Genomic DNA, 72,089 nt, shown 5'->3' on the forward strand with positions numbered 1-72,089 from the left:
TGTGGGAGTCACAGCTTTGCAGGTGGGTGGTTGTAGGAACCCACAGTGGGGTCAGAGGACACTTCTCTGCAGTGCATCCTGAAACCAGAGCTGTTGAGGTACGCTCCTTCTGATACTGACCCTGGACCTTGTTCAGTCTGCCTGAGGACGGCTGCGGCCAGTGACATGTGAACACGTGAGCTAAATCCTTCCATATTTCAGAGAGCTGGGGAGGTCACATCTGGGGTCCTGCAAAGCAGAGGCAACGGGAATGTAATATGGGCTTGGGTAAATATATCTCCCTCCTGGCTCATGTGATCCCCCTGAGAAGTTTTTGGACACACATCATTATTGATATATTGGAAGTGTCTTCAACCATATCAGGAGAGGGGTGTGGGGACCGGGATGCCCACGGCTGATGTGTCTGCACGAGTCATCTTCGTGATTGATGCCCGGTCCTGCTGCCAAGGCGAATGCGCGACCGTGCTCATTCATCTCAGCCTAAATGTGGGTGTATATCGACGTACCCATTAAGTGACTAAGGCTTCAGAGACACAAGATCAGATTAGATAAGCCCCTAAATTTCTTCTTTTAAAATATGCAGAGAAAAAGGAGTTCAAAATACCAAGTGCTGATGAGGACTAAGGGTCCAGGAGGAATTGGCAAACATCTCGGAATTCAGAATTAATGCTTTACACTTTAGGCTTCTTTGGCAATCAATATGTGCACAAAACTCCCTTTAATGTTCACAGGGGTTAAAATACGCGTATCAACCGCCGACCATCTATTTCCGCTTATGATGCGGATGTGGAAGATGGGCAGGGTGCAGGAGAGGGGCTGCCTGCCGTGGCATTTTATACCATTAAGGGGAGAGGCGATTTGATGGCAAATTTCTGCACACAGACTACATTTTCACTGCATTTTTATCCCAGGCAGACCTCCCCCAAATCCTTCTATTTTTCCAGCTGACAGCTCCCGAGTTTTGAAACTTCCTACACTCTCCCTGACCCCTGACAAGTTCAGGTGGCAGCACCCCCTTTCCCACCTCCGTCTGAGCCTGCTGTTCTGATAGGAAGTCCTCCAAAAGGAGGGGCCGGGAACAATGAGTCACCCTCTGCCAGCCCCAGGACCACTGACACACAGCCTATAATTTATCATAAAAGGTTACCAGGTTTAGCTCTCCCACTCTATTATTAATCAGATCGTTTTGGCAGGTTGGATTTCGTTACCTATAAATATTCATTACGTTTGGACTGCTTTATAAACAGCAACATTTCCTTCTGTTTTTAGAGAAAAATTTGTATCATCTTGCCTACTTGTCATTCCTGGCTGTGGCATAAAGCAAGTTGATGTCTTATCAAAAATATGGGCCCCATTCTCTGTGGCAGGTTGTGTCTTAGTGGTTACAAGGTACCCGTGTGAACCCATAGAGCCAGGGGCCGGCTGATGCTCCCAGCTGTGGACAAATATTCCTGCAGAGGGGCTGCAGTTCTCTTTATGAAAATACATTCTTTAAAATTAGGGAATAGTTCAAGCATTCCAAAAAAATAGAGGGTAGTAGACCAATACTCATACACCAGCCATCCTTATCAAATCTTAGCATCAGAGATGAAACAGAGGACCCTGTGTACATTTCTTTGATGCCAATCCTTTCCCCCATGCAGAAGGCACCCCGATATGAATTTAGTGTTTGTCATTCTTGTGTATAGTTTTACATTTCTACAACATATTTATATATCAAGACATGTTACCTATGATAAAGGTTTACAGTAAAAAAATATATATGGTATTACACTAGCTATATACTTTTTTCCCGCCCAACATGGTATTTTTGAGATTACATATTTAACTCTACTACATTTATTTTATTTGCATTATGTTCTCTCATTGTAGGAATTAACACAATTTCTCCATTCTCCTGGTGATGGGTATTAGCTTGTTTCCCATTGATCCGTCTGAGCAATAATGTGGTTGTAGACATCTTGGTACATGTCTCATTCAGATGCTTGCACATGCGAACAACAGTCTCTACCAAGAAGTCAAGTCGCTAAGTTACAGGATATAAGTGTTTTCAACTCTGTTAGATATTCCCAAATTACTTTCCAAAATTAGGTACCACGGTGCATTCCTCCTACATGGTATAGAGGTTGCTTCTTTTCCCTTCATACTTGACCAACAGTTGTAATTGCCAAATTTTAGTATGTTTGCCTATTTGATGGGTGTGAATTGGTAGCTCGTTTTTGTAATTTGCCCTTCCCTAATTACTCATGAGGCTGAGACAAATATAAATATGGACTATAAATATAGGCTCTTGTTTTATCTGTATTTACTGGTCATTTATTTTCCTTTTCTGCAAACTGCCTGTTCATATTACATGGTCATTTTTTCTGTTGCAAACTCTGTTTTTTCTTATTGATTTGAAAGAGGTTTTAAAAAATAAAATGTGTGTTTTGGGGTATAATAACTTACTTATTATGCTCATTGCAAATATTTATTCCCCGTCTATGGCTTGTTTTTCTCCTTTTTTTTTCACCTTGTCTGTTTTTGTTAGGTTTTTGTTTTGTTTTTTTTTTTTTTTTAAGCCAGTTCCATGCCCAGTGTGGAACCCAGTGTGGGCCTTGAATCAGAACCCTGAGATCAAGACCTGAGCTGAGATCAAGAGTCAGATGCTTAATTGACTGAGCCACCCAGGCACCCCTCACCCTGTCTTTTTTTTCTTTTTTTAAGATTTTATTTATTTATTTGTCAGAAAGAGAGAGAGAGAGGGAAAGCACAAGCAGGGGAAGCAGCAGGCAGAGGGAGAGGGAGAAGCAGACTCCCCACTGAGCAGGGAGCCACACATGGAGCTTGCTCCTAGGACTCTGGGATCATGACCTGAGTCGAAGGCAGATGCTTAACTGCCCCAGCCACCCAGGCAGCCCTTACCCTGTCTTTAGATGGGTAGATATTTTAATGTCAGTGTTGTCAAAATCATTAATCTTTTAATACATGTCTTATGTTTTTGGTGTCTAAGAAAACTTTCTTTGCCATAAGAGCAAAATATTCTGAATGTTGCCCTAAAAATGATAACATTTGGTTTTCACATTTGGGTCTAAAATCCATCTGTGATGCATTTGAATATACAGCATCAAGTAGTGACCTAATTTTACCTTGTTCTTGGGGATGACCAGTTGTCAGTCCAACACTATTGTCATTAAAATATTTTTATTGTAAAATTTACCATGCAAACAGGAGAGGGACACTACCCATAATTAAGGATTATAATAAAACAACAAAGCAAAATAAGAAACTGTTGGCTGTACTATGACATGACATTTCCAGTGTTTTAGAATGTTTCTGTGGCCACACCCTGATCATATCCCCTTCCCTCCTTTCTCCAAACTTTCGTGAAAATTGCTCTCTTGGTTTTCTTTACTGTTTTCCACATGTACATATATCCTTATACAATATATTCTTGGGCTTTACCTTTCTTTCAACTTTATATAAATGGAAATATAACATGTGTCTTATTCTCTTACTTCCATTCTGTTCCGTTGCTCTTCTCTCTGTCCCTATGGCAAGAACTTGCTGTGTTATCTAATAGAATTTAAAAATAGCCTTGATACCTGCGAGGGCAAGTCTCCTCACATTGCTTATCTCCTTCAGCATTCTTGTGACTATTCTTGACCCTTTGCTCTTTCATTTGAATTTTAAGATAAGCTTGTAATGTTCCATGAAAGATCCTGTCGGCATTATAATTGTGATTACATTGACTTTATAGATTAATTTCGGCAGAGTTTACATATTTGTGACAAAAGGTGCTCTAATTCATGTCCATGATATGTCTTCTCCTTTATTTAGGTCCTGTTTTTATATTCTTTGATAATATTTCTATTTTTTTTAAGATTTTATTTATTTATTTATTTGACAGAGAGACACCCAGTGAGAGAGGGAACACAAGCAGGGAGAGTGGGAGAGGAAGAAGCAGGTTCCCAGCGGAGCAGAGAGCCTGATGTGGGGCTGGATCCCAGGACTCTGGGATCACACCCTGAGCTGAAGGCAGACGTTTAACGACTGAGCCACCCAGGCGCCCCTCTTTGATAATATTTTATACTGTTTTTATACATGTCCATTTTAGGTTTCTCTCTAAGGACTTTCCATGTTTTGTTGCTATGGTGAAAGAGACCTTTAACATCTATATTGTGTACTAGGATGTTTGGTCATGGATGTAGTGTTGATTTTTACGTGTTTATTTGTGTGTAGATGTCTTTTGCTGCTGTAAAAAAGCATCATAAACGTAGTGGCTTAAAACAGCACAAACTTATTATTGTGCAGTTTTGTAGGTCAGGAGTCTCATTGGGCTAGAATGAAAATGTAGTAGGGATGCGTTCCTTTCTGGAGGCTCTGGGGAGAATCTGCTTCCTTGCCTTTTTCCACTCTCTGGAGGCCACTTAACATGCCTTGGCCCATGGTCATCTTCTTCCATCTTCAAAGCCACCAATACTGCATCTCTCGGACTTTCCTCCCATTGCCATGGCTCCACTTCTAAGGACTCATGGGATCCGATTGGGCTTACCTTGGATAATCCAGGATGATTTCTTCATGTCCAGGTTCATACCTTCATCATATATGCAAATGTAAGGTAGAACATTCACTGGTCCTGGAAATTATGACATAGACATATTTGGTGGCCATTACTATGCCTCCACAACTTGGTATTTAGTCACCATGGTGAACTTCCACTATTTCTAATATTTATTGATAGATTTTCTTGAACTTAGAAATGGGCTATCATATCATCTTTTCCTTTGCTATTTCTAAAACATTAATTTATTTTTCTTTTCTTATCACATTGTCTGGAACCTCCTGAACAATATTAAATATAAGTAGTCAATAGCAGGCATCCTTGTCTTATCCTTGTTTTAAGGAGCTCTTTTATAGTCTCATGCGATGTTTGTGTGATGTATTGAGTAGGTGTTGAATAACTGTCCTTTGTCAGGTAAGGAACTTCCTTACTATTTGTAGTTTATAGTTTATAAATATTCTCATGATGGATTTGTTAATTTATCCTTATAATGTTGCCAATTTGGGTTTGATGTTGCATTTTGGAACTATGTTGTTAGAAGTGTACACTGTTTACAGTTGTAGATACCTTCCTGATGAAATTTTTTTCCTATGATATAGTGTCACTTTTTATAGTAGTTACAATGTTTTGGCTTAAATTACATTTCATTTTATTTACGCCCCCCTTTACTTTTGAATAATATGTGCATGTTATATCTTTTTCTTTATTTTAGAAGAAATATGTTTACATTACTTACATTACATAAGAAATATGTTTGTCTGTGTGGATTAACCCCACGTGTATTCCTTATAAGACACATATACCTAGATTTCTTAAAAGTCCAGTCAAATAACATCTTCTTTTAATAGGTAAATTTAATCAATTAATATATATTGTGATTAATGAACATGTTTGATTTTATATCTACCATCTTATTTTATTTTTTGTTAATATCAATTTCTTTCTATTCTTTCTCCTTCCGCCCCTTTTTCTTCTCCCTTTTCTTCTTCTCCCCCCCTCGTCCTTCTTCTTCTTCTTCTTTTTTTTTTTTTTTGGTTTATTTCTTTTTCTTTCACCCCTCCCCCATTTCTTTGCCTTCTTTTAATCTTCTCTATTACTTGGAAAATTGATTGTTTTATGGTAATTTCTCTGCCCCTGCCTTGCTACTTTGGAAGCTATAGATTGTATTTTCATTCTTTTGGTAATAAGAGAGTTCTGATTTCTCCACATTCCCATGAACACTTTTTTTTTAATTTGATAATAGCCATCTTAATGAGTATAAAGGAGTATCTCATTGTGATTTTGATTCACATTTCCCTAGAGATTAGTGATGTTGAGCTTCTTTTCATTTATTAGTCATTTATATATCTTTTTGGAGAAATGTATTTTAAGGTATTTTGCCTATTTTTTAATCAGATAATTTTGTTTTTGTTGTTGATTGCTTTCACTCTTGATTGATAGTTCAACTGATTCGAAATCCTTGGGTAAGGTTATTTATTTTTTATTTTTTCCTCCATAACTTTAAAGGTATTACTTCATTGTCTTCTGGAATCTCTTGTTCTTGATGAGAAATGTATTGTTATTGTAATTATCATTCCTTTATAACCAATTGCTTTTTTTTCCCCCTAGAAGTTTTTGAGGTTATTTCTTTATTTTCAATGTTCCACATATTATTATGCTACTTGGGCATAGATTTTTTTAATTTATTCTGCTGGGTCACTCTTGCAATCTAAAGACTGTGTCTTTCTCCAATTCTCTAAAATTCTTAGCTATTATTTATTTTAAGTTCTCAAATATCACTTTGCTCTTATTCTCAGCTTCAAGAACTCCAATTTAATAAATCGTGGAGTCTCTCAATCTATTATTCCTGCCTCTTTTTAAAAAAATAATTAATATGAAGTATAATTGATATACAAAAGCTTATTAGTTTTAGGTAAACATCATAGTGATTTGATACCTTTATACATTAAAAAATGATCTCCATAGAGTCTTCTGGAATTTCAATAGGTTTTTCATGCATCAAAAAAAAAAATCAGTGGCATACTTTGCACTCGGTGTGACCTTCAGTTCTATCTTCCATTTTACTCTTTGTTCTAAACTGTGTTCCTGTTAGAGTTTATCCCACCTTATGCATTTAAAACATTTTTAATGCCTATATATTTCATTTCCAAGATATTATAACTGATTCTCTTTAATATACATCTATTCTTATTTCATTTATTTACTTTTTGTTCATAATTTAAAATCATTTATGGAGAGATTGATGTTTTGATTATCTCTTTAAAATTTTAAACATGGTTATATTAAAGTTTTTGCTAGGCTCTTCTATAAACTTAGTTATATCTCAAATGAATTCACACTGTTGTCTTTATTAAGTTTCTTTTTTTTTTTAATACACGTCTTTCTTTGTATGAGCTTTGTTTTATGTGTCTTGGAATTTTGGTGTATGGGCTCCTTTTCAGTGAGAAGATTCATGTCTCTGGGATTTGCATTCCTATTCTCTCTCTTTCTCTCCTGTCCTCCCTCGGATGTTTTGTCTGTTGCTGTGCACAGCTTACCATATCTTCCATGAAGATTGGAACTGTTGCTCTGCTCTGATATTGGGCATATTGCTGATATAGTCACAAAGCCAGTGAGGGGCAAGATTGGGTCTCGACCTCTTTTTAGTCTCCTTTCATGAGTGGAGGGAGAGGTGGAGTTACCAACCATCCCCGCACCCCCTCACCTTCAATAGCAAGATTTTGGCTGTATGTTCCTGTTGTCGGTGAAGCTCTATGGTCCCTTTCATCCTATTGGAGTCTAAGTCCTGGATGCCCCTGCCCACACTATCTCATGGTTCTGTTCCACACTGTGTCCATCCAGCGTTTGTCTTGTATTCCATGTCATTTTTGTTCTGTCTGGAGTATTAAAACGCCAGCTCATTCGTTCTTTGCAGCAGGCAACAACAATGCAATGGTGGGTGCTCTTCATTTGCTCAACTTCGTCTCTTGAGTTTTATACTCAAGTTGTCTTTTCCTGTATGAAAAAATCCAATTTTGGGGGCGCCTGGGTGGCACAACGGTTGGGCGTCTGCCTTCGGCTCAGGGTGTGATCCCGGTGTTGTGGGATCGAGCCCCACATCAGGCTCCTCCACTATGAGCCTGCTTCTTCCTCTCCCACTCCCCCTGCTTGTGTTCCCTCTCTCGCTGGCTGTCTCTGTCTCTGTTGAATAAATAAATAAAATCTTTAAAAGAAAAAAAGAAAAAAAGAAAAAAAATCCAATTTTTGCATCCTATCGCCACATTCCTGGTGATCATTTATACTTATTTGTATTTACTTCTATGCATGATTTTTGAAAAAAACTTGTGAATCTGCATCCGTTTTCACAAACCCATCCATTTGTATGGGACCTCCCACCAGCCGTGGCTTTATGGGTTTCATGATGTAGGTCTTCTTATCTGACAACATTTCATTCCCTAACAAGTATGTCTTGAGCCCCTGCTATGCATGTGCAAGTCCACGTGTCTTGGAGGCCTGTCTGGAGACCAGCAGCTTTGGTGTGGCCCGAGAACGTGTGTGGCATTGCCAGGCAAATCAGATGGGACATGTGTCCCCATGAAGAGTGGATATTTGTCTAAAACATTTGTCTAAAACAAATTATTATTATTAAGACATTTGTCTAAAACAAAAGGTTGTTGGGTGTTTTGGGGCTGACCCCTGTCCTGCTCCTGTAGACTCATCATTACCACTTGTTGAGCCCCCACTCTGTGCCAGCAGCCTCACAGATCTTATCTCCGCAGAGAATATGCAGCCTTGGGGCAGTTCCGTGACTTGTCCATATTATTGTGTGTGAGGTTGGCGTGGCAGAGTGGCTTGTAAGTGGGGCCGTTCCCACTAGGCAAGGGTTTTGTTTGCTCAGCCAGGAAAGGAAAATGGTATGGCCTGGAAGACTGTGGAGGAGGTGGGTACAGGGAAAGGACTGTGTGTGTAATGGAAAAGCTGGACTGGGAGCTGGGACTGGGATTCAGGACCCAGATGGTGAATGGGCTGGTGTGGGGTCTCGTACAAGCCTCTGTTTCCCTTATTTGGTTGTCGTCCCTGTGAACTAAGGTTTTGTTCCGGGCACCCGTCTCAAGGTGCATCTGACTGTAAGAAGCAGAAGCCTTCTCGTGGGGCATTGAGGGGTATCCTGGACAGGGTGTGCCCTGGTCCCACAGATTCCTTTTCTCACCTGCTGCGGACAGCTGAGCCATTTATGTCAGTCCCACTGTCTTTCTGGTCTCCACAGAGGGCTGCCCGGTCTTGACAGTTTTACATTTCACCCCCAGCCCCCTTTTTGGATGTAAGGTCTTTGGAGGGATCTCTGCTTCTGTTGTCCCTAGTTTGTGGGGATTCTTTAGACCTTTGAGAGCAGGAATTGGGGCAGATTACACTGAGGAGCGTTGCAAAGGCTACATGTTGGGGGTGTGGTCTGGGTGCATCCCTCAAGGGCGGATGCGTGCACACTGCTCGATAAATACAATTTCACCTTCGTTACCCTGGGGGCACCAGATGGAGGCCAATGCTGAATCATGCGTTTTAATTTAAACCAGAAACTCTTAGGGTAGCCTCGGCCCCAGGCTGTGTGTCTTAAATTCAGATTCCAGGTCTGGCATGTTAACCAGGCTGGGTGGGCACTGGATGAAAGTTGCAGGTGTTCTCTCTGTTGGGGCAAAAGGTGGCAGGTGTCCTCTGTGACCCCATGTGGGATGCCAGCTAGGAGGTGCCCCTGTGCTCTTGCTTGCTTTCCGGAGATTCATACCCTGCTCTGGCTATTCTCCATGCTTTCTGAGCGCACTCTGTCCCTGACTACCCAGGGGGCTGAGTGCAGGGCCGGAGCACAGCCGAGGACAGGGCCATCTGTGGGCAGGGAGGGTAGCTTCGCCCGGCCGTCCCCCTCCTCCTCCACAGGGCGAGCTGAACGCCTTGGAGCCAGCTCTTTGAAAGCCTGGCAGAGGGAGCTGCTCCCCCTCCGAGGATGGTGTGGGTTATAAATTGTGTAACCCTGGAGAAGAGTTCACTTGATCACGGTGTTTTACACTTTTCTCTGCAGAACATTGGTGACTTAATTAACCTACGTGTAGATGTACTGGCTGAAAGATACATTTCCCGATGCATCTACATTTCCTTCTCAGTCATCATACACTTAAATTGCAAATTCTCATGAACTGTAACCCAGTGTCTTATGGCTCTTGATTCTACATTTCCCTGTAGATCTTCCATCTTCAAATGTGTCAAAGTTAGAGTGTGCGGCTGTTAGAAAAAGGTATAGCTATATTAAACCACACGGAAGACCCTCCGTTGAAGGAATGTTAGGAATAAGGCTTCATGCTCCTAATGACGGACAATCCCAGCTTTGGTTTCAAAGCCTGTTGTTTACCCAACGTCACTGTGCCCACGTATCGGAGAACCAGTGCTGGGGCCCGTCTAGCGGTGAGCATAGCCTTATCATCAACACACCTGTATGCTCTTTCTCGAACAACATGAAATTATTTCACACGCTGCCTTGTTTGCCCTAGCTTATAAAATCCTTGCTTCCCTCGCCATGAACTTATTCTTTCCCTCTCCATCTTCATGAGACCCTCTACTAATAATTTTAGAAAAGATTACCTTATGACTTAACATTTTTTTTAACTTAGAAATAATTTGATAGAGAATCACTGAATTGTGATCAAACAAGTAATGATTAATTTGTGTATGACTGTTTTCCCTTAAGGGAGTTAAGAAGACATTTGCAAGTCCCATCCCCCTCCTCCCCAAAAAGCCCCACAATTGATTCTTTTGAGCTCAAAAAGTTGTATCATAAGCACATTTTTTATGGCTAAAAATTGGGGTTTACAAAGGGAAAATGACAAGCCTGTAATTGGCATACTTGGTATGAAAGTTCGCTTGCATAGAAGAGATTCATGTTTGTAATTTCATTTTAGGAAAACATTCTAAGCATCCGGAGAAACCGCAGGAGGGCAAGGGCTGTGGGAACTCTGTTTCCAGAACCACCTGGTTTCAGATTCACCCATAAAAATGGAACCACATGGAGTTTTATTCCAGCGTCCTGGGATCCGTGGACATTTTCACCCAACTGGAGATGAAATTTGAAGTGCAAACATTTGGCGGCTGACATTTTCTGAATATATTCACCATTGTGTTATACTTTTTTTTTTTTTTTTTTTAATCTCCACTCTGAGCTCCTAATTAGGCCTGTGTCATGCTTGGCTTCGTTGTACTCATGGGTGTACGTGTCGCTGGGGCTTAGCCACAGCCTAAACGTCTCACAGACACAAAGAAGACAGTGACATTTTACTAACCATGTCTTGAATCTCTGTGTGAGCACAGCCATATCCTGACCCGGCTGTTTGGTCTGTAGTCCCCTCATTCCTCCTCTCCCTCTTTCTCTCTTCCCCTACTTCCTTTCTTTCCCTCTCTCGTTCCCTCTTTCTTTCTCCTTCTCTCCTCCCCCCACCTCTCTCTCTCCATTTCTCCATCCTTCTCTCTCTCTTCCTCTATCTCTCTTCCTTTCGTCCTCTCTCTCCTGGATATGTCACCACAAAATTTCTTTCCTACATTGAACCTGGTCTTTCTCTGTTCGATGACGACAGGTGCAAAGATCTTGCTCTGACTGTAGGAAAATTCACTTTTGGCTCTACTGTATCTTATATACAACAGGAAAGCTGTAAAATGAGAGGTAAGCTTACTTTCTGTGCACGTGTGCGTGTACACGAGTGCTTCTGCATCTGTCATTCTGTCTCTTTTTGTCTTTCTGAACAAATAGGATTTCCTGTACATCCTGCTTTGCAAACTTGCTTTCCCCTCACTTGGACATTATCCCTCATGAGCCCATTTCCCTGCCAGCTGCACTGATGGCCCAGCGCGCCCGCGGAGTGAATTTCTCTTCTCCAGGCCCTCCTGAGGAAACCGTCTCTCTTCCAAAAGCTGCTGCCATGGGTATCTACGCACATGATCGGGGGCACTTGTGAGGTCACTTCTGTGGGGCGCATTTATGCCACAGATTAGAGGGTCAGAGAGGTATGCAAAACAATGTCCTTTAGGAGTTTTAACCGTGAGCAGATGACCGGCCTGCGCACTTAAGGAGGCGACCATCTGTTGATTTAGGCTCTTTTGGGTTCATCTCCCGTACTCTTCACTAGGGTCCCACGTAGGCAGTGTTACCGGCTTTTTATAGACAATGAAGCTGAGGCTTACTAGCTCGTCTCAGGCACCCAGCTCTTCGGGTCCCATCCTGAGCTCTTTCTCCCACAAAGCCCGTCGTTGCTGATGGCCAAGTGTATTTAAGTGACATTCTGGGTTCAGTCGCCAGCATCCAACGGTGCTCACCTGACAAGTGGAACGTCCTTATCGGCAGCTCCTTGGAAATGATCACCCTTGGGAAGATCCTATGATCTTGGAAGATGCCAGAGTCCCTTACGAACAGCAGAACCACATTCAGCCATCAGTCCATCTCTTGCTTACATCCTTGGGGACTTGGATTTATCTTAATGACATGGGCACGTGGAGATGTGTCCTGTCTGTGACCTCCTGAGCGCTGGGGTCCCAGGCCCCAGGGCCTCTGTGCTCAGCCAGGCGTAGCCTCACACGTCACAGTTCTTCTGGGGGAGATGCCCTTTTCTCTCTGGCTGAGGCCCGATGTCCTGGGTGACTTGGGGAGTGAAGTAGTAGGAGCTTTGGGTTCAGAGAGGATGGGTGGCTCGGGATGAGAGGAGGAAGGGAACACCATTGGACAGCCAGGCCTGGCACCGGAAGTGCACAGGTGGAGCAGAGGGGGGTCATGCTGGTGCCAGGAAGGTGGTGTGAGGGACGGGCCGGTCTGCATCTCCCTCGAATGTGGCTGTGGCCACACCTTTAAGGCCAGCGGGGGCTTAGGAGGATTTTAAGGTCAGGAGACGTCTTGCCCCTGGCTCTCCTGGCGGGTTCTGCCACCCTTACATTCCTTCTGGGATTTCTGCAGCAGAAATGAAGTCCTTCAATGCATTTATCGTTAAAGATGAGATTGAGGACAATGACAAGGTTGACAGGCTGTTCTAGGTAAAAGACGCTTGGGTTGGCCCAGCAGCAAGGAGACGGAGGATGTGCCCTCTGTCCTGGCCGCTGGTGTCCCTGGGGACCTGCTGCCCCTCTAGGGGCTGAGCAGGTCTCCTTCTCAGCCTGCACCCCATACTGCAGACCGATGTGGTCTGAGGGGGTGGCTGTCCCCCCGACTTGGAGTCCTGGACTGGCCGGAGGCTCAGGCCAGCGCCGGTCGCTTGAGCGGCCAGCCTGTCCATAGCTGCCGTCTGGTGAACTATTGTTTGCCTCGCCCAGTTTTGGCCCATCTGGCAAGGTGGATACATTCGTGAAGAAGAAACTGTCCGTGAGGAAGCAAACCCAGGACCAGGAGTGCGTGGATGTGGGAATGCTGACAGGAGCCACTTACAGGGTAAACGCTGGTAGCCGGCCCTCTCCCTGCTCTGCATTCAGCCAAAATATCACCAGTATGATGTCAGAGGCTGAAGGAAATTCAGTTCCATTCCTTTTACTAATTTTTTTTTTTTTTAAGATTTTATTGGAGAGCAAATGAGCACGAGCAGAGGGAGCAGCAGGGGCAGAGGGAGAAGCAGACTCCTTGCTGAGCATGGAGCCTAACATGGGGCTTGATCCCAGGATCCCCGGATCAGGACCTGAGCGGAAGGCAGCCGCTTAACCAACTAAGCCCCCCCACCCAGGTGCCCCTCATTTTACTAATATTTTCCATGCCAAGTCAGTAAGGCAAGACCTCCACTTGATGGTTTCGCAGGAGAATGTGCACAGCCACGTGGTAGGTGGGGGGGGGTCAGGTGGGCTCTGGGGTGGAGTGGGGGTGGGCAGATCCAGGAGATTTGGGAGAGGGGAGGACCTCAAATTGGCCTGGAGGATGGTCAGTCTCCCAGGGCAGGTGATCCCCAGGTGTGCTGACTCCTAAAAGTTAAATAGAAGACAACCCACCTCTCCCAACACCAAAGACCCTGACAAAACACCCCTTAAGGACCTGCTGGCTTCTGAGAACTTAGGGCACCAGCCAGCAGCACCTGACCCTCACTGACAAACTAGATGGCGCCAGGCTCAAGGTGGATATGCGGAACAAAGCCGAAAATGAAGGTAAATGCACGCTCACCCATAGGTCCTCAGTGCGCGGGCTGCTGACTGACAGCGAGGCTGCTGGGCCTCTGTCTCCAGCAGCATCTGGACAAGAGAAGCTGCTCGAGTGCTTGAAATCAAGCCTTCTGAACACAAGTAGCTCAGAAAGGCATGATGCATTGCTCCTCGGAGTCTCCATTGGAGGGACATTGTTGGTAACGTAGTCTGCTTCAGAGAACGGAGGCTGGAGTTTCAACTTAACGGGCAGAACGAACCTCTCTTTCCTTTTTGTCCGGATTCATTGTAATCAAGCACATATATATTTGCCTCTTGTCCTTAGAAAGCCATTACATTTGAAATGTTTTTGCTTTTGTACTGTCATTTCAAAGAATCGAACAATTTTTAATAATCAGTGTTAGGAGCTTAAGATAATATTGGTTGAATTTTTCACATTCAAAGGCAAGTTTCAGCCTTTAATATCCACCAAACTTCAATTAATTTATTTCCTCTTTAAGGACCTAAAGGCAATCTGAATCATTTTTACTGTCATGTAACTTCCCCAAACAATATTTTATGAGGCTGGGTTTAGTTAGTGGTTAATAGATTCAGGCTTAGTTAGGGCTTACACGTGGGCAGCTCCTTGTTGTAGAAATGTCTGTTTATTATCAGTTTAATGCAGATGAAACTACTTATTCACTCTTCAGAAACCCTTTATGACTCCTAATTAAAGTCTTTGTCTGAACACAAAATAATTAATACATAAAATGAAGCCGCGGAAAGAGCGGCTGTGAAATAGTTACTTGGTTGCGCGTGGACCAGTATCTAATCCGTAGAGCGACACAGTGTTTGCACTTTTGGAAAGAAAACAAGGCGCGGACTGCATGTTTATTTAACACTTCGACTAGTCCTTCTTGGAGGTATGAAATGAGTCTTATGGAATGCCACAACAGTAAATCATGTGTTCTGAAAATCACTGGGTCTTAAACAGTAGTGTCATTTTAAACCGAAATAGTTTGGCGGTGCTCCGGCGTATAAAACTGACCTCTTAGAACAACATCGACTGTTTACACTGAAAGACGAGTAAGGGAAATAAAAACAAGACATAAAATAGAGCGCTGCCAGGATGCCATTGGTTTCAGCTTGAAATCCGACGCTCGGGATGGGCATGGGAGGTATTTAGTGCCACCGAACAGGGGTCCGAGTTTGCTCCCCACAGATCACCGGGACCCCTTCTGCCCAGGGAGCCTTCTGCAAAGCACTGCCGACTTTTTGCACGGGCTGAGAAGTCTCCGGCCCCCCAAAAAGTGGGGATACGTCCATATGAAATGAAATCTCATTAGTGGGCGCGTGAGGGCAGAGTGAAAATTCACAGCAGGTTCTTTTTACAGGAACCGTAAATAAAGGTGACTGGCGGCCCCGGGGATTGGTCACGGGACAAGGAATTTTCACCTCTGGGTCACTGCTTCCAACACACCACGACAGAGACATTAAGTTCTTAAGTGCGGGGAGAAGGAAGTGTGAAATGAGCAGGCACTCTCGGGCCGATGCTCTCGGGAGTCCGCTCACATCTGGCAGGAGAAATGTGGGTGTCCTGGAGAGAAGGTGGACAGGGACAGAGGTGAGCGACAGTGGAGGGACGGTCCAGGTACTAGCACGTGGCCTCTGGCTTGGGATGGGCTCTGGGCAAGGAGAGTGGGACCACAGGGGAAGAAGAAGGAGCAAGGGCGGAGGCCAGGTGAGTCCGGACTCCTGCACTTTGCTCTGGCTTTTCTGAAACACCTCTGTATTTCACGCAAGGAGGGGCTGTTCCACATTGTTCAGGAGGCTCCGGGAGGCTGTGGCCGGGCCTTTGGAGCTGTGGCAGCTCCTCGGCTGCCACACGGGCTTTGGCTCAGAGAGCACGACCAGTTCCTCACATTTTTATAGTGCTCCCTGTCGCCTCGCAGAGCTGAGGGCGAATCCCACCACACCTCTCTCCCCTCCATACATTGTAGGCTCATTTGAGGAACCTCGCAGCACGCAGAGAAGCGGATACTGAAGAATAGAAAACGTCAGCGGTGATCCCAGCCCCTGGTCCCAGCCTCCATTAGCACTTCTGTGCATCGGTCTGTCCTCTGGCTATGTGTTTCCTCATACAGTTGTGGTCCTACCACGTGCTGTTTTATACTCGCGGACACGGCATATGTTGAGTGTAATTGCAATAATCATGATACCAATCCCCTACCCTTGGGCAGTCACGTGCTTCCAATTTCGTGCCTTCCTAAAGTCCCCAGCTATCTTTGACTTACCAAATTGGGTGTGTTCTGCTCTCCCTGGGCTTCCCTGCGGAGCCCATCGGCGGCAGGGCTCTAGCTCCCTCTGCCCCCAGCTGCTCTTGCCCGTCATGGAACCTGGGGCCCCCATTCATCTGCACTCCACTCAACCTGCCACTGTAATTCTGGAAGGAGTCCTGCTACCTTCCTCCCCACCCACACCTCCAACTCGGCAAGCATTTCTTCACGCTTACCATAAGCAGGACACCTGGCTGTGCACGTGGAGGATGGAGTGAGGGTCACCCAGCCCAGCCCACAAGTAGCTCCCAGTGTATAGGGAGGCAGAAGGAGGAAGAGACCCATGTCTACCATGCAAGGAGCTGCCGTAAGGGAGAAACAAGTTGCGTGCTGTTGGGTACGGAAGAAGAGGCCACTTGGATTTTGGGATTCATTGGGAAGTGTTTTGGACTGGGTGGTAGTTCAACTGAGTTTTGAAGAATGGATGAGGGTCAAGGAGGCATGAGAGCAGGAAGAAGGGGTGGAAGGTTGGGAGAGCTCAGCAGGCAAGCTCAAAGGCCTGAAAATGCAGGTTCCTTGGGCATGTCGTCTCTCTGGGTAGTGCAAATGGCTCTGGATCCCACTACGGAGGGTTTTCGTCACCACAGTGAGGAGGGGCCACTGCTGAAGAAGTAGGGCATTCTGAGTTTTTTGGGTCATGATGGAGCTTGTTGGACAAAAAGGTACAGAAAAGGAGATGGAATATTTTGACTCACAAGCATATATTTTGTGTCATCTTTCCCACATCTTGTAAACACAAAGTCATTTTGTGTATTTCTTTAGTTGCCATTAGAATCCTTCTTAGTTTTCTCAAATTCACCACGGCTGGGGCCAGAGCTCATCCTGGAGGTCCCGGACTCCGGCGAGGCCCAGTGGAGGCTGTGTCGTCTGTCCCCCTGCCCCCGTGAATGTGGTTGAGATAGCCCCTCATTCCCAAAGTCAAGGTTCGAGGCTTTGGTGTGGGTCCTAAGCACATCTTTTTCTAGTGACGGGGGCTCTCTCTCAACATGGAATGTGTTTCCTTCTCTCAAGTCCCTAGCTTGGCAAGGACAGCAGGAAATCAAAGGTTGTGATTCAGATATTAGGGCAGCCTAAAGGGGCCTGTTTTAGCATTTATTAAACCTCTGATGAACAGGCCACTGGAAGTCTAATTATTAATCTTTGGGAAACTTGACCCTTCAGTTAACTAAGTAATACTTGCATTGTGGACCATCCGAAATCCTGCGTTATTAATGAGCACTTAAGGTCAATATTGGTCCGCTGCACTTTATTGTCTATGATATTTATCACTTGTAATATGACTTCCTGGTTAATTATACAGAATCATGCAGCATTCACTTTTGATTAATGTGGAAAGTTCATACAGACTTTGTTAAAAAAACATTTATTATGTGTGATGTATTATAATAAACCTTCTTTTTTTTTTCCTTTCTGAGCTTTGTCCTATGTACATATGTTTTCAATATTTAGAAAATTTTCCTGTGTGGAGGAACTTCCTATACATGAAATTGAGAAAATTTAATAAATCATGTTACCCACCTGCACCATGTTTTTTTTTTATTGTGATATGATCTTCTTGTGGGAAGGTTGGGGTCATAACTTATGCAAGATGATAAACGCATTTTAACTTGAAGGAAGTGCTGTGAAATCGTATTCCAGGCGTCCCTTCATTGCACAGGGGACCACGAGGGGTAGTGGAAGGAGTATGTTCCTGGCGTCGCAAGACTTGGGCCGTAATTAGCTGTGTGACCTTGGGCAACTTTCTCTGCATCTCGTCATCTCATAAATTAATCTGTGTTCATTGATTAATACCTCCCCAGCCTCCCTCGCCGAGCAGGCTGGAGGATCAAAGACTCCAGGCATGTGAGCGGGCTTTGTACTGTGAGATCTGCCACCCCAGGCTGTCCTGTTCGCGGGGGTAGAATTCCCTCCGATTCCTCCTGCAGCCGCGGTTTTACCACTTGGCATTTCTGGGCAGATGTCGTTTCCAATGGAAAGCGGCCAGTTTGGTGATGAACTCTCGGTAGCATAAACAAGCTTCCAGGAAGGGGACAGGAAGCCAGGTCAGGGTGTGTTATGAGCTCAATTGTGCCCCCCACCCTCGATTTACATGCTGAAGTCCTGCTGGTACCGCAGAGCGTGACGGCAATTAGATAGAGGGCCTTTAAAGAAGTGGTAAGGTGAAATGAGGTCAGATAGATGGCCCTAATCCAGTACGGCTCACGAGTGTGACTGGTGTCCTCAGAAGAAGAGGAGGTGAGGGCACAGAGGCACACTGAGGGAGGACCATGTGAGGACACAGAGAAGATGGCCGTCTACACGCCAAGGAGAGAGGCCTCAAGAGAACCAGCCTTGAGTTAACACTCACCGGGAAGACTAGTACAGTCGTGTTAGTGGAGAACTGCCTGAGGACCGAGGTGCTGGGGTCTCACACTGGTGTCTGGACACAGTATTGCCTCACTTGGCTTTCTTGGCACAGAAGGAGGGCCTGGTCCACAGAGAGCAGGAAGGAGTAGCCAGAGCAGAGTGCATGACACCTTTTGGTCCTGCTGGTGGCAGGGGACAGAGAACGTGTCCTCACAGTGTCTCCTAAGCATTCCATGAGTGTAGGGTGGGGCTGGGAGAGCTAGGGGTGAGACTACTTCCCAGTCCCCTCACTGGGCAAAGGGCCAAGAGGTCTTGCTGTCACCCCCCCAACACAGGTCACAGAGGGCATCCAAAGCTTCAGCTCCTTCTGGAGACCCTGTTGACGAGAAGGCGGATTTGCACAGTGCGGCTGGGTCCTGGGTCAGGCTGGCCATCGTGAGTGAGGCCCAAGTCTGTTTCCAGGGCAGATACAGTCTAGATGTTTGCTACTGCACCCACTTTGTGCTGACCATGCAGGTGGTAACTCTGATAGCTGAGGATGGAGTGTGTTTTCAGGTTGCTACCCATCCCAGCCAAGTGCCTGTATTTCTGCCAGGGCCAGGCGCCCCAGACGAGAGATTCATATGAGACTCATGCAGGCAGCGAGAGCAAAGAAGGACTTCTGAAATCCGACATGTGATAGCAGGGCCAATAATAAATGACCACAGCCGTGGTCCAAGGGCACATTACAAGCAAATGGTCCGTTTGCAGCCCAACTGGCGCTGTCCTTTGCATTGTGTGATGATGGATGCAGAGCTGACGGGTAAGTCTCCCCATCTTTGCAAAGGGGTTGCCACTTCGAACATTCATGCACCAGAGGGAAATGGGTGTGAACATTTAAAAACACACAATTTCCAGGACTCTCATGTCAGAAAGAACATTCCAGAGCACCACGCCCAATTGTTTCACATGCAGGGGGACAGAGAGGCCCCAAGAGGTGAGCTGCTCTCCTCACTCATCTGCGTGGAGGAGGGTGACATTATAAGGACGTATGAGGAGAACCTAAAGTCCCCAGGAGAAGCAGGCAATGGGGATTTCAGTATCAGGTCAGCTGACTTCCGTCGACTGGATGCCATTACGTGTGAATGGTAGGGGTTGGAATGTTTGGACCCACGGCGTGTGTGGCTTTGTCAGTCCTCCGCTATCGGGCAGTGGCTGTGGGATTAGAGGGAAAACAGTCATGTTCCATTAGAAGGACTTGCCATGGAAATCACTGAACAAAAGAGAAACGTCGGCATGAGTTACTCTGAGAGGGGGCCAAAGCATGTGAAGGCTGGGGGTTTGTGAGGGACTCATTCCCAAGTGCTCGGCACACCTGGGCTTGGAAGGGTCATCTTCAGAAAGAGGAGTCCTGTTCCTTTGTATGTCAAGCTTTCTTGGGGGAAGGAAGAGGGGGTCCTATGGAGTCACCCTGAGGAGCGAAGCCTCACTTGCTCCCACCCTTCGGCCTGGCCTGTCTGCCTGGGGTCCCGTTGCCTCACAGGATTCTCCCCTCTCTCCTGGGGGGCGGGGAGCAGCTCAGGCCCAAAGGCCAGTCACTAATTTCCCGAGCCACCTTAGATATGAAATATTCTCTTATTTAAAACATTTTTTGATGAATTATCTGTCAACAGTAGATGAAGTTAACATTTCTTTTGATCAATAAAACAAATATTGAGGCTACGAGCTCAATGCTGTCTAAATTTCTAAAGACTATCGCATACTTGGGTGTTGAGTCAATTCCAGCCCATCTGCTTTAACAAATTTTGCAGGGCTGTTATAATTTTCATTCATAATATATGATGGGTTTGTACGAATATCTTCCATGTGTGAAACCTATTTAATGTTAACATTCTCGAATTGGAGTTAGTAATTAGTTAAATAATGCACGGAGAGATGTGAAATGGGACAAATTATTTCTTTGTGTTGTACCTGTCGGGGCAGCGGTTACACTTTTAGTATTTGTGAATAGTTTTGCCCAACTTGGACCCAGAAGACTTCTACCAAAGGGAGAAGGCTCTTTGTCCCACTTTATGCAAATTAAAAACCTTTAGCCAATTTGCGGCCACAAAAATAAATAGTGTGAAAGAGCTTGCAGACAACATTTATTTTGTATGTACATTAATGGGCACTTCCATTTTTCCTGGAGGCCAGAATCCACTTTGAAATTCATGTTTGATAAATTCCCTGGCTTTCTGAGTAATTTAACCGTCTATAGGGCTGCTGAGCCTCCGGTGTATCACGGAACCGTAGGGACTTGTGTACCGTTTCTGCATATCCAAGTTCAAATATATGCTCAAGATTGGTTTAAATTTTAAGTTGTTGATCTTATTTCTGATAGATTTGTTAGCTTAGCCTCCATTTCATTTCTAAAACCTGCTCCTAATCCTCAAATACTCTCTTCTTAAACACATCTTTGTTAAATTCATTGATTGTGTTAGTAAAATGTATATTGAGCGGTCGCTCTGTGAGCATGCCGTAACATGAATATTGCTAGAGCCTTCACGCCAAGACCAGAAGAAGTTTGATAACCTGGCTGTCAATTATCACCTGCCTTTTAATTTGTTCTTACTCTCGGAGAGACGATGAGTTTCCAAGTCGACTACAGAATTTCTCTGAATTTTTCACCAGTTCTAATAGTTTTTTACTGATCTTCGTGCTACTGGTTATGCCATATAAGATGCAAGCCTCCTTGAATTTTTTTGTTTGTTTTTATTATTCTTGACATTTTGTTGATATTACGAATGCTATTTTTTCAAATAAAGCTTTAAACTCATTCTTGCTGATAAAAGTCAGTAACTGACTTTTTCTCCCTAGTCTACTTTAAAGGACATTTTTAGCATTGAGGAAGTGAATTCCACAAACATTGAATTTGAACCATTTGCCATGTTCATAAACTACTTTCTCCTCTCCAAGAATCTCTAAGCACTTTAATAAATATATATGTTTTGAAGCTGTGATCCTTTTCGGTCACCTTGGACTATGACTTGTATTTGGCTGACGAGGAGCCTCTGGGTTGGATGGTCAACGAGTGATGTGTCTAGGGTCAAGCTGGTTCTAGAACCAGACATGTCATACCCCATGTCCACGACCATGCAGAATGATGTTTGTTTCTCCCAAACTGGACTTCTTTCTCGTGCCGTCTTTGTGAAAGCAGCTCTTCCCATGAAATACATTTTTATCCGAATCACAAGATATCACGTGTACTTGTGCTCTTTCCTCCTTGCCCTCATCCTTTGGGGCTTCCCCTGCCAGGCCGAGCACAGGTGCACCACGAGACCCTTTCTCTGCTTCTTTACGGCTCATTTCTTCTCATAAGTCAGCGCGGAATTTGGAGGCCTTACCTCTTTATATTTTTCTTCTCCGTGAGGAAATTAGTCTAAAGGAAAAAAAAAAAATCCTTCTGTGTGGCCTGTTCAGCAAGACTTAGGAACTTCCTCTCCTTAGTTTTCAGGCCCAACCTGACCAGCAGCACCAGAATTCAAATTTACAGTCTCTGGGGCAACATTTTAATAGAGTTTTTGCTGGTGTTAAAGCTTAACTCTGGTGTTATATTCATACTCTACCATGGAGGTTTAACCACCCAATTTTATTAGCAGCAAAATAAAAGTATCAGGAAAATGAAATCGCGGTGTTTGTGTCATGGGAGGGAGCAGTCTTGCCCCCTTCTCCCACTGGTAATTTATATCTTCCTGGATCATGGCGCACGTAAACTTGGAGAGTGGGAAAAAAAGAAGCCATCTGAGAACATTTCTGACTTAAATGAATTATGTGTAGGAAAAGAATACCCAGTCCATATTATCTTTGCCTTTTAAGGAAAGAAAGCTTCGATAGCAGGAGTGTTTGACACAGTTGCGCACCCTGGACAAAGATTACTTTAGAGGCTGAATTAATAGACCTGGAATATGGAGAGGAGAATAATGAATCTACCTCGTTCTAAAATTTTTTTTCAAATCATTTCTATTCTAAGCTTTTGGGCCTTCAGAAGAGTTTGGGTCCTGCACTTCCTGTGCTACTTTAGTTTAGCTTTGCTACACGGATCCCCTTCTGCTGCGTAGACGATGCGTTGACCAAGGACGTCGGCCTCACCTGTGTGGTTTACGCTTGCATGCTCTTGGATTCAGAACGTGGAAAGGAAACTGCATCTATGGCTCTTAAGAGGTGCTGAATGGTATCGGTCCAATGGGTGAAGATTAGCCAGGGCATAATTCTTATTTTAAATAGAGAGCCCCGGACTCAACCCTCAGGGGGCTTGTGCCCTGGCTCTGTCACTAACTTTCCTAAGTCGCTTTGAGCTTAGTGACAGTTTCCTTTGTCCATGATGTGGGGATAATGATGCCCGTGTCCTAGTTCTGTAGGGAGGAGCTGATGTGATGATAGGAGGAAGCGTTTCAAAAAGAATGAAATGTCCTACAGTGCCTGGCCTCTGGGAAGGGCATGTCACTGGGTATTTTTCACCTGTTCCAGGGCTTTCCCCCTTGGGTTGGAAGAAAGGTTGGAGGAACTAACATTTACCTTCCCTAAGACTGCCAGATAAAATGCCAAGCTCCCAGTTAAATTTGCCTTTCAGGTGAACAATGGATAATTTTTTTTGTATAAGTATATCCTACATATCACGTGAGATATACTTATACTAAAAATATTTGTTGTTGATCTGAGTTTCAGATTTAACTGGGAATCCTGTATTTTCAATGGCTAAGTCTGGCAACCCTAGCCATCTCGCCTTTGCTCCAGAAGGGTTTTCCTTCTCTCTAGGTGTCCCAGCAGGACCCAAGAACCCAGCCATTGGCTGTGACACAGGATGGGGTCCTACGTGAAGTCAGAAGCCGGATGTTCAGCTGTAGCTATGGATCCACCTTAGCATGTGGTTTTCTACCTGGGTGTCCAGGAAGTCATTTGACCCTGCCGTACGCCAGTTTTAGCCTTAGGATAGACATCAGCGCTCACTCCACAAGGTTGCAGTGAGGGCCCAACAAGCTGATCTAAGTTTTTGGGATGCTTAAAGCATCTAACGCAGCAGGACCCCCATGTGCCTTGCTCTGGGATGCACAGCTGTCTACTTGACCTCTGTGTTTGGAACGGGTGGCCAGGGGCAGCAATACAATGGCTTGACCAGGCATCTTTTCCAACAAAAAGTATTGATACAACCTACTTTCCCCCGATTTAAGATTTCCATGTCTCACGTTGGCTTTACATGCATGATGAAAAAATTGTTTTTATCTGCTTTGCTGCTTACAGGAGCTGGGTTTCTGGCTCCATTTTTGGAGCAGTCACTGAGGTACCTGGCCCCTTAAGCCTGCCAAAAGGAGCACGTGGTTTGTGGCCCTGGCACGTAGAAAAGCCAGTCAGAGCTCCCTGTCCCCAGCTGCCACGGTGTCTTATTCCTCCACATAAGCAATGAAGCAAGCCATCATCACTTCTAGAAGATGGCGGCACGGGACCTGCGGGTGGGACAGCTCCAGCTCTGGCTCTGCGTTCACTCGCAGGCTCGGGAAGGCTGCTCGGGCCGGGAGCCAACAGGCAAGGTGGAGGCAGGCTGGCAGGGAGGGCTGGCCGTGGGCAGATGTGGCCTGAGGCTCGGCTGGGGGGGCTGGAGCTTCCCACCTGTGGGTTCTGCTGGGGGGGGTGGCCGAACTCTGCCCTCTCTCCTCCCTACATGCGTCCCTACCGCCTGCCACAGCTCCAGTCTCTCCCGGCTTCTTCAAGAGCCCGAGGTAACTTTTGCAATTCCTTTCTTTTCCTCTCCACGAAGGCATGTGTTTTCTCAGCCTTTCTGGGCACTTCCCGTTCGTTTCCTGGGAAAGGAAAGCTCAATCTGTCTTCTGCCGGCCGCGGTAATCCTCCCTGTCGAGCTGTGACTTGTTCACACCCACCCCGTCAGACCCATCTGGTCCAGGCACCTTGTTGACTTTCTCATCGGCTCTTCCTCTCAGCTGCATTTGGCCTTGGATGCTTTCGAGATTCCTTCTGCTCTGGTGGAGCTATTTGTAACTTCCCCTGGGTCCCCTGAAGCGTCTGCTGTCTTTCCCCTTCTCCGCTCTTCTTCCCACACTCTCTTTGTTTTCCATTGTTGCAGCAGGCTTTCCTGGGTAGAAAACCATTTTTCCTTTTCGGCTTCGTTTTGCTTTGTACTCAACAAAAGAGTGCAGTTTTACTATTCCCCCCCGCCCCCGTGATTGATGGAAAAGAATATTGTACCAATTGATTGAGATAAGAAATTAGTGCTTCGCCATAGGGAAGTCAAATTAGCCATCAGAAGTAGGGACATTGAGTATTTTAAGAGTTTTTTGATTAATTCTCGTGATGTGAGACCTTTTGACACGAAGTTTATGTGCTGCGATGTGGGAGGGGGAAGAAGCGGTAACGGGTTATTACAGATTTTACTTTTACCTTTCGTTGATTTATTGACCTCCTCTTTTGTGATGTGAAATAAGGCCCCGCAGATCTAAGGGTGTCTGCTTTTGGAGAGAACAATCCCTGCGTGTGTATTTTCTAGAACGCAGCCTCAGAATTTCAGTGACAAAGCCGGAGAGACTCAGAATAGAATTTCAGTCCGAGTGCCTACAGTTGTGGAAACAAAACGGCAGAAAGAGGCCCTTCTCAACTCAGATAGGTGTCACTCAGCACCTGCAAGTGACAACTAATCAATTCTTTTATCGCCCATGCAGAAGGAGAAAATCCTAATTTAACAGAGTGTTGATAGCAAATAATTATTAACCAGAAACATTTTTGACAGTGACTCATTTGTTCTTATTTTAAAAACATAAAAACATGCTCTGCTTCTTAAAACCTGTTGTCACCTTCACGGGTCCCTTACGGCATCATTTAGGAAGGAGTTTTATTACAATCTACAATCTAACCTAAGTCATTACGGCAGCAGCTCTTTCCTGTTTTGTTACAAAACCCAGCAATCTCGGTTGGGGCATGTTGAACATTTCCTTGGCTATCCTCTTGAATACATACTTAAAAAACAGGGCTTCGTAAGTTGAAAACATTTGCTGATGGAAAGCATTTTTACGTATGTGAGTTTGAATAGACAAACAGATGTATTGAATTCATAGTTCCAGCTAATAGGGAAATATTATGGTGCCAGCACTGTGCTTTTATCTCGAAGAAGCTGGAAAAATTCCATATTTTTCAGTTAGTGGAAATACATTTAAATGTTTCACATTAAAAAGATATATGTGTGTATATATACATTTACTAATTGAGATTAGTTTACAAATGCTTGTATGAAATATCACCACAAATTATAGTGGAGGGCAAAAATACATTAATATTTCTTGGTAATGTGAGAAAAAAGAAAAGCTCAACTAACCCTTCTGCCTGGGACTGCGTTTGGTGGTCAACAAAAAGTTGGGGTTCTCTCTTTCACTTTCCCTTTGTGACACAAGGGTTGGCAAATACACATACGGTGCTTTTTCACTCATTCCTTAATCAAGTTTGAATTGGGATGAATCGTCTAGAAGCATATTAGATTCATTGTCCACCTCTTTGATTTGTAAGTGCTCTGATCGCTTTTTGTCTCTTCTGCTTTCAGCCAAAAGCCCCCTGAGCTGTGAAGGACGCGCTGTGTGTTGCCTCCTGGTCCTCTGGCCCTTACCACTGTTTGTGGAGCAGGGGTGCGGGGAGCAGTTCGGCCTGCCGGGAGATGGTACTCTGCAGATAAGGGTTTGCTAGGTTTTCCAAAGAAGAACGCAACCAGGGTGGCCTGGGATAGCGCGTTATTTTCCAAGCCTTTCTTATGCATGTTCTACGTCCGGGGTCCCTGGCCGTCCTGGCGGACGGTCCCAAACACCAACACAAGTCAAACACGCTCTAAAGACACTGCAGGGACAGCTGCTTTGAGGAGCAGACAGAAAAATTCACCTTGCAGCCCTTGCTCACTGTCTCTCGGTACAAGGCAGGAGCCTTGCTTTCCCCAAAGACTGCTTTCTCCTGATTTTCGTTGGATCCTTGGGAGCAAGAGGGATGTTCGTCAGACCGCGCCTCTGACTCAAAAGGGACGGGCCATGGTGTGCTTTGGGGTGGGTGTCCCGGCCTGCTGGCCTCACCCTGGCCCGCCACCCTGGAGCCCCAGCCCAGAGGGATCCCGGCCCGTGCTGCCCACAGACGGGGCCTGGCGCTGCCCAGCCCGCGAGCACAGTGGGTCGCCCCACCAGCGTGGGAGGGGATAACCCCGAGCAGCCAGCAGAAGGGGGCCTGGCACTGCTCTGGTGGAGGGCCTCCTGCTGCAAGCCCGGCCTTCACTTATCATACCTTGATGAGGGCAGGAGGGGAGCCTGCCGCCCTGCACTGCTGGGATCCCTCAGGGGTAGATTTTTAGCTGCGGAATTTATGAGTTGCACATTTATTTGATTTGGCTTTTGGTTAATTTTTTTTCTCCTCTTGTCAACCTGACAATATGAGGGCAGACGGATGCAGTCCCTGCAGAAGAGGCAGTAAATGGAGCTCGGGCTGCCGCTTTATAGGGTCTTCTAGCGGCTCCCCTTCTCCCGCCTTCCCCTCTGCCCTTCGCTCCCCGCTGCCAGTCCAGCAAGACTCAGGCAACCAGAACGCTCTGCTCTAAATAAATAAATCCTGAAATAAATACGGATGTGCGTCTCATTAACATTACCTGTCAAATCCCCAAGCACAGGACCCCAAATGGCCCCCTGGGCCTCCCAGTAATTTCTGTAAAGCACATAAAAAAAGATGATCAGTGGGTGTATTTGTGGAAATCATTAGCAGGGTGGGGGAAGATATGCTTATAAGTCAATAATTCTTTTTGACAGAACCTTAGCCCTGGTTATGTGATGGCTCTCCTTAATGGAAGGAAAAGACATATGGCCTGAGTTTTATGACAGATGTCAGGAATCCTGGAAAGTGGCACAGGGAAGATCTTAGTGATTTTTTTCCTTTTAACTGACATGGATGTATGGGACATTTTGTCAACTTAATGACTGTTTCTTTGGTTCTTCTGATCACTCAGTGGCAGGAGAATATAGTGACCCACTTTTCAAAGGATGGTACATATTGTTGAAGTCAAAATTCATGTAAAAAGGTCCAAAGAACAGATGCTCCATCTGAATTCTTGAAAATCATGTAGTATTGGAATTCTGCGTTACCATGCAGCGCGCTAATCTTCGGGGTTTAAAAGTCAGTTCGGTAAGATTCATACTTAACCCTCTGATGAAATTTCTATAGCTCATATGTTGTTTATTCTGGAGACTGTCGAGTTAGCAGTTCACCACCAAAGAGGTTTTCCAACCGTTTTGCTTTTCGCGATTTATGAACATGACCCCCAGCACGGCCCATCAAAGATGTGGTCTTTGGATCCCTAGATAAAAAAGTGAATCACCAAAGCAGAGAGGTGACATGCCAGCTTCATTGTTTCTTCGAAGGATTCTGATCAAGTGATAGATGCAGAATTGCATTTCCAAGAGAGCTGACCATGGGCCATCAGTAGACAAGGTCAGACACTGGCCCCTGTTTGAGGACATGTTCCCAAGTTATAACCTTTGGATTTGATTCGGGGGGAAAGAAGGTAGGAAATGCAGCACTTTGTGATCATTCATTAGTCTTGGGAAGGGCCCCGAAGGCACCTGAATTATAACAGAAAACAGTGGTTATAAATCAGGCCATCAGCGCGGACAGCACGCTATGGCAGTGCCAGCCATCGCTCACGATCTGCGGTTTTCTGGCCCCTGCCTTGGTTTGCTAGCAGAAAGGAAACTTAGTGGGCATCAAGATGCACTTGGTTTTCTTCTTTCCTTTTATTCTGTGGAGTACGGAAGCCGTCCCAGCAGCTTTCCTCCTGGCAACGCCTGCGTCCTTGATGGTGCCTGCTGTTTTATCAAGAGTAGGGTCCTGGGTGCTTCTGACTGCTTGGCTGATTGATGCTCTCACGGCCTTTTGCAGGCCAGGTCTAAAAACGATTTTATTTAACGTACCTATTTGTGCCAACTCTCCACATCCTCATCTTTTCTTTCTCCCGCTGCTGACATCATCGCCCCTGTCCCCGCTCTGCTTGCTCTCCTTCCAAATGCCTCCCGTCTATCTCACCACGTCGTCCTCCCCGACTTCTGTGTCCTGGCCCACCTTCACTGGATTCATTTCACTTTCTTCTCTTACTGCTTCAGTTCTTGTCCCTCATTCACTCGCACAGAGCGAGGGAGGCTGGGGGATGGACGTGCATTTTGGAACCCCCCGCGGGAGCTGCGGGAGAGGTGGCAGAAGGTGGTGGGGGGTGGATCTGGGTGCCCCCCTGGCCCCGGGGACTCCCCGAGGTGGAGGCAGCCCCTCTTTGCTGCAGTCACCTGGGCCAAACCAGACACCACTTTCCCATTCTGCAGATAGGCAGGAGGGAAGAGAGCACTTTTGAATGGATTTTAAGCCTCTTCCAAAGTCCTTCAGAATTTGCTGGTTTTCACAATTGCCCTTCTCAAGGTGTCTGAGTACCGAGGTGGCACTTTCTTTAGCAACAAACAGTAAGAGCCTCAGTGCCCTGCACTGCGGACTTCTAGGCTCAGAGTCAGGGTTCACCGGGCCAGTTGGCGTAAACAGTTTCAGCTGAAGCTTTCCGTTTTTATGGGTAATTTTGCACATACAACCACAAGTCCAGAGAGAAGTCGAAGCAGGGAAATGCCATTTAAAATTTTATTTTCTCATTTTATTAGGGTTTCCAGTTCTAGAATATTTTTATTTAGCTTCTCACTCTGCTTATTTAAATATAATTTAGTTTGTTTTTTTTCCCCCAAAAGAATAACTTCTCTTTCCTTTAAATGAATTATTTAATTGCCTAATGGAATTCTTCTATGAAAAACCTTCGTATAAGAAATAGCAATACATTTAAATCAAATCTACACAGTTTCTCCTCTGGTGTTAGAAACCATTTTTGGCCCCTATGGTGTGGACCGGGTTTTTCTAGTCTCCAGGCCAATGCATGCGTCTTGCCCTCGTATACATTTGCAGCCAAGAGTGGCTTTAAATGATCTGCTTTGTTCACTGCTTAATTATGTTATTTTACTGTTCCTGAAAACCTGACACAAGGCAAATTTACATTACTGTGCTCCTAATTAGCCAATAATCCTTAAGGATTTGAATGATACATACCCAAAGTAATTTCCTTCTTCACTAAATATGAATTTCCTTGCATCAGGTTAAGAAGACAGTACCATGGCAGAAGGCATCTTGGTGATGACAGCCCTCAACATGTCTGTCTCCCGAGTCACACCGCGTTAAAAGCCACATAATGATTTCAACAGTATCATAAAGCACATCATAGGAAATCAATAAATCCAGCATGCAGTTAGTGAAGATCTGCTCAGTTGTTCATCAGATGGCAAGGATCCTCGTAGATGCTGCTTCTAGTTTTTAAATTGAATCAGCTGTGCCTTTCTTTGCCGGTAATCCACACCCTGCCATAGCCGCTTTCTGCTTTTAGTTGGAAACGTGTCCATGCCAGCTGACACAAGACCTACGGGGCCCCACAGGCAGCCTGTTGGCACTGGTGGGTGTTTACCTGGCTCTGAATCCTTCCGTCTCTCTGTACATGTGACCGTTGTCTCCCTCAAACTACCAGATCCCCCTCTTCACTCACTGCTTTGGGGCCGTTCCCTACTGCTTTCTTCCTAACAGAACCCTGTTTTGTCAGCGCTGTTTTTTCTTTTTCTTTCTTCTGTCGCGTATGGTGAAGTGCTTCAGGGGAGGCAGCTGGGTCTCCTTCCCCGGAGGGAGGTCAGGATTGGTCTAAGCCAGTGCTTCTGAAACTGGACCATAAATCATAGTCAGAACTCGTCCATCACGGCTCAACACACGTGTAAGGAGGAACGTGTACGTGTGTATTTACGTCTACGTCAGTACTCACATTTCATTTAAAAAAAGTGAAAAGTTGGGATCTTCTCAATTGATTGCATTAATTTCGGGTTTTGTTACAAGGTCGAAGCCAGTCATGATTGTTCCATGCTCCCAGCGCGTGACTGTGTCAGGTGAGGGCGTGTGATCACGCTTCTGGCCAATTAGAAGCTGAGGGGCTCCGAGGAAAGATTTCAGCTGCTGGCAAGGACACGTTAGGGAAGCAACTGTTCCCTCTGCTGGATGTCGCGCTGCCTCCACATGATGCTGAAACGCGGACGGGCCGAGGAAGGAGCTAGGTTGAGGGTGGCGGAGGGGAAGGTGAAGGACAACCCACACGGATCCTTGATGAGGCTGCTGCGTCAGTCAGTGCGCCACCAGGCCGTTTTAGGAATTCTTGTCCTGGGATCAACTCCCCAGTGTCGAAGCCAGGTCAGCTGGAATCTTCTGTTACCTGCAGCCAAGAGCTTCCTAACGAATCTACTTCCTCATGGTGTCTAGGAAGCAAATACGCTGAGCTGGAGTCCGGACAAGTCATGTTAATGGACCAGAGCTGTATCCTGATTAAAACAATAAGATGAAATTGGAGCCTTTTTTGTCCCGTTAAGTCGACTGAGCATCCGTGGCTTTAGTGGCCCACGTCGTTGGTCTTGGGGCCTGATTCAGCAGACAAGTGGAATTTGTGATTTGACCTTTGCGGTTTTGGCTATTTGTAGGTGACCTGGAAGGTCCGAGACATACAGTCATTTACAATTTTGCTGAGCCTCACATTTGGATTTTGTATGCCATGAAATGGATTTGGTATGCCGTGAATACTTAACTGACGAGCTAGGGTAACACACAGCAGCTTTATGATGTAGCTTTGTGGTTCTCCTCCTGTCTTTGTGGACTCATTAATTCTGGAAACGACTCAAGCTCATTTTCTCATGATAAAGTGTTATCTACCTGCTACCATCCCAACACCTCCCACACTCACAATGCCAGTTGTTAATGCTGGAAACGAAGAGGAAGGGAAGAAAGTAGGGATGGATCGCTAAGAAACTGAATTTCGGACAAAGTCAGGATTGAAATGTGGGTGTCGGTGGCCCAGGCCTCGTCCAAGAAGGAATGCCTCAGAGAATCCATATGGGAATAAGAAAGAATGACCTAGGAGATTGTGGGAGTGCCTCACCCAGGGCAGAGACACATGCTGAAAGGGCCTGAGCATCGGCAGAAGCTGCGGGAGCTTCTCTGATTGTGTGTAGTACGCTCGTTGGGAGCTGGATCCCTGGATGTGGGCTTGCGAAGGTCTGGGACAGTCCTCCACAAGGGTCAGGGTTTTCTAGCCTGCAGCATGTGGGTGGTCCAGGAGTCAGAGGACGGCAGAGGCTCTGCTTTATGGGAGATGCAAGTCCCTCTTGTTGGGAAATCATAGCAATCGTTTTATTTTCAACAGTCTTGTGTAATGTGCATCCTTGTGGACATGTATGGGCTTCCTACCTGGTCTCCTGTGACTCATCTTTGCTCAGGAACAGTGTGTTGGGTATATCAATTTCCATGCAGTTAATTAATTAAACAACAATTATTAAGTGCCTACAGTGTGAGGTGCTTGGTGGGCTCAAAGAGACACAGGCATCAGAGGCAGAAAGAGGGGAAAGTGAATCCTTTGGTGAGAAGCCAGTAGAATGAGGATGTGGACCAAATGCTTGAGCTGGGGCTCAGGCCAGTTGTCTGCTCCTTGCTCTGAACGCATGGCGTCGCTGTCCAAGCTAGAACTGGGGCTGAGCATGGCACGGTTCCCGTGCTCCTCACTGTGCACCCAGGCACCCGTCCACGCTGGATCTGCCTCCACTCTGGGCGCATGACTGAAGCTAGGGCTCTGTGTTAGTGGAGATGATGTAATCACTTGTGAACTTACCTGTCCAGGTGCCCTTGGCAGAGATGTGACAGAGGAAGCGTGGAGGGAGTGGCTGGGGGCAGACCTGGAGGCCAAGACCAGTGAAATGGTTGAAAAATGTTGCTCTGTGGTCTGCCAGAGATAAGGGGTATGGTTTTTAAAATAAGTTCTTTTTTTTTGTTTTAAGATTTATTTGAGAGACAGAGAGAGTGTGAGTGGGGTGAGGGGCAGAGGGAGAGGGAGAGAGAGAATCTCAAGCAGATCCCCCGCTGAGCATGGAGCCCATCTCGGGACTCGACCTCACGACCCGGAGATCATGACCTGAGCTGAAATCAAGAGTCAGACGCTCCACCGACTGAGCCACCCACCCAGGTGCCCCTTCAAATGAGTTCTTAATGCTTTAATCATTTGTGATGACTTCAGAGTTTTACATCTGGAATTTATCAATTTGCTTATTAACAGAGATATGTAATGCTTTGGTACGATGCCCAAGTTAATTCAAGTTAATTAGAAATTGGTTATTTGATTGTGAATAGGAACATTAGCAGTTGTGTCTGATAAAGGTAAATCCTTTCCTTAAAGAGTCAAAGCAGCTCTCCGAAGCACAGACTCCCCTCCGGGCTCACAACGCCGCGAGAACTTTTGTTCTCTGCCTGTCCGGGCACCGGAACCCCGTAGTCATGCTTCATCTTCGAGAGCTTTCCCGTCCTTGTCCTCGGAGGTGTTGACCTGTGGGAAGCGGTCAGCGCAGGAGACCTCTTTCATTAAGCCCAGGCACCAACAATTTAAGATTTGTTGAAATTTTTTTCTCCGATGCCTGTGTTTTGAAATCCTTGAGAAAACCCAGTGTCCCCCCCTCAAGGTGTTACTTACGCTGTAAAATCATTTGCTTTGGGGAATCTTATATCATTTATTCATCTTTCTAAGCTGAATTGCCAGAATCCAGAGTAGAGAACAGTTGAATGTAAAGTGTTCTGTATTTCGACTGAAACTTAGAAATACGTATGTACGATAAAAAGCGTGGAGTTGTCAGATTCTTGAAGTTTAAATCGTTGTCACAGTGCTGCTTCCACTTTTTTTTTTTTAATTCCTAAAGGAAATGATCCCAGCTAAGAAGCCTTTTCTCCAGAACTAAACTGTAAGTGTCTTTAGGGCAGGAGAAGCTTATGGGCGTTTTGCACATTCCTGTGGATTCTAGAATCTTCCATATGCTTGGTTCTTAGTCGTATGTTTGTTAAAAATAACTGTGGAGCTCGACATTTCAGGCACGAGTTGCTGGCCCTTCTGTGGTGGTGACAAGGCTTATTAACACCCAGGTGTCCTGGGACCCGAATACCCTGACTTCCAGCCTCGCTCCAGTTCCTGGCGCTTCCAAGTGACAACATTGTCATTAGGAACTTGAGTTGATTGCAGAAGACGACAACTTAACAGATTGAAACTTTAAAAATGAAAACCGGCAAAATAGTTGTCCCTGACTGAAATGGAGAGTGTGTTGTAGTTCGGAACTCGATTATTTATAAATGTCGCTGGGGTTGTACCTGCAGGATGCAGATGGTAAAAATCTGCATCTAAAATGTCTTGCAAAACATGGAGGTTTTCAGCATCATTTGGAAACACTCTGTGAAGGCAGATGATGTGTCCAAACGTGTGCACGCCGTCACCATGTAGCCGGTGCACAGCAAGAAGAAGCGGGGCCCGAGGACAGGCAGGTGAGTGTGATTCGGAAAGAAATCCAAACGGTGTGAACGCAACCCTTGGTATGGGGATTATCATTTTTCATTCAAAATTTAGGCAGACAGCGGGCAAAATGTAATCACTTTTCAGCATTACTGTACTGCGTAAGCGTATTAGAAAAGCTCCGTGATGGTAATCATGTGGTGAACTTGAAACCACCCCTAATTAAACTGTCTGCATCCCCGAGCATTTTCCTGTAATGATGTCAAACCGTGTAGCAATTAGTTGCACCTCTATGAATGTAAACACTGTTTGTAAATCATATAAACTTAACCTGGTTTGCTTATTGAAAATCTCCTAAAAAGGAATTAATTAGCTTTGTATGTTTTGGAATCGCAATTTATGGGATCATTTTGGAATCTTTCACTGAAATAAAATTAATTTTTTTTCCTTGCGATTCGTACGAACGGAGTCTCACTTGCCGGGGCTGCAGGGCGAAGATAGAGCGCAGTTTCCCTCATCTTCGTTTTCTTTCTGTGGTGGCCGGTGGAGTGTGGAATTCAGGACGGGGGTTTGCTGAGCTAACCCAGTTTTAAGATATTTTTCTCAAGAGGAAGGTGTCTATCATCGGAAGGCTGCGTTTTTTTCCCGTGTTTCCCGCTTTCTCCAGCTGGTGTGGAGTGGTTCAAGCTCATGTGAATGTGAAGTTTGGGCACCGGAGGACGCTTGCTGCAGCTGCCCGACATCCTAGAAGACACCAGCCCCAAGCGGTGTGGCAGCAGCCTGGGAGCGATCGCAGAATTCAAGGGAAGTGGCCAATTCCAGACAAAGAAATTGAACAAAAAAAGAAGCACTCAAGTGTTTTAACTCAGTGATCTTTCCTCCGCCGGCAGGGAGCACAACAGAAAAGGCAGCCAAGTTTACAATTTCGTATGCCTTTGTTGCAACGTTCTTGTGGAAACCGGGGGTCCTGGCGGTGGATGGTTACCTGAGCCATCAGCTACATAGCACATTTATGGTTATTGTATTTTACAGGTTGATGGATTTTTATATTCTGTCCAAGTCAGGATCTTACACCACCTGGTTTATTATTTAGTAATTTACAGTGCGGTCAGGCGTGTTTGGCTTAATGTAGGATAAACTTATAAATCTATTGTTCCTTCACTTGCCGGGGCTGGTGTGCAATGAACTACAGAGCTGGATGCGTACATACATTTCAGCTCTGCTTTTTTCTTTGATAGGGAAGCAGGCAATAGATAACACAGTGACAGTGGCATCCCAGGGGACGGCAAAATGTGAGAGCAACACCGCGTCAGGTTAGTAGGTCATTATTGTATGAGCCGTGAACCATTAATGGACTACTAGGCTCAGCTCAATCTGTGTCAGATTATGGCTCTTGGCAGGAGAATTGTTATCTAATAGCTAACTTTTCTTCTTCACTATCGTCTTATTAGTTCCTTTGATAAAAATGTGCACAGGTCTATATTAATAGGGGACCTCATTGGGGAAAGGCGAGATCTTGGCTATTTCCCCCCATTTCAGCAAACAATGCCCGTATGTTGACTCTGCTTGGGTAGTCGTTTGAGGGGATGCTATTCTTTCCAGGTAATTTTGGGCATCATATAAAACACAGAACTAAACGCACAGTGCTAATTGATACGGAAGATGCCATCATTAATATTTTTTGTGGATTATGTCCAATGCAAAAGTAGTGGGAGTTACAGGAGTCCCTTCCGCTCCCCCCCTACTCTTCAAACGGCAAGACCCCGCATGTGATTCCACCGCCTGGGAAATAAAGCCCCCATCCCATCATTTTTGAAATAATACCCCAAAACCAATGACTACATGGCAGTATGTAATTTTTATCAGGTGTAAAATAGACCAGAAAAAGCATACAGTCTATGTGTGGCTTCAGATGAAAGCATGCATTTTTTACGGATCATAAAAAGAATCTCCGGTTTTTGAGTTATAATGGTAAGAAGTTTGGCCTGTGGTAGAATGCTTTCACCATCTTTTGGAAGAATAAAGGTCATCACACAGTTTGTATCTTTCTTATAAGCCCCTTAGCCTCTTTGCTTCGGTGTGCATTCCAAAGAGTCACGGAAATGAAGAATTTCAAGATCTTTTCCAGGAAAGACAAACATGTGGGTGAGTTTGGGCAAGATCATGGCCCCGAATCCCTGTGCTGGACTGTGCAGATCATTTCTGGAAACTCTCCATTATGTCAGGAATGTGAAAGGATATCCATAACGAATGCCAGGGAAAGCCTTTTCACCAGATAGGCAGAAAGTAGATGAGCAGAGATGACGGTCCAGAGACGGAGGCGTGAAGAATGTTGGGAAACTGGCCTTGGTCTGAATTCGGACCGAAACAACGTGCTGCAGTTGCTGCTGAGACCGGCCTGGGGTGGCCGTGGAGGGGCTCCAGCTGGCACCTCCATCTGCCACAGCTGTCAATTCACGGTGGCAGGGCCAGCAAAGGCTGCTGATGAGGCCGTAGCTTCCATCTACTGAGATGCCTCGGGGCAAAGGGTACCCCTAAAAGGGCTGTGAAGATAGGCTTCCAATGACACTGATAAAACTTCCTCCTTTGGGAGAGCACTCTATAATGAGTCAAGTACTAATGATTACTACCCAGATCTGCTCTAATCCCAATCCAGGGGCTCATTCCCGAGTGCACAGGAACGTGCGTGTGCATCAGTATTTATATATCAAGGGTATCTTCTCCAGTCCTCCCCACGCCCTCACGGACTGGCCTGGGAAGCCCGACCCCCATGAGTGGTACCTGTGGACTCTCCGCATCTGCACACGAGCCTGTGGCCCAACTTCAGGGTCTCCCTGTCTACACTGCTTTCCGACCCAGCCGTGGATGTGAGTTTAATAGCATGTACCACATAGTTCGTTACAGAGTGTTCGGTGCAATTTTAATCTCGAGCCTCTTTTTCTCCCTTGTCTTTATTTTGCTATTACTGAAGCAAAACCCTGCAGGATGAAATACCTGAAATATTTTTCATTTAATGATGGATTCCTTACTTCTCTTCTTAGCTAAAAACACTTAAGTCATAACGGTTTATTATGAAAGCTGTATTTAATTCACTCATTCAGTCATTTATATAAAAGCTCAGTTTATATTCTGAATCTTTCATTAAGAATATGACAAGTGGTGGGGCACCTGGGTGACTCAGTTAAGTGTCAGACTCTTGATTTTGGTTCAGGTCATGATCTCAGGGTCGTGAGGCTGAGCTCTACGTTGGGCTCTGCGCTGGCCTGGGGCCTGCTTGATATTCTCCCTCTCCCTCTGCACCTCCCACTTGTGCTCTCTCTCTCTCTCTCCATAAAATAATAAAATAAAATAAAATATGACAATTGTGTGAGGAGGCATGTTATCATTTTGTGATCATCTCTTTGGAAAGACACTTTAATTATGAATAAATTCTGACAAGGGACAAGACAGAACCACTATTCACCCACTGAAATGGCTAAAATTTTAAAAGCTGACAATTCCAAGTGTTGACAAAGACATGGAGCACCTACAACACTCATATGTTGCTGGTGGAAACTAGAAATGGTGTTGCCTGGCAGTGTCTTATCAAGTTAAAGATACAACCCAGTAATCACACACCTAGGAAAGAAAACGAAAACACATGTCCACACAGATGACTTGTACATGGCTGTTCATAGCAGTGTCATTCCTAATAGCAAGTGCAAACACACAGGTCACCGGAAACAACCAGACGCTCATTGAGACGTGAGTGGGATGTCCACACACACTTACCAGGAAAGAAATACTGATGTATACAACGAAGTGAATGAATCTCCAGAATCCATGGGAAGTGGAAGAAGACAGATACAGGAGAAGGAAGATATGTTGTATAATCACTCATGGGACATCACTTACATGAAATTCTAGGAAAGGAAAAATGTCGGGAAGTGGGTACGTGGCTTCCAGGAGCACGGATGGAGGCGTGTGCAGCTGCAAACAGGCAGGAAGGAACTTTCTGGACTGATGGAAACGTGGTAGCAACAGGACTGTATAAAGCTGCCCAAACTCATCCAACTTCCAATTAGAATGGGAGGATTATACAACACATAAATCACTCCGCAACAAAGCTGGTTAAAGTAGACAAGACTGAGTATTTAAAATCAAATTCCTGCCTTTAAAAATATGACTTGAAAGCCAGAAGCCATCCTGGGAAAGACTGATGGTGTGTCTAAACATATCTATGGCGCTATGATGAAGTTAAAAGACACAGGGATGGCTGGAGGAAATGATTTTAAACTGTGATTCATTAATTTTCTCCATTTTAAAAGTACTCTTCCAAAAAAGAAAAAAGTTAAATCAATAGAAAATCATCAGACTAGGCCATTTACCTCCCAGAAAAACGTCGGGTAGAAAAATAATAGGAAGGGTAACTAACATTTGTTCCTACTGTCCTTCTGACACTCATTATTCAAAGTGTTTAATATTTTTAATTGAGGTATAATTGGCATAAAATAAGTTGTACATATTTAAAGTGTAAAATATGATAAGCTTTGATAGATAAATGCTTGTGAAACCATCACCGTAATCAAGACAATGAATATATCTTTCAGCCCCAAATATATCACCCCCCAAACTGCCCCTTTGTGATCCTTCTCTGCTACGTTTCCTTGGTACCACCACCCCTGAGCAAACCCTGATCTGCTTTCTGACAAGGACTGTATATTGGTTACTTTTGCTTGAATTTTACACACATGGAATTGTACCATATGTACTCTTTTCTTCTCTGGTTTCTTGTGCTCGGTGTAATTGTTTTGGGATTGCTCCATGTTGTGTATCCAGAGTTCCTTCATTTTCTTTTAAGAAATGATTTATTCATTTTTGTTGCTGACTAGTATTTCATTGGCTGGATATGCTACGATTTATCTACCATGGAAATTTGGGTTGCTTCAGGCTGTTAACTGTTATAAACAGCTGCTGTGGACATTGGTGTACGAGTTGTACATGGACACGTGCTTTCTTTTGGGTAAGTATGAAGGGTGCAATAGCCAGGTCGTATGGTAGGGGTGCTTCTTGACGAAGTTGCCAAACTGTTTCCCAAAGTGCTTATAACAGTTTTCATCCCCCCCAGCAAGGCACGAGAGTTCCAGTTCCTCCGGAATCCTGGCTTGCTATGGTCAGCCTTTTAAATTTCAGACATGCTGATACGCAGGCACTGGTGAGTTATGGTGGTTTTAATATGCATTTCTCTGATGACTAATTGTGTGCAGTGTCTTTTCATGTACTTATTTTCAAAACCATATTGTCAATAAAGTGTCTCTTGAAATCTCTTGTCTAGTTTTAAAAATCAAGTTTCTCCCCCTTATGATTGAGTCATGAGAGTTCTTTATATTTTCCAGATATATCTGGATAAAGTTCTTCATCAGGTATATACTTTGTGAACATTTTCTCCCAGTCCATGGCTTGTATTTTCATTCACCTGACTATCTGCAGCAGAACAAAAGCTTTTAATTTTTACCAAGTGTATTTTATCCATTGCTTCTCATGGATCATACCTTTGGTATAGTCTCTGTGAATCTTTATATCACCCAAGTTTCCTCCAATTTTCTCCTGTGTTTTATTCCAGATGTTTCATAGTTTTAGTTTTTACATTTAGGCTTTTTCTCCCTTTAGAGTTAATTCTTGCATATGGTGCATATGGAGACCCTCCCTCCATTGAACTGTCTTTGCACATTTGTAAACAATTGTCCATTTATGTGTGGGTCTATTTCTGGACTCCATGGCATCAGTCAATCTTTATGTCAACACCATACTATCTTGACCAATACAGCTTTAAAATAACCCTTGAAATCAGTTAGTTCTCCAGCTTTGTTATCTTTCGAAGTTGTTTTGGCTATTTTAGGTCTTTTGCATTTCCATATAAATTTTAGCATTGTTCATTTAGCTGGTTCATTCCCACAAAAAGACTCGTGGGAATTTTGGTTGAGTTTGTGCTGAGCTCACTGTTCAATTTGGAGACAATCGTTATCTAGAGACGCCAAGCCTTCCGACCCGAGAGCACAGTGTGTCTCCACATTCAGTTGCGTCTTCCTTCATTTCTCTTGGCAATATTCTGTAGTCATCAGGGTATGGGTCTTGTGCATCTTTTGTCAGATTTGTCCCTAAATATTTCATATATTTTGGCACTCTTGTAAATGATGCTACTGTTTTTATTTCAAATTCTGATTGTTGCTAGTATATAGAAATACAATTGATTTTTGTTTTTGATTTTTCATCCTGCAGCCTTGCTAAATTAAGTCATTGATTTTAGTTTTTAGAGTTTTTGGTGGAATGTACTAGATTTTCTAGGTAGGCACTCATGTATTCTGCCAATAGACAGTTTTGCTTCTTTCTTTCCAATCTGGAAGACTTTTAATTGTTTATTTTTTTCCTTGCCTTGCTGCCCTGGGCAGAACCCCAAGAGCGATGTGGAATGGAGGTGCTGGGGGCAGGCATCCTGGTCTCGTAGCCGGTCATAAGTGGACAGAAGGCAGCCTCTCATCCTCAAGTGTGATGTTCGCTCCAGGGATTTCATAGACCCTTTCTCAGGTTTAGGAAGTTCTTTTTATTCTTCCTGTGCTGAAAACTTTTATCAGTAATGAATGTTGGATCTGTTCAAAGGTTTTTCTGTTTTTTGAAAAGATGATCTCATGGTTTTTTCTTTTTAGTTTGTCCATATGGTGAACTGCATTGATTTTCAAGCATTAAAAATCAAACTTGCATTCAAGGGATAAACCCCATTTTGTCATGTTGCATTATCCTTCTGATATAAGTGTTTACATTTATCATTTCATTTAAAACAACTCTGTGTGGTATAAACATTGTTATTATTCCTATTTCTCATAAGAAGAAGCTGAGGCAGAGATGGCTTTGTCCCTTGACAGAACCAAAATCTGCATTAAGAACTTGGGTAGATCTGAGGTGCTGGTCTACCCCAAAGCCCAGAATCTTACATTCCAGAGAAGAAATGCAAACTAGAATGTTACTGATGAATTTTCACCGGTATGCATGGCTATGATTAAATATAGAAACAATATGTAGTGTGGGTAAGTGAATATTTGAAACTATACTTTTAAACTTCTAGCAGGAATATGAATTGATGCAAGTTTTCAGAGGAGAGTTTGGCAATGAGTCTCAAAATGTAAACTTTGTGCTAAGGAGATAATTTGGTGCATGTGCAAAAAGTTGCTTGTGCAGTGCTTTTCACTGTAGCCTGTGAGATATTTTACATTTTGAAACATGGATAGATGGAATATTATGGAGCTGTCAAAATGATGGTTTTTTTCACCTAAGTATTTTTCTACTCTAATAAATGTTATGAATGAGGCAGTTTGTAGGTCAGTGTATGTAGTGCAATCCCATTCATATAAAACAAATCTGTATGTTTATGGCCATACATAGGGTCAGGAGAGAAGCCTGAAAGGACCCCTCCCCCAGTATGTAAAAACAATACAGTTACTTTCCTGTGTTGTGGGATGGAGGGTGGGATGGGGAAAAAAGCAAGTGGAACGAAGGGTGTTGTGGTATAGTCGTGTACTGTAGAGATTGTCCTATCATGCAACAGCTGTGCTGACCGTAGTTTCCAAAGGAATGAGAGTTAATCATCCCAGGTAGCCCTGAGGTTTCTTTCAGGTGTAAGAACCATCAGAAGATGCAATGGGGAATCTCTAGGATGTTGTCAAAGCTCAAAGGGAATGGCCGAATGGTCAATGTAGAAGAAAAATTGTCCTAGAACATTGGGACACACGTATACTCTGATTTTGTGGTGGTTGAACCAGCCCTGGGTGGTGATACATAGAATCTTAGGGTGCTAAGAATGTTCTGGAATGAGGACATCCTCTCCTTTGACAGCTCCATGGCAAAGGACCCCTGGCTTCTGCTTGGTCCCTTCCAATAATCAGAGCTCACCTGGCATTGCTTGAGAAGGGCAGAATTGCTCAGCAGCGAGAACTAGTGTTAGGAAACAGTTTCCTCTAAACGGAGCCCAAATCTGCATCCTTCCATCTCTTATCCATCGGTATTGAGACGAGCTCATCTGACAAAGCACGTTCTCCAACCGTATGGAGCTGGTTCCCATTCCTCTGTTCCTCTTTCAGTGGGACCCTCTCTGCGCTTCAGTGTTCCCTTTGTGCTGTGATTTCTGATCTCCACTCTTTGTCAATGCTTAGGACAGAGCACTGAAATGCAGGTGTCTTTTGACCAGCACTGCCTCCTGGGACACGGAATCTATCATTCTAATAACGGAGGTGACTCTGCTGCACAGTTAGCTCATGCTGAATGTGGGGCAGTGACGCTTTGCGGCCCTTTGTTCTGAGAACTCATTGTGACATTTTCCCTCCCTCTTAGATATTAAACATAGGACTTGACTTTCATTCTTGGTGACTTGATGGTGTGTGCGATGCCCCCTCCCTCTCCAGGATGGAAATGTGTTGAGATTATTTGGGTCTTGGCTTGGATGTTTGATGTGGATTATCTCACTTAGCTCCTCCGGGTTGGGTGAGGTGCCACCTTGCTGTGCACTCAATGCCCTCAAGTAAAATCCCAACAAATTTCAGACCTGGACAGAACCTCTAAGAGCTCCATGCTCGGAGGCATGCTTGAGACTCTCTCCAAATTAACCCTTAACCCTTGTTCTATACACATGGGGCTGATTATTCTGTCACCTCTGAGTTCGGATAATCTTGTCCTCAGCCAGGTCTCACTTCTCCATCCATAGCACAGAACTGGCATAGTAGGGTTCATCAAATATTTGTCTGAAAGCAAGATCACTTCTGTCTGAAAAGCTCCTTGATCAATCATTTACAGACACTTTTAAACAAAGGTACATGGCTAGGTCTACGTAATTATCCTTTTTTCACTGCCCAGAAAATCTGCATTGGCTTCTTGTTTTGACTTTGTTCTGGAATCTCAGTCTCCCCTTTCCTAGCCCCACCCTCCACCCCCCACCTCCTACCCCTTCCCATCTAACATCTTGTTAAAGGGCAATTGCCAATATGTAGGAGAATAGTGGAAGCATTCAGTCTTCTCTGTAGATATTTCTAAACCTCTAGATTATTTATACCAGGCAGAAAAGGTGTCTGAAAAATGAACTATTTTTCACTACTTAGGTCAGGGGTTGACAAACTTCCTGTAAAGGTCTAGGTAGTAAACATTTTAAGCTTTGTGGGCCATACAGTTTCTGTCGTAACTACTCAGCTCTGCCATTGTATCAGAAAGCAGCTTCAGACAATATATAAACAAATGAGCACAGCTGTTTCAATAAAACTTTATTTACAACAACAGGCAATGGGCCGGGCTTGGCCCACTGGTCATAGTTTGCCAATGACATATTTAGCTCATTATAGACACATAACCTCGATTTCAATTCCAAAAAAATAGGCCGAGTCGTGCTGAGGGCATCTGGAAGCCCACTTGAACAAGGATCATTGGCACTTGGCTTTTAACCCGTAGAGTCAAGTTGTTCCAGACCAGCTCTCACAGGTCTACGCCTGTCATGCCAGCAGCGAACTCACTGTTTACAACCGATATCGCTGTGGATATTCATCTATTTCTTGGGCTTTTTTCTCCTATTTGCAATATGGAAAATGTTTGCTTTCTTTTCCCCAGTAGCTCCATGTTTCCACGTAGCACTTTGCTTTCATTATGTTGACTTTCTTCTATGTATTTGGGTTTGAGGAAATCATATTTTTGTAGCTGGTGAAGGTGGCTCAGTCGGACAACAGCAGAGGCCTGAACCCTTCTCATGCTTGTAGCTGATTTCCAGTGAGGATCTCACGCTCTCTCTTTGGAGCCACAAAATAACATACTGGTGAAATGTTCACACAGGCTAAGAACGAGGGGAGTTCTGGACATGCTGTATGTATTTGATTTTCAGTTGCTTTAATTCTATTCCCTCGGTGAGTCATTTGGTTTCGGGAAATAGGATCAGTACATTTTAATGCCATGGAAAAAGATTCTTCTCATGAGTACGCATCTTCCAAATGACTAAATACTGCAGGTCACTCAATTATTGTCCGTTTTTTGTATCTAAATTTCCCAGCTTTAATCCAAATATGGTAGTTTGCTTCTATCCTCTAATAATGAGACAAAGTGGATTCACTGGGGAAACAATGACTGAAAAGATGTAGAGGAATGTTCCAGCATCTCTCCGGTGACACCCAGGTTCCAGCATGCAGCCTGTAGGCCGGCTTCTGTACGCCGTGGCCTCCCTGGGTGTGCTCCCCATCGTCCCCGTGCCTGCGGGATCACCATTCATTTGCCTTCATGATTTGAGTGTATGTCTTGGGTCTGCCACTAGATCAAAGGAAGCTAAAGGGAAGGGTTTGTGTCTTATTCTCATTTTTCTTCAACACCGGACTGAATGCTCTGCACATAACGAAGCCTAAGTAAATGGCCCTGTCAGTGATGGTGCAGGACCGAAGCCAATTTGAGCGAGAGTCCGCAGAGCACAGCCACATGTGACGTCCTCCCTACGATCCTCCTCTTAGAAGCACCAACATTGCTGCAGATCCTCTTTCCTAGGAAGCCACCAGCAGGGCAGGGTCCTTGGGGAAAGAACATCTAGACACCCCCCCCCCCTTTTAATTCTCCGGTGGTGGAAGAAGGCGAGAAGCTGAGTCGGTTCGGTGCGCACCACTCAGGCAGCCTGGCCTGCACAAGGGGCAATATTTTCTTGCCCAGCCCGAGTCTATGCCCTTGGAATGTTTACTGCCTGCTATAAATTCCTCTAAATAGAGACCATTTGGCTTAAAAGTATCTTCATAAAAATGCCAAGCTTCTGGGCAGGTTAAGTCCGCCATCCATTGAGGACTAGGAAAAACCCCACATCGGGGGCGTGTTCTCTGCACTTTTTGCCATGAATTCCCACCATAAAATTTTGAGCATGGACCTCCAGCACATGTCTACTTATTTTATTTATCAATTATATACATGCACTATGGCACTGATATATTATTTATATTTTAAAACAAATGTCACATATTCATTAAAATGAGATAACATTAAAACAACTGTAATTTCTTTTATTTTTGTGGTCCCCTCTGGAGAAAAGTGGCTGAAGGACTCCCTGAAACCCCAGAGCCGCACGTCAGGTTCGGGCTCTGAGGGAGGGGCATCTTTGGAGCCAGCCCTCCTGCCACCACGGACCGGACCTGACGCCCACGGGCTTGAAGCTCGCCCGTCCGCAGCAGCTCCCCGGTCTCCTGGTGATCACTCCTGTAGGAGCAGGTAGGCTGACGCCGAGCCCTCGATGACCTGTTCCCATGACGGGGTCTGCACTGATGACCCCTGAAAAGTGACCCGTGGGGATGATCAGCGTGACCCGCACAGACAGCCACCACCGGACCATGGCTCCGGCTTCCTCATGATCAAGACATGGTCGGGCTTGGCTGGAGATGGACACACATCCACGTAGCTAGGGTTTCTGAGACGTCACAGAGTTTCCTAGCAGGTCGTGTTAATTGCCGTGTGGACGAGCGTCTTTGAGGAATCCTGTGCTAATCCTTTGGGAAGACTGTCTCTCGGAAATAAACCACCGTTCCCGTATTCTGCCTGGTTTGTAATCTCTGACTTCTAAGGCAGGCGTTGATCAGAGCACCACCCATCAGCCCACCCCCACAGGAGGATTAATGGCAAAGAAGGCGAGTTCGGGGATTTTCAGCTTTTTGGAAAAAAAAAACCAAACTTGCTCTCATCCAATGGGGTGGAGCTCACTAGGACCACTTTCTCTGCCTTTCAGTAAATAGGCCTGAAATAACCTCCTTGCCTGAAGTTCAGAGGGCGGGTTCCTGTGGGACTGCGGATGGCGACGGAAAGCTAGGCCTGGGGGTCTAAGGGGCAGAGAGGTAGGGTCTTCTTGGTCAGGGTTGGAGACACCCACTGTATGGCCTGGATCCACATTTGCCATATAAAAGCCAACCTGAGTCAGGGCTCTTCCCCAACCCCTACACTCTGCATCCTTGACACCAGCCCCCCACGCAACCTATCCCCACCCCAACTAATGTGTACATTCTTAGGTGTTCAGGTTCCAAGAAATTTTTTTGATGCTGCTGGTGTGGATTTTGTGGGTGTATTTGCAGACTCCTGGCTCCAAGAACGTGGCTCTGTGAGGGCATGTGTGTGTTTCACGGGTCCCTCAAGGATGCAGACACTTATGGAGCTTGTAGTCTGATTCCTAAGGCAGAAGAGTCACCTACAGGATTTTCCCTTGCTCCTGGAATTAATACCACTTAAGTTGTTTAAAGAAATACAGTACAGTCACCCTTTTGAGCAGGGTTATAACAACATGATCTTTAGAAGTTAAAAAACAGCTGGTTCCACTCGAATTCTAAATATATTAAAATAAACTTTGAAGTAAATAATCTTGAGTTTCTGTTTTCATAAATTACAGTGATAACATGTAAATTTCTCCATTCAGCTATCTTGACATAAGCCCTTTTGTGCTTCCCTCTTCCAAACTGTGAACCTATTACAGATTCTTTCAAATAAATTGTAAATATACTCTCTTTAAAAATAGAGGCAATAAATCCGGCTGTATTTAGCTAATATAATCACGTGGTCCTGAAAATGTGCAATGCCTAATATGAGCTGCAAAAAAAATGTAGCCAAGCTGTTTTTTTCTTTTTTTGGGGGGGGGCTCCCCCCGCTCTCCTTTTAAAAAAAGGCAACGTTAACCGTTTCACAAAAAGTTATTTGTTTCCTCTGGAAGCCCAGCGAGTGAGCTTTGGGGGATTAGGGATATATTTCACCTATAGGTTACATGAGCTTTTGTTATTTGTTTTCATACAAAATAAACCGCAGAGCTCTTGCTAATGTACAATTGTGCAGAGTTTTGGTGGGAATATTTCAAAAGTAGTGTGTATTTTCCCTTGATTATTTCCCCAGGTCCTTAGGGATACAATCCAATAGTGGTGTATTCCCTTAGGAAAATATGTTTCATTTATAAACTTTTTTTCCCTACAAAATGAAAACAGTTTTGGCTTAGCACACTGTTCTGGTCAAATTATGTGGCCAAATTCCATGGAAATGATGAGGGGTGACACTGAGACAAAGCCGCCGTCGGGCTCCAGGGAACTCACGGGTAAGGCGACACCCTCGCAGACTTCTCACCCCGCTGCTCATGCCCACGTTGTACCAATATTTAAATCTTTGAGTATTTCAGATTGAGCGTACAACATATAAAGATACATAAAGTTGCAACGAGCAGAGCCTAATAGCTTTTTTAGACTCTAGAGAGATACAAAAAGACACAAATATAGATAAATGATCAAAAAGGAATAATTGCTCTAACAGCCCTTTCGGCTGCAGTATTTAACATATATTCCTTTTGCTCCCGGTACGCATGGTTCTAGAATGTAAAAAGTAATTGCATTTTCCATTCTTCTTCCCTCTTCAATATACAAGCACCTCTAGAAACCTACTTGTAGAATATTATGTAGGTTTCTCTGCTTCATTTAGCTCCTTTTCTCTTAGGAAAACACATTATGACTTTGTACAAGCCTTGATCGATTTCTTAAGAGGCCTTATCTGATTGCTTTTATATTCTATTGATTTTTCTGAATTAAGTTTTATGGCCCTCAATTATTTCCTTGTATGATTGTTCACATCTACGTATGGTGCACCATATAATTACACAGTGGCATGATTATGTTGTAGTTGATAATCCCATTTTAATATACGGCACTTCCCTTTTTATGGAGATTATCTTCCATATGCAGACCGATCTGTTGAATTCCGTGCAATGAAGATAAACCCAAATCACAGAAGCTTTTGCTCACTGTAGAGGCCACTATCATGCATTCGTGACATCTTGACAGAAGCGTTTATTGCAAAGTGTTGTGATCACGAGCTTCATTAGGAAAGCGTTTAACAATCATAGGAGATGATTTTTATAAACCTGCTGTTCTGCTGACTGGGGGATACCACTATCACAGCACAATTAAGTTTCAAATGGGTTTTGAACACTGATGGCTAATATAATTCAGCCCTCGCAGTAGACTGTTGCATTATACAATCATTTATGATTTGTGGGGAAATTGTGACAGTGCTCACACGTCGAGGCCTCGATTAAACTGTCTTCTTTTACATGGTCTTTTGGAAACGAGCAGTCTCCTTCAGCTGATGTCTGAAGAAGAAGTTAAGACAAAAACAATTGGTCGAAGAGAAGTTTAATCAATTTATTAAGCGAGTCAAGTGCTGGAAGATATTTTTCTTATATAGTACATGTCTATCAAAGCTGTCATGAGAGACACCACCGATGCCGGAATGCTTTATGGCAAATAGATCACTGCTATTGTTCTAGGCGTTTGGAACCTTTTATGAATATAAATGTATGGGAGAAAGCATCGCAGGATCTGTTTGCCCTCCTAAAATAATTTATATTCTGTACAGCACATGGCTGACTGATTCCCTCCTAACATTACAAAGTGGTTGTGTTATTTCATATTGCTGAAATTTGTATTATTATTTTTTACATAAGAGAAGTCTTTTGATCTGCATTTATTAAGGAGAAAGAGATGCCCAAGCTTAACCCAGTCTGACATAAACGCTGCAATATGTTCATTTTCTTCCACTACAAATTCAATACATTCATATTCAGAACCCTTTATCTAATAGTGCTTATTAGATTGTTTTGGCTACAGCTGCAAAGCAATATATCACTGAAAAATAATAGGTATGTCTTTTTCAGACGATGATGTGATTTGCTTTAGTTACGCTAGCATGAAAATCTGTGCCATTTATTAATAAAAGACTATGTTAGATGAACTAACCTGCTTGACAGTCCCGAGAACAAAAGAACTAATTTCTCTTTTGTTTGTTAGAAACACTTCGGCGCTGTAATAGGGTTACAAAGGGTCAGAGAGCGCTGAGGCTCAGAACTGCTTCCTGCTTAATGATTTGTTTTACAGCATCTAATAAATTTCCAAACATGCATCAACATATTACTGATAAAGAATCTGGGGATGCAAACACAGATGATCTCTAGTTTAAAGTGTCATCAAATTTTATTATTGACTCGGTAGACCAACGTTTTTTTTTTTTTTCCTAATTTTTAACATGAAGTCTCTAAGGAGTGGTGTTCAGAGGACTTTACATGAAGTTCAAGGCTTCTCAAAGTCTTTGAGCCTGTGTTTTGTAGCTAAACTGTTGTAGGTTAATGGTTACATGAATTCTTCAGTCTTGTCAAATGTCTAAGAACCCTCATGCATAATATGATGTATAGTACTATTACCTTCTAGAAAAAAAAAAAGAGGTCTTATTTTTTTCTTTGTAAGTAGAGTGACTCTATTCTAAAGAGACATTTTTTCTTGGCCGGGAGAAGTCACATGGACTTTCCAGCAGCAGCTATTACACGACTGTCACTGCTTAATGCATGTGAGGGAATCACACCCCTCAAGTTACTGGCTGGGTGGCTGTGAAGAGGGTCTCACATTTGGGGGGAACCCAGACTCACAGTGGCCCTGGGTTGTTCATTTCTTAAGTTACTATCACTTTATTCTCCTTTGCTGGTTATAGAGGAAATTCCTACCGATATAGCACTTTTAAGATGGCTTTTATCTGCTGCATACATCGTGAGGATTTGAAGATTGCTGTGTCTGGGAGCGGGACCACCTTATCTCACCAGGGGCACGCTGTCAGCTACCGAAGAAGGCGTTTTCCGTGCAGCGAGAAGTTTCGCATAATGCTTAGTGAAACTCCACTATCAAAATATAATTTCCAATTATCTTGGAAATAAAAGTGAGCATCTTCAGAAAGAAATTCTTTTCTGGATGAGGCTTGGAAACCAGACCCTGTTCATCCTTTATGTGCAGTGGGCTTTTATGGTTGTGAGGTACCATGGCTGCCCAGAGGCTGGTGACAAGTGGAGCTTCCAATGAAAGCTGTGTCACTGGTGCTAATATTAAGCACACTTAGGCGTATACTGATAATGAAACACTAAGTAAGGAAAACAGTTGCTTAAATTCATATCCTTTCTATCAACAACAGCTGCGTAATTTATTTAAAAAAATCTGAATGCAATGCTTTCTTATTTTCCAAGGATAGCATGAAACGCCCCATGAGGGTCTAGAAACATCAGTGATGTACTGGAATCCCTATCATAGCTAGCAGCTGGCTCTGCATCCGAGTGTGTGCCTGGCGTGCACATGGTTATAGAAAGCATACTGGGTTTGTTAAAAAAAAATTTTTTTTTGAACAAATATTTGGTTTCCTCACTTCTCATGCGCATGATCGAAGGTGACTTGATCTAATTCAATTTTTCTTCATGGGAGATGTGATCAAATGAGCCTTTGCCTTGGTGAACCCAAGGAACAGCTGAGTCATGTTGGTCCACAGTGGGGGTCATGGGAAGAAAGCAACGGTTGCTTTGGCTTAGTTTTCAAGTGTCTTGATATCTAATTTAAGGGCAAGTGTGTTTGTCTTCAGTAAGTAGTAATTATACAGCTCATCACACGTAGGTGACAAGTGAGAAGGTCCTTTCTAACACGTAGGTGTTTTTTAATCTGTTTCTAATGAAAACTCTGGAAATATTTGTGGGGGAAGGAGGCAGAAGGGCTTGCACGCGTGCCAGAAGGGAAAATCTCTGGAAACCGAGCTGTGACAGGCAGCCCTGGGGAAGTTCTCAGAAAGACCTGAGATGTAAGGAAGATGCCCACAACATTGTGAAGGGGGAAGAGATGAGTAGCACCAGAATATTCTACCCCGACTCAAACATTTATTGTTGCTTTATGGGGATATCTGGTTTGGTGATGCAGACTACACTAGAACTTGGCCCAGGGGATCTTGGTAGAGAGATGAGTTCAGGCTCTGGGTCGCTGGCTTCAGGAGGTCCTAAGCGGAGCCGAGCAGGTGGGACAGAGTTCACAGGATTCCATGGAATGAGCATCCCTAGACTGGCGGTGAAGACGTCCAACACAAAACCCCCAGAACCCCGCGCTTCGCTCTGCGCAGGCTCTAGCCTGGGTGTCGCTGTGCAGGGGCTGGTCCAAGAGAAGCCTGGAGCAGCCCACGAGGAGCCCCGAGTGAGCACGGTTCATGGAATGGCCTGCTCCCAGGCAACGGTGGGAGAAGACTTTGGCCTCCTGGCAAAGGGTTTCTGAGCGGACCGATGCAGAGCCAGACGCGGGAGCAGTCGCGTATTTGAAACAAATGAAATACGGGCTTGGCTCACATTTGTGGTGAAGAATATTTTATTACCAGATCACTTATTTTAGAAAATACATGTGTTGGAGGGCCTGTTTGGATCAGTCTATTAATGTGTGTGCGTGTTTCCTTTTAAAAATCCGGTGTTGCTGAGATTGGTAAAAAATTAATATTTTAATTATTTGTATCATAAAATTAGTATACTTTGTTAGGGCAGTTAGTGTTTTATTCAAGTCTGTCAAAACCATAAATTATTGAGACTTAAAAATACAACTGCAGCATCATGTTTGCCCAACACTGAACTGATATGCATTAGTGTTATAACCCAACAAGCTTCCAAATGATGGTGTTCTGCTTCTTTCATTTGAAAATAAAGTAATTAAAAATAAATTAACTAAAATGTAAATTAAAAAAATGATAGTAGTGAGTCCTACTTCTATCAGCAATGGAAATGGACAGGGAAATGGACATTCATCTGGAATTTATTTTTGTATATGGCATACAGTAGGGATTTTTGTTTTCTTCTAGTTGAATGACCAATTTTGAAAGTGCTGTTTATTAAATAAACTATCCCTTTTGCACAGAAAAAAAATAAATTATGAATACTGTCACTTTAGGAATCAGAAGTCACTAGTATTTAAAGCATAACATAGTTTCTTTTTTAAGAGATGAAAGTTAAAATGAAGTATTCCACATGAAAATGTTTGAAAGAAGCATAAAATTTAGGAAAAATACGAGAAAAAGTTAGGGGTGATGTCAAATAAATCCTGATGATCAAAGAGGTATTTATAAAGCAGCAAAATTCTTGGTTTTAAATAGAGTGACAAAAGAAAAAATACCTAAGAAAGTTTATGAAAATCTTTCCTAATCATTAAGTATTCTTTGTTCACGTACCATTTAGTGCATAAACTATCCTCGGTGACTGTGTAGACCACAGGGCTTGTGTCCATCCCAATTACTGAGTGTTCAGAATCTTTCCAACTTTTGTCTATCATAAGCAACGCTGCAGGGAACATCTGTGTAGTTGTTTTTTGCAATTATTGTTATTTCCTCAAGACAAATCCCTATAGGTAAAACTGCCGGCTAAAGAGGATTGATGTTTTCAGATCCATCTTTTGTTGGATGCAAGAGACGCAGGGTCGTCTACTGAACAGACAGTTCTTCTGTTTGACCTCAGCGTCATGTCTGTCGAAAGCCAGTGACCACAAACGTGTGTTCCTGTCTCTGCACTCGGTTCTAGTCCACTGATCCCCCTGCCTTTCCATGTGCACTATATTAAGTGAGGTAGCTTTAAAAAAAAGTCTTGAGAGCTGGTGGAATACTTCTGCCAGCCTTGTTTATCTCCTCAAGACTGTCTTGGCTCTCCTTGGCTTTCTGCTTTTCCATATAAATATTAGAATTAGCTGTCAGTTTCCACACACACAAAAGGTTCTGATCTTGATCGGAAAAACATTGAATCTATAGGTCAATTTCAGGAGAATTGATAACTTTATAATACCACATAGTCAAAGTTACAGTTCTCCGTTTATACAGGTCTTCTAAAATTTCTGTCAACGTTTTCTAATTTTCAGTACAGAGATCTTGTACATCCTTTGGTAGATTCACGCCTTAATGTTTTCATATTTCTTCATGCTATTATACGTAGTACCTTTAAAATTTTTCTTTTCTAATTGTTTTCTTATTGGAGCACCTGAAATTGCCAGTTTTCAACTCAAAAATGGCAATTTCACATGGCTCAGTTTACCACATTGGCCTTGCTCAATCCTTGAGTGATAACAATAGTTTATTCATAGATCCTCTTGAGCTAATTCAGTATAAAACACATGATGTGAAATAATTGCATTTTTACCTTTTGCCTTCCAGTTCTCACATTAAGGTGTTTTTCATTGTTTATTGCTCCGAGCAGGACTTCCAGTACAACACTGAATAGAAGCAGTAATGGTGCCATCTTTGTTTATAATCGTGGCTGCAAAACTTTCACTATTTCACCATTCAATATGACAGATGTTATGGGACTTTCTTTGGACTCGTGGATATTTATTTTAGTCTTTGAATTATAACGCAATGCTATTATTTTTTATCTGTTGCTAAAGTTGTTTAGCCTTTGAAAGCTTTTTCAGGTTGGCACCCACACTTTTTGTAGCACAAAGTTCTATGGGTTCTGACAAGTGCTTGGAGTCGTATGTCCACCGCTACGGTTGTATTGCCCTGAAAGTTCCTCTGGCCGCCCGTCTACAGACAAAGTCCTTCCTCAGCCCCAACCCCTGATGATCATCAATCAGCTACTCCCTATAGTTTTCTTTCTCTAGATCACCCGATAGATGAGATCGTATGATATACAAACTTTCGGGTCTGGCTTCTTAGTCATGTGTGTTTACGTGTCTTCCACATTGTCGTATGGACCAATAGTGCATTTCTAAAAATTGTTCAGTAGTATTCCATTGCATGGGTATATCACCATTTGTGTACTTATTCAATGACTGAAGGACACAGCTAGGTTGTTCCAATTTTTGGCTAATGTGTATAAATCATCTGTTCACGCTCACGTCCAGATTTTTGTGTGAACCTGTCTTCTCAGTTGTCTGGAGTAGATAACCTAGGAGTGAGCTCGCTTAGCTTATACCGTGGGTGTGCATTTCCCTTTGCGAGTAATGGCCACACTGCCTTCCGAGGTGGGTATACCACTTCGCATTCCAACCAACAACGCATGAGAATTCCAGTTGCTCTGCATTCTTCCAAATGCTTGTCATTGTCCATTCTCCTTCTTTCAGATATTCTAATAAGCTTGTAGTAATATCTCTTTGTGGTTTTATTTGCATTTCCCTGTTGACTAATGATGTTGAGCATCTTACCGTATGTTTGTTTGCCAACCTTATACTTCTTGGGTGAAGTGTCCATATCTTTGGCTTACTTATTTATTTAAAGTAGGCTGCATGCTTTGCATGAAGCCCAATATGAGGCTTGAACTCATGACCCTGAGATTGAGACCTGAGCTGAAACCAAGAGTCAGACACTAAACCGACTGAGCCACCCAGGCGCCCCTGTAATTCTACTTTTTAAAAATGCAGAAATACAAAGAAGCTAGAATAGCCGAAACAATTTTGAAAAAGAAGAACAAAGTTGGAGGACTTGAGTTCAAGACTTATTATAATGAAAACAGTGTGATATTGGCAAAAGAATAGACCATGCAGACCAACAAGACAGAACAGAGAGCCTGGAAATAAGGCTACATGGATAGAGTCAACTGATTTTGACCAATGTGCAAAGTCAGTTCAATGGAAAAAAGAGAGCTTTAAAAAAAAATAGCACTGGAAACTATCCACAGATAACCCTGCTGGGATTTTGACAGCACTGCATTTAACAAATAGGTTAAGTTGGGGAGAATTGATATTTGAACATTATCGAGTCTTCCAATCCACAAACATGGATATCTTTCCACTGATTTAGGTCTTCTTTGATTTCTTTCATTAGTGTTTTGTAGTTTTCAACATACAAAAGCTGCAGAGATCTTACTAGATTTATAACTATTTCATTTGCTATTGTAAATGTTATTTTTTAAATTAATTACCAACTGTTCGTTAATGGTATGTAGAAATACAATTGGTTTTTGTATGTGGACTTAATTTGCTGAACTCATGCATTATTTCTAGGAGCTTCTTTTGTAGGTTCCTTGTGACTTTTTTTTCATAGACAATTGTGCCATCCCTGAACAGAGATAGTTTTTTTTTTTCTTTTCACCTGATCTATAGCCCTCTTATTTCTTGTTCTTGCCTTAGTGTGCTAAATCTTCCAGTCAAACAGGAGTGGTGAGAGAGAACAACATGTCCTGTTCCCAATCTTAGGGGGAAGCATTCAGATTTTTCAGCATATCAGCTGTAGGGTTTTTAGAAAAAATTTTTTTGTTTTTTGTTTTGTTTTGTATATGCTTTTTATCCTTTAATGAAGCTAGCTCTCTCCTATGCCTAGTTTGCTGAGACTGTTCACCAGGAATGTATGTTGTCTTTTTCAAGATCTTTTTGGCATCTGTTGAGACGACCATGTGATGAATTGATGACTTCAGTCAGTGTCTGTTGTTCTGATGAAGTCACAATCTTGGATCCGCACTGAGTCCTTGGGCCTCAGCAGGGTGACTTTCTTGATTCTCCTGTCCCTCTCTGCTGAAAATGTGGGCTCAGTGTGACCCTGCCTCTTCCCTGGGGGAAGGGTTTGCTCTCATTTGCTTCCTCTGTCACTAAGGCACACCGTGCCCTTCCCCAACCAATTGGAACTCCTGTTCCTGGTAGAAGAGAGTGATTCTAGAGAATCTTCTTGTCCCTTTGCTTTTCTGCTGTTCTTTTGCCCCAGGTTTGCACACAATGGACATTTCCAAGAGATTATTAAGTCCTGTGTTGTGTGAAGAAAGAGCCCCGGAGAAGGAATGTATACCTCCCTGCACTGTGCAGCCCCTGGGACTCATACTGTTAGTTTGGCCAATCCACAGACCTTCACCAATTTATCACCTGCACTAGCTCAGTGTCTGGTCGCATCTGGTCTGGAGAGCCCAGGCTGGCACGTCTCCTCTCCCTGCAGGCATCATCCCACCTTAGGTTTTGGCCCAGTTAGTTGCTCTGTGACCTCTGCTCTCTGATGGGTTCAAAAAGATTGTGGATTTGAAGTTAGTCTGTCTTTTTTTGTTAAAAAGGGGGAGAGCAATGCTCCTTCCAGCTCTCTGTTTCTCAGGACAGAAGTCGCAGGTCTTTCTGACAAGAGGGCTTGTTTTTAAATTATGAATGCATGTAAGTTTTGTCAAATACTTTCACTGCATTTCTTGAAATAATCATATTTCTGTGTGTAATGCACCATGTAAACAAAATAAAGGAGAAAATAACATGAAATATATATGCATATAGTATATTAATTTAACATTTTGAAATAATTTTGAGACAATAACACACTTGCAGAAAATATTGGGAGTAGAAAGAACTTTTTTCTGAGACATTTGCAAGGAGGTTGTTGTCATGTTTCCCCCATTATCCCTGAATACTTTTAGAGCACATTTCTATAACAAGGACATTCTTCTATATAACCATCAGAATCAAGATACCAACATTGATTGAGCCTACCGTCTAATTCTCAGACCTTATTCAAGTTTTTCCAGTTGTGTCAACAATATCTTTATAGCCAAAGGGTCTTGACAGGACCACCTATTACATTTAGTTGTGTGTCTTCCTATCTCCTTTGTTCTGGAATAGTTTCTTAGTCTATCCCTGGCTTCATGACTTTGACACTTCGCTACATTAAAGGCCATTGGTTTCGTAGTGTCCCCCAGTCTGGACTTGTCTAATACTTTCTTACAATTGGATTGAGGTTCTGTTTCCTTTGCAGGAAACTGCTCTGTTCTCCCTGGATCCTATTAGGTGGCATGTGATTCCAATTTGTTTCATTATTAATGATGTTTATTTTGACTACTTGAGGAAGATGGTGTCTTCCAGGTTTCTCCACTGGAAACTTACTAATTTCTCCTTTGTAATTAATAAGCATTTTTGAGGGAAGGTACTTTGAAACTATGTATATCCTGTTCCTCATCAAGTTTTACACTAATTACTTAATTAGTTTCTGAAAAGATTCATGTTTCCTACTCCTCTCAATGGACTACACTCCATTATTATCATTATTCACCTCAATGAGCAGATCGTCCCCAGTCTGTCCAGGGGGAGCTCATTTAAGCTGGCTTGGGTGTCTGTTGGCATGGCCCATTCTTTGTTGAGCAATTTCTTGCTTTCTGGTGTAATAGCTTCAGACTCATCTTGTATTTTTCCTGCTCAAGACCTGGAATAAGACATTTCTCAGGACTTCTCATTTCTTTTAGCGGAAAGAGGTATTTAGAGGCTAAGGTCTGCTGCTAGATGTGCTTATTGCTGCTGGGGTGTTACTGCTCCCAGGCTCTCTTAAGCTGAGCTAGGTGACAAATGTTTATTGAGGGTATATATGTATATGTGTGCATGTGTGTCCATCTATGTATGCATACACACACAACATATGTACATATATTCATCACGTCGATATTAATCCATTCATCTGTCTATCATCTATCTACCTACCATCTACATATCTAATCATTATCTAAAACCACTGCTTCACATTGATATATTCCATTCCAAACCAACATCACAGTGTCCTCAGTTTTTTCCATTCCCATACTTGTAAATTTCTTCTCCAACCCTGCAAGAACCCTGGCTTTTTTTACCCTTGATGTTCCTTCCTTTGCTTACTCCATAGGACATAACAGATCTCTTGGCTCTGCCAGCACTCCCTCCCCAGCTGAGATGCACTCCTTACCCTCCTGGTGCTCCATGCTGCCCCGCTGTGCAGGTGCCTCCTCTTCTGATGTCCTTCCTAGTGCACTGCAGGGCCCCTCTGCCTTTCACTATGTGCTTTCCTTGCTCTACTCAATAAGGTAGGACTGGATTGTCCAGGAAGGAGGAAAGAAAGCAGATGTAGAAACACATTCATCGATTAAAAATCCATACATTCCTACTATGAACTCAACTTAGTCTTCATGCATTTTCTGTTTGGCATTTTGCTGGATTATTTGTGCCGGTATTTTCTTTAGTGTTTTGTGTCTCTGTTCTTGGGAACAGTTGGTCAGTAAGTTTTCTTTCTTATATCATCCTTGTCAGGTTTTGGCATGAAGGCCAAAGTGGTCTCATAAGATGAGTTGGGAAGTGTTTCACCTTTTTCTGGCCTCTAGAAAAGTTTCTGTAAGGTTGGTATTATCTTCTCCCCAAAATACTGAGAAGGATTCATTAATGAAACCATCTTGGCCTGGAGATTTTGAGGGGAAAGGAGAAATTTAAATTGCAAGTTCAGTTTCTTTAATAAGTGTGCTCTCTCTCTCTCTTTCTCTAGAACAAACTTTGAAGGAGTTGCCAATTTTCTTAGATTTTAAAAGAACCATTTTTGGCTTTGATTTTTCTCTTTTGTCCATTTGATTACGTTTAAATATATTTTTCCTAATTTTACTTTTACTTTCTTGGATTTAATTTACTCTTCTTTTTCTAAATGCCTGAGATAGATTATTCAATCTGTTAAGTCTTTCAGTTTACTCATATAAGCATTTAAGGCTATTAATTGCCCTCTAAGCATGCCTTTAGCTGCACCCCATAGATTGTATTCTATTGTATTTTTTAATCCTTTAATGTAAAATACTTGATACTTTCCATTATAATTTGTTCTTTTATCTATTGGTTATTTAAAAGTGTATTTCTGGCTTTCCAATTAATTGAAGACTCTCTGGCTATATTTTGTTATTTCTAGGTTATTTTTTCCATGCTCAGAGAATATCCTCTGAATGATTTCAATCCTCATAACTTTGTTGAGACTTGCTCCATATTCCAGGATATGGCCAATCACCATGCTGCTTATATTTTCTCTTCTGGAATTTTAGTTGTGAATATGGGATCCTTGTTCTCTGCCTTTATATTTATTGTTTTCTCCCTCATCCTTTGTCAGTCTTCATCCTTATCCTCTATTTTTGTGTGTGGAGCTTCTCCGATTTATCCTCTGTGTTATATCAAATTTTATGCACTTTCCATGTGATTTTTACAGCTCCTAAAGTGCATTTAAACTGAACTACTGAATTTTTCGTTTTTTAGTAGTATTTTATTTTATTATTTTTTTGGCAGGTTTCTTTGTTTTTTATTTTTTTAAAGGTTTTATTTATTTATTTGAGACAGACAGAGGGGGGCAGGGCAGAGGGAAGGGGACAGACTCCCCCTGATCAGGGAGCTTTAGTAGTATTTTTTTTTCTCATATCTACCTCCTTTCTCTATTTTCTCATGGTTTTCCCTTCCTTAGCTGGTTGTCTTATCTTGTATTTGTGAAGAATGCGAATGAGTCTATTCTAGTTGTCCTCGCTCTTCAAATACTCTGTTCTGCACTCAATCAAAGAAACAGCAATCTCTTTGTGGTTTATAGATAATTAAAAATAGAATATACATGGAAGTGCTACAGATAGCAAAGTGCTGTATAATTTAAAGATGATGTTATTAGTCATAGTGGCGCTCTGCCACAAATAGTAACCCTTGAAAATCTGCAGAATCAGGGGAAACTAGAAAAGACACTAAAACTACAAATGACATATGGCCTAAAATATCTTTTAACAGTACGAGATTTTATACATATCTGGAATCTAAGCACAGAAATAGAGAGGACTTGAAAACTTCAGTCTTGAAAATCGAGGTCTTGCTCACTGGATTTGAGCAGACAGTAGTGTTTTGAGTGAGTGAGCACTCCAAGTAGGGAAGGCGAAGTTCCTTCTGAAGGGAAGCCTCACTTTTCCCCTTTGTTATTGTACTTCCATGGAAAATGACTGATGATTACTTACTTAATTAACAGAATAAGATTTCACTGTTTTCTGACAATAAGTGCACACTCATGCTCTGAAAGTGGGTGGTGGAAGAGTTAGGGATGCTAACAGCTGCAGTGGTTAATGGAGTGATTTGTGGGAGTAAGGCATTCATCTCACAACCATGGAGTGTTGAAGTAGGGGCTCCCTGTTTGCTGCATCAGCCCCAAAATGCCACCAACGACCTAACCTTTCTTTCTTTCTGTTCTTGTTCTTAGTGTCCTTCACTGCCTGGTAACCTGGGGCTATTGAGGGGCTGTCAGTGGTTCAGAATCTCTCCTGCTTCCAAGGTAGGAAGAACTGGGCTGGGGCTATCTCAGCAACTACCTTCCTCTCTTACCTGAAAAGGAAATCATTTTCAGTGCCCCTCCCCCATCTCAGGCAGAAGGCTTCCACTTACAACTCCTGCCCCACTAGGGCTCATAGATCCCCTTGGTTGCAAGGGAAAGGCCAGTTGCCTTGTTCATCGGGCAGCCACCGATGGTGGTATGCCCCTGCCTTCCATCTGGGCTGGGATTCTTCCTGGTTCGGGTAACTAGCGGGACACGTGTTATTACTGTGTTGTCCAGTGAAGTGGAAGATCTGACCTTTAACTGAAATCTGCCTTCTTGAAATGGGATGTGCTGCTATGCATCAAGGGACATCCTGCTCCCAGTGATGGGCATGGAGCCTGCCCTCAGTGCCAGCTTCACTCACAGTCTGTTCCTGTAGACTTTCTATGTAGCTTCTAGAAGGCAGGGCTGCACGCAAGCCAGGCAAAGGGCTGCGGAACCCATGCTCTTTACCCCTGCTCTGCACGTGGTGCCTCACAGGGAAGAGGGAAGAGACCAGGAAGGAAGGAGTGGACTCGGCTGCCCCCACTCCACGTGAGGGATGAGGACCACCCAGACTCTGGGCAGGAATCCAAGGGCTCTAGGGTCCAGGCTATTCAACTATGGGGGACATTTCAGGAGACCCTTTTCAACTCAGAGCATTTCAAAATGTTAATTTTCTTTCTCTTACTTCGATCTATTACATAAAACTCTCCTTACTAACTGACCCCCCCATTTTCTCATAAAAAAATTGTGTCAATTATGATTTAAAAAAATTAAGTTGTAGATAAATAAATAGGAACCCTTGTCATCTTGTATGCAGTTGTCTGTTTGCCCTTTTCAGTATATTATCTGAGACACCTTTCTAGGTCTATTTTGTTTCATATTTTCTCAATTACTTTCTATTTAGATAAAATCCTGTCACTTGTCAAGATTACAAGCAAGAGTAGATTGTGAATGAATGAATAACAGTCCTTGTCATATTCTGTGCTGTTGTCAGCTTGTCCTCCCCGTCCCAACGCTGAATCTGGGCCCTGCTCCTGGTGGCTGCCCAGGAAGTGTGTTTAGGTGATGCCGTGGCTGAGAAGTCTGAGAACTGGCCGTAGCTCCCAGCATTGCTACTGTCCTGCATCTGTTTCCTAGGCTTTCTGGAAGTAGGAAATATTGAAAGGGAACACACAAGTATGGCAAACATGTCGTCTTTGCTTAAGAGACGTTGTGAAGGCAAACTTTCTTGAAGGTGAACTCTGCATGGTGCTTCCCTTAATGTTCGAGAATAGGGTACTGACACAGTTTTAAGTTTGGGAATTGGCAGGAGGAATCAGATAAAAGATAATTGGGTTGCCCTTTTTCTTTCAGAAAATGCCCAGTAAAATCAGTGGCATTGTCACTGAGAAAGATCTGGAGGAAGGGCTCCTTTTGAGGACAGCCTTCAGACAAGGGGAATAACACCCTTTGACTCCCCAGTGTCCACTTAAAGTCATGGCTGAGTGCTAACCTGGAAGCTTTATTGCTTGGCCAGTGACCAGTGATTGTTATGATATATAAAGGGAAGGTTGAAATGTGACGTCTCATAGAATGAATGGACTGGGATACCCTGAGGTGAGCCCCAGTTAAGATGGGAGCCTTTAGGGTTTCTCTGGCCCATCCTCTAGTTGTGCCTTTTTCTCAACCAGTTGTTCAAATGGAGGCTCTAACCAATTAATTCCCTTAAAATACCTAAATGCTTTAAAATATGGCATCTTCAATGTTATTTATTTTCATGAAGGATAGAGTATAAGATCTAAAATTTCTCAAGGTTCAAAGGAGTGAATGTCTAATGGTGGAATCTTGTATGGGCAGAGTAGAAATTGGGGGTCATTATTCAGTTCCTTACACAGAGCTGTCTAATTCACTCAGAAGCCTCCCTGGAACAAAAAATAGCCTGTGCTAAGCACTTTCTTGCATGAGACATGGTTGCATTTATCATGTAACTGGTCCAAGTTCCTTATTTGGGGGTCCAGGTGTCTCCAGAAGTACAGAAAGTCACATCTGATGGTGGCCTTAGCTTACATATGGAAGAGGCTTGGAACTCTTCTTGCCAGAAAATGAGACTCCTGGTTTTGATATATATATATTTTCCAGTCCAATTAGATCCCACAAGGGAAGGAACCACCCCTTTCCTTGGGTATCCCTCTAGTTCAAGTGTAGTGCTTGGCACAGAGCAGATGTTAAAGCCTGTGGTCCCCACCTTCGGGTATTAGAATTAGCAATTATTGTCCTGGCAATACCCTGTTTCCCTTGTCTTCTGAAAGGGACAACTCTGGTTGTGATGTCTTCATTCCCCCCCTTCTTCCTTTCACTCAGCCATTCACTCATTTCTTTAATGGTTTTATTACCAAATGATCCAGGTGCAGTTCCCAGGTTTGCTTTTTACTAATTGTGTGTTCTTTGACAATAACAGCTGATAAGAATTGTGGCTACTTTTTAAGTGATAATCGTGTTCAAGGCAATGGGTTCAGTGCTAAGCTTGGTTCTCCATCCGCAGGTGAAGATGCTAATAACTATCTCTTGGGTTGTGAGGATAAAATACAGTGATATATGCAAATCGCCCAGCACAGAGCTTGGCGCATGGGAAATGCTTGATAAACCGAGGTTGTCACCTTAACAAAACTCTACTGAACATGTGCTTTGTGCTCCCTGCTGTGCCAGGTACCCCCACACATCAGAACCATTGGTGAGTATTTTTGATTGAGTTGACTTGTATCTGGGATCCTGGACTAGGAGAATCAAATCCCATGCTGAGTGCTATTAAAATCTTGTTCAGAAATGTGTTAAGGAGCTTCCCAGCACCAAGTACTTTTCCCCAGTTGTTGCCAAGGAGTTATAATTCCCCCCTTTTTGAAATGAGAAATATACTTGAATTTAATACTCAGCTATGACCATGGGAAGGACTTCCAAGGTACTGAGAAATTGGGTCTAATACTAAGGCTTTCTTAATTTTTATACAAGATGAAGGAAACATTTTAAGCCCCTACAAAGAGTGCCATTTTGAAGTAGTTGAAGGCAAATGCCCCCACTGCATTGTCTTGTTTAAGGTTTCTCTATATTCTGATGGTGGTCTTTGTTTTCCTAAATGATCATTGCTAATGTTTTCTGGTTGAATGAAATCAGAAATGGACTTCTCCATGATGCTTCTTCAAAATCACACCAAGTGATAAGAGGACGGGAAGTTCTAAGATGTTTATTAAATAAAGGATGAATAATAGCTCAGGGATGCCCAGAATTTTTTTTTATTATCATCACTATCTTCAAAACGCTCGATTGCTTTGATCTTTAGATTCCAAACAGTCTGGCGTACTTTTTAATCATGTGGCAATATCGTGATGCTTCTGCAGACTCACGCGGTCATAAGTTTGATTTATGGCAATCAACCAACCGTGATTCGGCTCTCGGCAGTGTGTTTCTGCTAAGTGCCTCGTAGCTGCATAGTGATGGACAACATGACCACTGGAGCCAGGAGGCCTGTGCAGCCCATCAGCTGGGTGACTTTAGGAAGGTCATATGAGCTCTCTGCGCTTATGTTTTCTCATCTGTAAAATGGGAATAATAAAGGTCACTGCCTCATATGGCTTTATACAAATTAAATACACTAATATTTATAAAAGACCTAAGGACACTGCTTGAGAAATACAATGTCTGTCCAACCCTCTCTTGGACATCTCCATTTGCAGACCCCACTGTCTGGAAAGAAGAAATCCTGGATGCTAGATGCTTCTCTGTCGTATTCCACGGAAGTGTCTTCCCTTCTCTTGCTCCGCCTTGGCCCTGGTTCTCCTCTGCGAGGCCACAGAACAAATTTGATTGGTCCTCTCCATGCCATCCCTTTGTTCAAAGGGTCCCTAAAGATGGGCCGCTCCTCTTTCTCTGCCACCGGGGCGACATTCTGAAATTCCATCAGCGTGTACCTGTCTGAAAGCATGACACTGGCTGCAGGTCGTCCTGGAGCGAGACCTGCCGGGAGTGGACCTGCCTCCTTGTCCCCGCACCCTGCCCTCTGGCTTGCTCTCAGGTGGCTTCATAGAGCTGCAGCTTCGGGAAGCTACGTGCTGGGCTGGTGTCTTTGGGTTGTGGTTTGTTATTGACCCCAGTGGACTTGACCTTTATCCATTTTATTGTTGATCTCACGGGTGCTTTCTTCCTCGAGAATTAAGATTGTGAGCAGTTGGAACAAGGCACTTGTTTCCGCATCAGATAAGGCAAAGATTTTGTTTGCTTCTTTGTTTTACCATCATCATCTGTGGGCTGACTTCATACTTAACTCCTGAGAATCACCACCAGATTTTCTTTGTCCTCTGTATTCCAATCTCAAATATTACATGCTGATAAAAACATCTAAAGTGTTTGAGAAAATAGTTTAAATTGCATGAGTTTATGATTCTTAACTGCTTCAACAGTTATATTCTTACACACCTCTTTATAATTACTTTACACTTGTATATAGACAATCAATTATAGTTATTAGTGATATCATTATGTTATAATGACCTGAAATAAAGCACAAATTACGTGACTTCCTTTGCGCTAAGGTTCGGTTCAGCTTGTCTGCCATAAACGGTTTTCAAAGTCATGGGTTATAAGGAGTTAAGACCCTCAGCTGAAAAGAATTTGCTTAGGGACTGGGAGCTGGGATGATGTCTATCCTCTTCTTCATCAGAGTCTGCCCACCCTGGCTTTCTAGAATGTCATGGATTCACTCCTCCTGTTCCATGTTAGTGCTTTCATCCTAGCTAGAGTCCTCGGTACTTCCTTCCTAATAATCGTCAGCTCACATGCCACCTCTGTCATGCAGCTGTCCCCTGTGGTCCAGATGGAATTAATCTCTCTTGACTTTGTATTTCTTTAGTATTTTCTGTGTCTATTGTATTAGATTTCTTTTTCTTCTTTGTTATAGTTATTACCATCTGTTCTCCCCAGTTGGGTGGTAAGATTCTTGGAGATGGGAACAAAGTCTCCTTGTTCCATATGTGTCCTCCCTCCCCCCCACACCTGGTACAGGGACTGCTCCGGAAGGAAGAAGTTGACAGGACTCAAGGACGCCCCTTGCTCCAGCACCTGCTTTCAGGTATCAGGGGTATGTTTTTATAATTGGGCCACATGAGCGACTCCAAGAAGCCAACCGACCTGCCCATCACAGAGCTAGCCAGCAGCAGAGAGTTGCGGAGAAGTGTAGACTTCACCTCATTCATCTTCTGCATAGACATTTTAGGGTAATTTTCAACGACCGAGTGTTTGCAGCTCTCAGACATCCTGGCTGCTGCCATGCACACTTGCTGCCCGTGCCTCTGGTAAAAATAATAATAATAACGTGTGCTTGGGGTTGCTCAGTTCATGTCCAGTAACACACTAGGACACAGTGACATGATCACCACGGGCCCCTGTGAATGACAGCTGCATGGGGACCGCAGCCGGCAGGGGTGGGTGAAGGTACCTGTGGTCTCGGTGATTATTAACTGATGTTTGACACACTTGAAAAATAAGAAGCTCCCAATTTGTCCTCCCTTCAACCAGCGAGGCTATAATTTCATCATTTCAGGCCTCTTCTCGGGAAGGACACTCCTGGTGTGTCACTCCCAGTCACATGGGTCCTCTCATTAGTACATGATTGCCATCAGGCCTTCTGGGAGGGCCCATTGCCTGGTCTGCTCTGCTCTTTTCTTTCTTCCGGTGTCTTTGATCACGGCACGTGTCATCTGTCCTGGAATGCGCAGACATCCTGATAGTTCAGACCACAGCGTGTATTGCTGGGTGAGGTCATGTAGACCCCAAGGGCCCGGCTGTGTGCGCAGCACTCTTTTCCGTGACGAGCTTTCTCGGATGAGTGGTAGATCTGGAAATTGCAGTAATGACTCATCTTGGTGAAGTCCGATTCGGCTCCAGCCCTCTCTGCTTTGGCCATGTTATCTGCAGCTTTAGAACTCCCACTAAAGGAGCTGAATTATCTAAATTTCCGTTTGACATTTTCCTTTACAATTGTTTTGACATCTCCATTTATAAATTTCTTTTCTTGTTAAAGCTAGATTGGAAAAGTGAATTTCTCGACAAGTCTTGCCTGGCTCAAAGCCTGAGGGCTGGCGCTCAGCTGGTTTAATTGGGGAGCACCTAATCCAGTTATCATCCATCAGTGAGGACAATTGCAAAGGGCTCTCCCACAGGCAGTCTCCGGCATCCTTCTTTCTCCTGGTTTTCATGGGAGACCAGGTTAAGTCACATGCCTGAGTTCCACTTGGTCCTACCCCCCCTCCCCCCCGCTTACCCCCAAGACCCTGAGAACACTTTTGTTTGTTTGATGGGCACTCGCACGCAGGGCAGCTCAGGAATACCCCGTGTCTACACAGGGTGGCCTCTATTTATATGCTAGAGACAGAACAAATCAATGTGCTACTGTCCAGGTCACAGATACCTTGATTCTGATTATCAAATAGTAACAACTGTATCGGCTGGTTTAATTTTCTTCCAGTGAATCAATTACATTTAAGACTTGCTGATATCACCTGGGCAACTGTTTTACTCTTTCTATTGAATAGTTGGAAGTCTGTTTTGCTTCATTTTAAGTGAGTTCTCCTCTGCTGTGATAGGATAATCACATTTTCCTAAAAAGCTGTTTTTATGAAAATTTTCATTCTAGGAATAAATATTTCAATGGGGGAAGGAAGAGAGGGGCTAGATTTGAGCTTACAGTAACACAGTGATTTTCCTGCAGTAATTTCAACAATAAAAAATCTATTCTTACGGCTGTAAGTATATTTAGACAAAACAAAGGCAAAAACTTCCCTGTTTCTTTTCAATAGTAACACACGTCGGCCTACACAGAGTTTGCTTGCAGCTAGCTGGCCATGCCTTAAAGATTCCTCAGGGCAGCAAGTCACCGCAACACAACACGACAAAAAGTGTGCTCTTACGCCTCTAAAAGGTTTTTTGTTGTTTGCGTGCTGATCGTTTCTTTTCAGGTAAGCTTTGTAATACATTACATCCCCTGGTTAACAATACTGAGTCTTCCCCCAGCGCATGCACTGCTTCCCGTGAATCATCTCCCTTCCAGGTGGTTGGGACTATGAACTTTTCTCGTTTGGTAATTGAGGGACGTTACTTGGAATAACGGATCTCCCCGCAGACAGTGCCAGAGCCCTGACTGGAGCCCGCAACCCTTTCCCCCTGCCCCCAGTGCTAGGTCACGTGACACCACCAAGGCTCTAATCCCCTCATCTCAGGTCTCTTCTTGAGAAGTGTGTTCTCTACACCCACACCTGTGCTGTGGCCCGGACACCACTACTTGTGCAAGGGCACGTGTGCGTCCTCTGCCGTAGCATGAGCTGCACGTGCTACCTGTCCATGTGGACCCCGTGTGGTGTGAGCATCAGCTCCCAGAGATGTTTCACTGGGGGGCTTGGAAACTGGTGTTAACAGTTTCACAGATGATTTCATCTTTAGCATTGTCACTGCCATGTTGTAAGGTAATTATTTGGAAAGACAACTTGAATTTTTTACTAGTAGTTAAAATTTTTTTTATTATGTGAAATTGCAAATGCCTATAAAGTGATCAGGATAGTAGAGCCGACCTTGCCGTTCCCAGCACCCAGCGTCAGTGATCGCGAACGTCCGGCTGTTATCAGTCGTCTCATCGGTCACTCCCTGACCCGCTCATCATTGTTGGCTTCAGTTGGTTCTCTCCGCAGCTTCAGTGAGATACAATTGACATGAAATATCGTGTAAGTTAAGGTGAACCATGTGATGACTTGATACGTGCATACGTTGTATCACAGTAAGGTGAGTTAACACAGCCTTCACCGCTTACGCCTACCATGCTGTTCCCACGGTGACCACATGTAGGATCCACTTCCATAGCAACCTTCCAGGACGCGATACGGTACCGCCAACTAGAGTCGCCACGCTGGACATCAGATCCCCAGAACTTAATCATCTTATAAGTGAAAGTTCCTACCCATTGAACAATATCTCCCCATTTCTTCCCCCGTTCCTCCAGTCTGGGGGAACCACCAATCTACCTTGTTTCTATGAGTTCAGTGCTTTTAGATTTGTTTTGAAGGGGTGGAGGCTGGGGTCTCCTACGCCACCATCTTGGTGATGTGCAAACTACATAATTCTTTTTTAAGTTGACATTACACACACCAAAATGCACACATTTTAATGTTACAATTTTGACAAATGGATCCACTCATGTAATTCACACCCCGTCACGGTAGGGAGGATTTCAGTCCCCCTCTTCCCAGTCAGTTCTGCACTGCTACCAGCCCCCTGCCCCCAGCTCTTCTTTTGACTTTTTTCCATCTTATATTAGTTTTGTCTGTTGTAGAACTTCCTAGAAATGCAATCATGTGGTATGAAGTCTTCGGTGTCCGGTTCCTTTCACTCAGTATTTCATCTCTGAGATTTATTCACATTGTGGGAAGCAGTAGCTCATTTCTTTCTACTGCGGCTAACATCCTGTATTACAAATCGTCCTTTCTCTCAGTGATAGACAACTGGGTGATAGTTTCAGTCACTACAATATAGCTGCTATAAATGTGCTTGTAGACGTTTTTTGGACGTGTATTTCTTTCACGTTTTAAAAAAAAATTCATTAGTCAACGTAGTGTAATATCAGTTTCAGGTGCGCAATAATGACCTGCCACTTGCGTACTTCACCTGGTGCTCTTCACAATGAGCGCGCTCCTTAATCCCCATCATTGTTTCACCCACCCCACCAGCCCCCTCCCCTCTGATAACCATCCGCGTGTTCTCTATAGTTTACTGCTTGTTTGTTTCTTGGTTTGCCCCTCTTTTTTCCCCCCTTTGCCCATTTGTTTTGTTTCTTAAATTCGGACATATATTTTAATTTCTGTTGGATAAATGCACAGGAAAGGTGTATGTTTAATTTTATGTGAAACTACCAAAACTTTTCCAAAGTGGTTTCAGCACCACTTTTTGAAAAGAATTTCTCCTTACTTTTCAGAGTTTCTTTGGCTATATTAAAGCCTTGACATTTCCATATGAATTTTTGAATTGGCTTGTCAATTTCCACAGAAAAGCATTTTGGGGTTTTGATTGGGATTTGCATTGAATCTAGAGATCCATTTATGGATAACTGACATGTTAGGAATATTGAGTTTTCTAAACTAGGAACATGGTGTATTTACCCATTTATTTATTTATTTATTAACGATTTTATTTATTTATTTGATAGAGAGAGCAAGCACAAGTAGACAGAGCAGCAGCAGAGGCAGAGGGAGAAGCAGACTCCCTGCTGAGCAGGAAGCCCGATGTGGGACTTGATCCCAGTACCCTGAGATCATGACCTGTGCCAAAGGCAGACGCTTATCCAACTGAGCCACCCAGGCGCCCCATTCCACTTATTTAGATTCACTTTCTTCTATAATAGTAGTTCTCAGGGCACCTGGTCCTGGGATCAAGCCCCACATCAGGCTCCCTGCTCAGCAGGGAGTCTGCCTCTCCCTCTCCAACTGTCTCTCCCCCAGCTCATGCTCTCTTTCGCTCTTTCTTGCTCTCTCTTATTCTCAAGTAATAAATCAAATCTTTAAAAAAATAATTGGTAATTCTCATTGTACATCTCTTATATTTTTGTTAAATTTTTCCTTAAGTATTTCATGTTTTGATGCCATTATAAATATTACTTTATCTTTCAATTCACAATGGTTTGTCACTAGTATATAGAATAAAACTGATTTTCATATATTGATTCTGTATGCTGAAACTTCGTTAAACAAAATTATTAGTTCTATTATCTTTTTATAATTGGTAGATTTAATGACATCTATATAAACAATTATGCCATCTGTGAATAAACACAGCTTTACTTCTTCCTTTCCAAACTCTATGCCTTTAATTTCTTTCTCTTGCCTAATAGCACGGTTAGAAAATCCTATAAAACACTGAATAGAACTGAATATTTTTGCGTCATTTCTGATCTTAGGCATAGTTCCGTCATTAAGTATGGTGTCAGGTTTTAGGTCATGGACGTCCTTTTTCACACGAGAAAGTTCTTGTCTATCCCTTGTTTGCTGAGAGTTTTAATCCACAGTCTATATTGGACTTTGTCAAATGTTTTTAAGTATCCTTGAGAGGGTCATAATTTTTCTTTTTCAGTCTGTTAATATGGTTAATTACATCTTATTGATTTTTTTTAAAAAATATTTATTTATTAAAGAGAGAGAGAGGTGGAGAGAGAAAGAACATGCACTGAGGGAGAGGGAGAAGCAGATTCCCCGCTGATCAGAGAGCCCAACGTGGGGCTTGAGCCCAGGACCCTGAGATCATGACCTGAGCCGAAAGCAGATGCTTAACCAACTGAGCCACCCAGGCGCCCCACATCTTATTGATTTCTAAATGTTAAACCAACCTTCCCTTTTTAGGATAAACACCAGGAGGTCATAATACATTATTCATTTGTGTAATATTATATTTAACTTACTAACATTTTGTTAAGAATTTCTCATCCTTAATAATGAGAAATATCAGCCCATATTTCACTTTGTAATGTCTTCCTATTATTTTCTTTTTAGGAGTTTAATTAGTATGAATGCCATTTCTTTTGTGGAAATAGGCTCTTTAGAATTTCTTTTTCACTTAGTGTCAATTTCATTATTGGCAAAAAAGTTGTTTATAACATTTCCTTATTATTCCTCTAATGTCTATAGGATTTTTATCATATTGCTTCTTTTATTTCTGATAAGGGTAAGTTATGTTTTTATCATTTTTCCTTGATCAGCCTTGTGATGGGTTTATCAATTTTATTAATCTTTTCAAAGAACTAGTCTTAACCTTGTTAATTCTCTCTTTTCCCCCCCTGTTTTCCATTTTATTGATTTTGCTCTTATCTTTAGCATTTTCTTTTAAAACTTATTTTAATATTAGTTTACTCAATTTTTGGTTGCTTTTAAGAAACTTGGATTTTAAAAATCTTTTAAAGAAATTTTATTTTTTGTTTAAGATTAATTTGTTTATTCTAAAGAGAGAGAGTGTGCAAGCAAGTGCTGGAGCAGGGAGAGGGGTAGAGGGGGAAGCAGATTCCCTGCTAAGTGGGGAGCCTGATTTGGGGCTTAATCTCCCCAGTGGGAGATGGTGACCTGAGCTGAAACTAAGAGTCAGATGTTTAACTGACTGATTCACCCAGTTGCCCCAAGAAACTTAGATTCTTAAGGCCCCTTTAAAAAATCTTTCTAATATGAGCATTTAAAGCTATAAATTTCCTTCTTATTTTTGCTTTGGCAATAAGTCACAAATTTGATATGTTGTATTTTCACTATCATTTAATTTGAAATATTTTCTAGTATCCCTTTTGATTTTTTCCTTGATCTATAGGTTACGCAGAAATGTACTGTTCAATTTCCAAATATTTGGGGCTTTTAAAAGATATCTTACTATTACATATTTTGAACTTAATTCCATTGGGGTTAGAAAATACGCTATGTATGATTTTCATCTTTTTAGATTTATTACGACTCGCTTGTACCCCAGTATGTGGTCTGTCTTGTCGAACATTCTGCCCGTAGTTGAAGGATTCTGTTGGGCATTCCTGATCGTGAATGTCAGTCTGTTGTCATCACATGTGAGGTGTATTTACTGACTGGAGTTTGTGTTTAGTTGTTCTGGGCATTGCTGCTCAGAGGTTGTTGATATCTCTGTGACTGTTGTTGTTGTTGTGCCCATTTCTCTCTCTTTTTTCTGTCAGTTTTGTTTCACGTATTTGAAGTGCTTTCTTTGGAAAATACGCATTTATAATTGTTATGTCCTCCTGACAGAGTGAGCTTTTTGTCATTATGAAATGTCCTCCTTAATCTCTGGTAACACTGTTTTTCTTAGAGTCTATTTGCTGGTGTTAAAATGTCATATAAAGTGGGGCGCCTGGGTGGCACAGCGGTTAAGCGTCTGCCTTCGGCTCAGGGCGTGATCCCGGCGTTGTGGGATCGAGCCCCACATCAGGCTCCTCCGCTATGAGCCTGCTTCTTCCTCTCCCACTCCCCCTGCTTGTGTTCCCTCTCTCGCTGGCTGTCTCTATCTCTGTCAAATAAATAAATAAATAAATCTTTAAAAAAAAAAATGTCATATAAAGTAAAGGGTATTTTGTCTAATATGGTCAGTTCATCTTTTTTCTGCTTACAATTTGTATGGCTTATGTTTTCCTAATTTTACTTTCAGTTATTTGTATCTTTGTTTTATAGAACACCTATTCTAAACATAATATAGTTGAGTCTTAGTGATTTTTCTTTCCCAATTGTACAGTACCAATTTTTTAGTTGGAGTTTTAATCCAGTTACATTTAATGTAAGTATTATGTGATTGGATTTAGATCTGCCATTTTGCTGTATCTCTTCCTATTTGTTCCATCTGTTCTGAGGAAAAGGTGAGAGCAAATGTGTTATGAATTACAGGTTTGGTGGTGGAAAGATGACTGAGTATGGGTTTAGCTCATATATTCTCATGAAACGTGTTATGGTCATCAGGGAAAGAA

Source organism: Ursus arctos, unplaced genomic scaffold (genome assembly GCF_023065955.2).
Source record: "Ursus arctos isolate Adak ecotype North America unplaced genomic scaffold, UrsArc2.0 scaffold_7, whole genome shotgun sequence".
Lineage (NCBI taxonomy): Eukaryota > Metazoa > Chordata > Mammalia > Carnivora > Ursidae > Ursus > Ursus arctos.